The 72089-nt window shown below is 34.2% G+C and overlaps 1 protein-coding gene and 2 long non-coding RNA genes across 3 annotated transcripts; 1 reads left to right on the forward strand and 2 right to left on the reverse strand.

The window, feature by feature from the left end:
* The first annotated feature begins 3743 nt into the window (after nucleotides 1-3743).
* Nucleotides 3744-17949, forward strand: LOC123526137 (uncharacterized). The gene is made up of 6 exons (XM_045305151.2): nucleotides 3744-3893; nucleotides 11004-11236; nucleotides 13596-13759; nucleotides 14370-14459; nucleotides 15410-15524; nucleotides 17319-17949. Exons 2-6 carry the CDS (start codon nucleotides 11221-11223, stop codon nucleotides 17801-17803), a joined length of 870 nt encoding a protein of 289 aa, XP_045161086.2. The 5' UTR covers nucleotides 3744-3893; nucleotides 11004-11220; the 3' UTR covers nucleotides 17804-17949.
* Nucleotides 4174-7356, reverse strand: LOC128548323 (uncharacterized). The gene is made up of 3 exons (XR_008366948.1): nucleotides 7048-7356; nucleotides 6679-6788; nucleotides 4174-5064 (listed from the first exon to the last, which is right to left on the reverse strand). It is a non-coding gene; the product is annotated as an uncharacterized LOC128548323 (long non-coding RNA).
* A 4626-nt stretch (nucleotides 17950-22575) lies between the features above and the next one.
* Nucleotides 22576-27664, reverse strand: LOC123526139 (uncharacterized). The gene is made up of 3 exons (XR_006681524.2): nucleotides 27231-27664; nucleotides 25315-25449; nucleotides 22576-24432 (listed from the first exon to the last, which is right to left on the reverse strand). It is a non-coding gene; the product is annotated as an uncharacterized LOC123526139 (long non-coding RNA).
* Nucleotides 27665-72089: the final 44425 nt, after the last annotated feature.

The following is a 72089-nucleotide window of genomic DNA, read 5'->3' on the forward strand; positions in this document are numbered from 1 at the left end:
CTCTTTATGGTTAATAATCCTCTTGTTGAAGGCGGGTGATGTTCACAAGAATCCAGGGCCTAGCTCAAGATCTCCATCAACAAGCTCGTCTCACTCCACTACATTGTCAGAAATAATCGATATATCAAACAACCTTTCCTTTGTCCATCTGAATGTTCAGAGTCTAATACACGAAGTTGATATTCTATATACTGAACTCAATGAATTTGATATTCTTGCCATCACTGAGACATGGCTTAACGATACAATTCCATCAGGAGACTTAATATTTTCAAATTATCACAAACCGGAACGCCGTGATCGTTTAGGTGATCCACATGGTGGGGTCATAGTCTATGTCAAAGACAGTCTTCATTATAAGAGAAGGCCTGACTTGGAACTTAATCGTCTTGAATGTGTCTGGATCGAAGTAATCCTTTGTAATAATAAACATGTCTTTTTGGAGTTTTTTATCGTCCACCAAACTCTGATGCAATATATAATGACCTCATCGAGGACTCTATAGGGCTAGCAGTTGACTCTAATATAAATGACATTATCATTACTGGTGACTTCAACTACAATGTCCTCAACTCATCTTCGAATCGCAAAATTCTTTCTGTTACAGAGCAGTTCAACCTTGAACTGGTAATTGATGAACCTACACATTTTACCGAAGTATCAGTGTCTGTACTTGATCTTATAATGGTCTCCAATACTAACAATATTCTACTTTCTGCTGTTGGCGATCATTTTCTTGAACAAGACCAGCGCTATCATTGTCCTGTTTATGGAGTACTTAAATTCAAAAAAAACAAAGCAAAAATGCTTTGATCGACAAATCGGGAAATATGATCAGGGTAATTATGACCAGTTACGCTCTGACATCTCAACTGGACTACTTGTGTTGACGTAGACATCGACAAATATGCTTCAAACGTTTCCTCCATAATTATATCACTAGCAAAACAAAATATACCTACTAGCAAAATTACAGTGAGACCAAATGACCAGCCATGGATTACCAACACCATCAAGAGGAACATACGCAGTCGAAAAAGGGCATATCGAAAGGCAAAGAAGACACAGTCAGCATACCAATGGCAAAAATTTAGAACTCTTCGGAACAGGACCAGTCTTCTTATTTGCGAATCCAAAAATGAATATTTTTCTAAACTTGCAGTCAAGCTCAAAGATGGATCATTTTCCTCAAAGGACTGGTGGAAGACTCTAAAATCATTTACCGGTATATCTACACAATCAAGTAATACAATACCTCCCTTACAACATCCAATTACCCAACAGCCTACTTTCTCTGACACTGATAAGGCGAATCTTCTGAATGACTATTTTCAAATGCAGACCTTCATTGAAGATGACAACCGTGAAGTACCCGATCTCGGCCCTCGTATGTCTCAGTCTCTTCTCTCTGAAATATCTCTTAACTCGGGTGAAATAAAGGAAGTGTTGAAGTCTCTAAATGTCGACAAGGCTGCAGGACCAGATGGCATTAATAATAGAATTCTTCATGAAGCATCTTATGAGCTTTCACGTCCTTTGTGATCTTTTCAATGCATCTTTACTAAGTAGCAAAGTCCCAAATACATGGAAAGAAGCTCATGTCTGTGCTGTTTTCAAAAAAGGTGATGCTTCACTACCAAGTAGCTACCGTCCTATTTCTCTTTTGAGTACTATCGAAAAAGTTTTTGAACGTCTTATCTTTAAATATATTTTCAATCATTTGAGAGATATTAAATACCTCACATCTGCCCAGTCTGGTTTTATACCGGGTGACTCCCACTGTGAATCAATTAACCTACATATAAACACATTTTCTAAAGCACTGGATGATGGACTTGAAGTACGTACTGTATTTTTTGACATAAGTAAAGCCTTTGACAAAGTATGGGCACAAGGGCCTTCTATCAAAACTCGTACACGCAGGTATAAGTGGCTCTCTTCTCTCCTGGATATCGATTATCTTTCAAACCGACGTCAACGCGTTGTTTTTCCTGGCACTTTATCTTCTTGGGTGTCTGTGAGAGCAGGTGTTCCTCAAGGATCTATCTTGGGTCCTCTTCTCTTTCTCGTGTTTATAAATGATATTGTTGTTGAGACTGATTCATCAGTTAACTTATTTTCTGACGATACTAGTCTGTATATTGTCGTTGATAAACCAAATGTGGCTGCCAGTCTTCTTCAAAGTGACATTCACAAAATTTCATCCTGGGCGGAAAAATGGTTAGTAACATTCAACCCCATCCAAATCGGAGTCTGTCCTTATCTCCCGTAAAATCAGCCAACAACAACACCCTGCCCTGTTTATGTAAAGGTCAGCAGATTCTCGAGGTACCTGAACATAAACATCTGGTATCTTCATTTCAAGCGATTGCAGTTGGCATTCTCATATCGACTACATCACGAGTAAGGCCATGGAAGAGATCAATAATATGCTTAAACTAAAGTTCTCTCTTGATCGTAGATCACTGGAGGTCATATATACCTCTTTTATAAAACTTGTCTCTTTAGAAAACTTAAAGAACGAAACAAAATGGGAATCCCTTGCAGAAAGAATGTATAAGCATAAACTCATTCTTTTCTATAAAATGGTTAATAATCAGAAACCCGACTACCTCTCTTCTCTTGTTCCCCACTCAAATGAGCCTCGATATAACCTTAGAAACTCGGAAGATGTCCGCGGAGTTCAAGCTCGTACCACACTTTATTTTAATTCATTTTTACCTTCGGTAATTCGGGACTGGAATTTACTGCCTCTAAATGTTCGACAATCTGCATCACTTTCTTCATTTAAAAGTTACCTGAACAAAGGCAAAAACAAAGTCCCATCCTACTACTATGTAGGTACTAGAAGACTACAGGTCCTTCACACACGTTTCGTACAAAATGTAGTTCTCTCAACTACATCTGTTTCTGAAAAACGTATCCCCTACACCTTTGTGCAACTGTGTGAAATTGAGACAAACTTCCACATTTTTTTTCGACTGCAGGTTTTATGACATCGTACAATTCTGCTTGGCAGTCTTCAAAATTTTAATATTAACCTGGATACACTATTATTTGGGGACCCAGCTCTTTCAGATCAAGATAATTCTCTCATTTTTACATTAGTACAATCTTATATACCAAGCAGCAAGAGATTTCTCAACTGATTCAAACATATCCAACTCACCGGAAATGAGGCATTGCTTTTCCCTTCCTCTTTTCTTCCTTTCTTTCCTTTCCGCTTTCAGTCACTTTCATACATTTTGCAAAGAATTTCTTTCGTTAGAGTTTTGGTCATTTTCTTTTTTTTTTTCAATCAGATATTCCATAATCCGTTAATCTTAAAGCTCAGGGCAGTAGAAATAATAATACAAATATACCAGACATAGGAGAAGAACTCTATAAGACATTGTCTTTCGTTCTAATCCTGTCCATACAGATGTAATATATGCTTATGTAACTATATGTACATATATATGGAATAAATATGTTTAAACTAAAATATCCTCAAAGTTTACTTTATTTATGAAATTTTATCTTTTATTCTACACTGCCGCTTCCGTGACTCGATACCGAAGGTGGAAATTTTTCGCATTTTTCAAGGCTAACAAATTATTTTTGCAAAAAAATTGTTGCCAAGTTCGTAAAATAATATTTTCATAGTGAGAAAGTAAAATTTTTTTCTAAATCCATACCTTCTGGCAAAAATAATCGCTAATATTGTACACGGTCTTTATATCGGTTAATCTCGCCAGCCCCCGACCCTATTTACGGAAATACCGGAGGACAGGATTTATCCTATAATGTCGTTAAACAAATAAAAACAAACTCCGATTATACTAGATCTGATATCTTTGAGGTTAAATTTGAGTCATGTTGAATATTTGGTGACAGGACTGAAAACTTACATGGTAAGTTGTAATTATTTTCTTGAGGTTTAATCACACCGACACAGGGACGAGTATCGGAACATGTAGATGGTATATATCATTTGAGAGCTTATATTATACTTTATGAAAACAGAGGTTTTTAACTGCTTTTAAATGAATATATACAATAATATGTTACCCGTAAGTATTGACCTGGCACTCATGAATATTCCGTATATATCACCTATTTCCATAAATTAATGTTCGGTGTCCGAACCTAAATAGCGATACAACTATTGCATTTGTATTTGATAATTGATTTTAAGGTAGTAGAGGTGTAATAGCAATGTTTACAAAATGGCATTTGCATGGTATATTCTTAAAGATGACCGTGTTTTGCACTGCATTGCAAATTTTAAACAACTTTTACCATGCCGTTTTTTCTAAATTTTGTATAACTTGTGGTATCTCCTCTAGCTCAAGTAGAGAAAAATTTCAAAGTGATGGACGCTATATAAAATGTTTGCAGAGAACTCATTTTACCATTAATTTTAATAAAAGAATCATCAAACTATTGTTAAACAATTATTAAACACAAAATAAAAATGTGGATATCATTTTATATAGTGTTCCTCAAGTAAACGGATTTAATGATACAGAATTCTTATTTCAACGTTGAAAAAATTAGGTCGAATCCTTGTTTCTGTTTTGAATTTTGCTTACTTCATTCAAAAATTACCTTGGGACAGATGTAAATCCTACCTAAATTTCTTCCACAATATGTAATCTAAAGAATGGAAGCAAAATAGAGAACTTTTACCACATGTAACTCAATATTTTTACAGATGTGTAACTCTACCCCTTCTGTTTAAGTAGTAAATTCACTTTGAACAGCAAGAAATCGCTTAGCAAATGTTTTTTTTTTCATTTTTGTACAATAAATCTATCATAAGTCTTGAAAGAAGTAAAAACTTACTAGAAAAAATCGAAAATAAGGGGAAAAAAATTTGGTCCCAGTAGGGCTTGAACCTACGCCCCCCTGAGAATTGCAGTAAATGTGGGTTTATGGTAAGAATTGAATACTCTTCAAAAAGGAGGTACTCTATTACACATCTACTACCTTAGGTAGCAGATGGCGGTTTTTTCTAGTACTTCGGACTTCCGAGCGATGTGGCCAAGTCGGACGGCTTCCGATATCTTACGAGATGCAGACCTGAAAATAAAAAGATACCGGTTTACATCTTACTTGAAAAAGAAATAAAATACATAGTAAACTTCATACAAAGCATAGATTTTTAAATCCACAAGCCACCTGAAAGATAATTTCAGCCCGCGAAAATACATGACATTTCAGCCCAAATTAGCCATATCTCCAACTGGCGTTAAAATGTTAGGGGAAATGATAGAGCCAAATGGCCACTTGCATTCTGTACTCAGTTTCAAGTATTACTTGCAGAGCTGGACAAAAATACCTGTCTACCGATTACTTTTTTCACTATTTTCAACTGTGTGAGGCCTATATGACATTTGACAGTTCACGAGACGCTCAATGCTGATAGTGGTATATATGCATTTCAAGCAGTTATATGAAAATGATGCCATCAAGCTTACATTCGCATCTGCCAGAATTTCTGCAACATACCATTCTTAAACTTGTTAATCACAAACTCACATCAACAAATATTTCAAACATCAAAACAGCCTTCACTTCAAGGTTTTATCTCTAATGACAGATTTTGACCCTGGCCAATTCGAATCTGTGGCTGGAAACTACCAACTGCTACCTTAAGGACCAAGACATGCATCTCCATGGACTGTCTGGCACCTGATTCTAAGAAAATGATCTATGACAAATAAAATCTTACCAATATTTAAACAATGCTTTGTTCTTCTTGCAAATTGCACATGTCCAAACAATGTCTACAATATTGTGGATTTGGCCCCATTTTACACACATATTTCTTACTGCATCTATCTTTCTGACATTAAAAAAAGACTTACCTACTATTACATGATGGCCATAAATGTACTGTATTAGCATTGTGCACAGCCCTGCATACTTGAGGAACAGAATTAAAGCAGCACAGCTTACTTACCCAAGACTAACTGTACTTCAAGTCCGCAAGCTCAGGAAAAGCCGCCCCTGTTTACAAGTACTTTTTCATATTACCTTACACACAGTAAGTATAAAATAGCTTTAAATAAATATTTTACAATGCACTTTTGTTGTTGTTGTTGTTGTTGTTGCCAAACTTACCTATTTTAACGAATTCGAGCAATCTCCCAGTACATCTCCGAGAAACCATATCTTCTCTTAATTAAAAACAAATATCTGCAAATGTTACCTCACTCCAGGACCTTAAATGCACCCAAGATGTATCCACTCTCTACACTTTTCTTCTGTCGTCATGTCCTGACACCGATAAAGCCACAATAGAAATTTGTAAGAACTAAAATCATACCTGCCACTCGAGAAATATCTTCGAAAGAAATATCACCACAAAATCCAGTTCCGAGCCTTGTGAAACAGCCATGTATTTACAAAATGCCAAAAAGTTGCACCTATACTTCCTTTAAATAGTCCTTCTTCCTTTAAATTTGATATAAATACAAAAGAAATGTGTTTCCCGCTAGAAATTTTAAGAAAACCCTACACTACAAACAAAAATAAGATTTACTTACCCGGTAAAATCAGAGTTACCTCCCCTTAACTTCTACCATATCAAACAACATCTGTCTATGTTATGAATCCATTCAGCTCGGATTTTTAAATAACACATACTGGAGAGCTTGAACAACACAAAAGAAAGCATGAAATAGTACTTACAAAAATTGACAAGTGTCTTAAGGTAGCAGATGGCGGTTTTTTCTAGTACTTCGGACTTCCGAGCGATGTGGCCAAGTCGGACGGCTTCCGATATCTTACGAGATGCAGACCTGAAAATAAAAAGATACCGGTTTACATCTTACTTGAAAAAGAAATAAAATACATAGTAAACTTCATACAAAGCATAGATTTTTAAATCCACAAGCCACCTGAAAGATAATTTCAGCCCGCGAAAATACATGACATTTCAGCCCAAATTAGCCATATCTCCAACTGGCGTTAAAATGTTAGGGGAAATGATAGAGCCAAATGGCCACTTGCATTCTGTACTCAGTTTCAAGTATTACTTGCAGAGCTGGACAAAAATACCTGTCTACCGATTACTTTTTTCACTATTTTCAACTGTGTGAGGCCTATATGACATTTGACAGTTCACGAGACGCTCAATGCTGATAGTGGTATATATGCATTTCAAGCAGTTATATGAAAATGATGCCATCAAGCTTACATTCGCATCTGCCAGAATTTCTGCAACATACCATTCTTAAACTTGTTAATCACAAACTCACATCAACAAATATTTCAAACATCAAAACAGCCTTCACTTCAAGGTTTTATCTCTAATGACAGATTTTGACCCTGGCCAATTCGAATCTGTGGCTGGAAACTACCAACTGCTACCTTAATATTGTCGTTAAGTGCAGGTAGCTGTGCGAATAAAGCGTTAGCTGCCAATTTCAAGGTTGCGGGTTCGAGTCATGTGTCTGACCACATCTGCTTTTTTCCAAATTTTATATGCAAACTTACCACTTTTCTGATTAAGTTTATGGTGATTTTTATAGTTCATTTATTGAAAGTTATCAAATTTAACCGTTGTAAAATCTTAGATAAAAAGACAAATTACTTGTCACCAGCATTTCCAGAAAATAAATACTACAAGAGAATACAATTAAAATCATGAAATATGATACATAAAATTAAAGATAATGTTTGAATAAAAGCAGTATCGATAACATTATATTACATTAAAAATGATTTAAATTGATTCCGAACCCGTGGTAACGTGCTTGGATGTTAGACACCTTACCACTATGCCACCGTGTCATCGGTTAACTGAGGTTACTTGAGTAATAAAGATATTTTCAGAATACAAATTTTGCGTAAATTAACGAAAACGTCCGAAAATATTAGCGAAGATTAACGAGTGCCAGGTCAATACCTACGGACAATACAGGTGTTAATGTTAGCATACCTGTTTATATAGCTACACAGGAATTATTGCCACATGTCTACATCGGATTCACTCTTGTCTTAAGTCAAATATTCAAAGTCAGAAGGTCAACTCAAAACAAACATTAAAGTAGATTTTATCAGTAAATGCGGTGTGTTTATACTAATTCAAACAGATTGGATACCTGATCTTTAAATAGGCATAATGAAAGGTGTAAAGGCAAACAGTATAAAGGCAACAGTAATAAATGGTATCCAAGATAGTTCCTCAAGTGTTGTGCCTTAACGGTCTGTTTCTTCCCGATAAATTAACATCTATAGAATAAAACCCAGGTTCGGCTTAATTGCAATGAAGAAAATTTATGGCAACTCTGTCTGTAGTGAGCTGATAGAACTAACAACGTTACTATCCTTCTAAATATTATTATAATTAATGCAAATAAGTGTTTTCACGTACGGTAATTTATTCCAAATAATGCAATAATACCAGATTCAAAGTAGTCCTATACTGCAGTATCATTTAGAACCAAATTTTCAGAAAGTAAAAACTGGACAAAAAATGCAAACAATATATTCATGAGTAATAATGTTTTACATAGAGTGTTTTCAGTACTTTAAAGTGTATATGTGACATAAATGAAAAATAGCATAATATTAGGACGCCGCCAATTCTTGGTTGTCGGGTGTATGTAGAACGAACGTTTCTGTGCAATTTTACTATTTTTATTATATCCGCAATAGTTCAAACTAACAAAGGGTATAAATCTATAACAAAACAAGTAGTCATTATTTTTGAACTGCACAATGGTTATCCAGTCTAAATAAGAAATTTAATGTCACTTTCAACGTCGGTTAACCGAACTAAAAAGAAATTAAATATTAAAGTATAACACGCTTGTTCTGTGGATGTCCACTAACTAACTGTCTTTTTTACCTTGATGCTGCATTATTTCTTATCTTTTCAATTTAAGATCTTCAACCAATGAAATCACAGATTAATATCTTGACAACCAGTATATTCGAATTATGCAAATTATTCTTATACAGTCTTCTTTAGATCTTATCACATTTATGATAGTGATAGAAGGAAGTGGCAAACAATGGAACAAAGACCTTGTTAGAAATTATCTACACTTCGCACTCTTGCACTGCATAACAAATAATCAGCTTAATTATCTACAAATATTACCGGCAGAACCTAGCAACTTAAAAGTTTACAGCAGGACAATATGTTAGATTTTGTTTTTGAAATTGCGCTTTCGCGCGCTTAAATTTTGGCGATAAACCCCTCAATTTTTGAGACCCTATTTCCAGCTGAAAAATAGCAAACGACCAGTTGTGAGATTTTTAACTTCTCAAATATATGTGGTTATTCATTTCTACCTGTAGATGTTAACCTACGGCCACAAGTATAGAGAAATGGGATTCGGAATACTATGTCAACTTTATGATTGTTTAAACCAAATAAAATAAGAAGTAAAATTAATGATAGAACTTTAAGAATAAAGAATGCTGTAACTTTTTATTGTAATAATTGAAAGGTGTGGACCACGTCCGATTTATATAGTGAAGCTGACAGTTACTTGTGGAGAACAGCATATCACTGATAAGGAGTCCGGTAAAAGAACGCCAGTATCCCTTATGATGACCGTAAATGTACACTGACGAGATATCAAAACGCAACAAACATATGCTTTACAAAAAGCATCACATTGAAATATTCAACATATACACATCTCAATACTATATACCAATTGTGTTTAAATTTAATCAGTACAGCAGACTGTAAAATTAACACAATGGGTATAGAGTATCAAGATGTGTATGAACATTTTAAGGTGGTGTTTTTTGTAGTAAAAACTGTATTCAGGTATATGTCTGTTGCGTGTTCATATCTCGTAAGTGTACAAGGTGTAATGCACTTGAGGACGAATATCATTTCGTTATGGAATGTCAGGATTTTTAAGCCTACGAAAACAGTATATTAGAAATTATTTCTGGCGTCATCCTAGCTTTTTTAAGCTTTTTCAGTTACTTAAAAGTGATAGTATTAATGATGTACGTAAGTTATACAAAGCTTTTTAAGCAAGAAATAATAATAAAAATAGGGCCTTAGGGTATGTAGACGTACATTTGTGATATACATGTACATACAGGTTATAACACACTAAATAACCACCGCTATATATTCTATATAAAATGACAAGTTTTCACAATGCTGCAATACACACCTAGACCCATTTTAAATTTCTTTAACTTACATTTTCTTGTAGAGCAACATTTATACTGTAAAAATATCCAAAGAAAAGTAGGGGTCATGTTTGATGCAAGAAAAATATTTCTGGTCAAACGGACACACCGTAATTTTTACACTGAAATGACAATCACAATTTAGGGTAGGGGTGTATGAATAAATTTCACATGTTAAATCAGTTTGGAGTCTTTTTTCAACATGCAAATGCTACCAGTATGTCAAGTATAGGCATGCAATATGATTTCAACCAATATATAGCAATGATTTCAAGGAAAAATCCTTCTTACAGCAAAAAAACTGAGAACTATTTGAATCCGCCATTATGCGACTACCATTTTTTCATAGGTGCTCAGGCTATTTAGTGTCTGTATGCCTACAGCTGCTGTCTTGATTTGAACTTTAGTTGTTAACTTTCTATTTTTGTATTGATATTAATGCATATCACCTACTTGAATGATCCAATACATGCTGTCTCTCCCGTTAAAACATTTTATTTAGACAGTGAAAGTAATGTCCAATTTGTACTTTTTGTCATCTTCCCATACCATGTATTAGATAATGAATTGTATATCATACTATGCTCATGAATCTTGTCAGGTTTATTGCATAATAAAACTATTCTATTCTATTCTATTCTGTAACAGGAATAATTTGTTTGAATGTTAAAAAAACAAACAAACAAACAGTTTTACTGTGCTGTGAAAAGTCACTTTTATTTCAAATGGTGTGTAGCCAGTGAACTAAACCACTAGGTCACAGAGGCCCCTGCATGTTGCTTGGGGATGAACTTTATGCTGTTCAAGCTTAAATATTAATTTGATCGGTTTTCTGTTTATTTCAGTCGAAAACATGTGTTAAATGTTTATGTGGGAAAAAAAAGAAAAATGTGACAATCATGTCGTTTGACAAGTTGGAACATTGGAGCTGACAGAGGTCACCCTGGTGTTGCTCGGCGATAAGTTGGAACATTGGAACTGACAGAGGTCACCCTGGTGTTGCTCGGAGACAAGTTGGAGCATTGGAACTGACAGAGGTCACCCTTGTGTTGCTCGGTGACAATGTATCCTGTACAAGGTTTAACTTTCTTACATGTTTCACGCTATAAATTGTAACAAATGAAATTGCTAGTGGTACTTTTAAAAAGTCAGTGTGGAAAATATATGTTTTGGAGCAATGGTTTGTATGATATAAATTCCAAGTCCAACCTTAAAATATCTTCGTTTCTACTCTAATAACGCTGGCTAGATAGATGTTTTATACAATTCATTTTCCTTTCATGCATGTCCAGTTAAACATTTAAAAATATATAATTATAGGTTATTAGCATTGTATCGAGAAATATGCGGTGACTTTAGTAGCGCAGTATTATTTACACTAAAGAACGAGTTCATATTTCTCGATGCAAAGCTGATGATCTATTTATTACATAGATCTAGATCTAGTACATACAAGTTTGCACATATCAATTTGTTCATTAGCCTGAATTAAATTATATAAATTAAGTTATCTCAACGGTACACATTAAAATTACGTCACGCACCCGATATGAAATTCGGTTCCACTGTAACTTAACGATGAGGAAATACGAGTATGTAATAATGTGTATTCTAATATATGCTTGTCTCTGTTAAAACACTCTTACGCTAGAATGACGTGCGGTGACGTAAATTTTTTTGTTGCGACCAAGAAAGAGCGCTTCTATATTTTATCTTGTGTTTGAGATTACGGGCGTAGATCTATTAGAATCAAAATAATTTATAGCACAGGCGTGCCTAAAGTATTGGTTATAGATCATTTATTGAACTTCAAATGCAATTAAGTTTGCCGAAACGGAGCGTAGCGTAGTGAAGGCAAAACTTAATGCATTTAGAAGTTCAATAAGTGTATCTATAACCGGCTTATAGTTTAACACCCTGTTTCATTTAACTGACAGGTCAAAACCGCAAAAAGTTCTCAGAAGTAAACTAACCACGCCTTCTGTTATTTCATTGGCTAGTCTTATCTTCACTCATGGTGGAGAAGTACATGTTTACTACAACTTTATACAAGGTCATTTTAGTGCCAACCTTTAGCAAAACAGCGGTTGATCCAGTGCTTGATTTTAATTTAGTTTATATCATAAATACATCAGTCTTATCGAGTAGTTTTTGGAACACAATTTTATATTCTTATTCAATGGAAATATAATATGCAGGTTTAACTTGTAATGATCTAACAGTATAATTCAAGCAACTACATGTATAAATAAAACAAGACAAAGTAGAATTTAAGTGCACCCTGTGTTTAATTTTAGACCAGTAGAGGTAGTGAAAGGTGCAGAAAGGTCAAACTTGAACTATGAAAGTACAGCTTGCATTAAAATATTTGAGCCGCGCCTGACGTCTGGTCAGGATCCATGCTGTTCGCTTTCAAAGCTTATTGTAATTAGAGAAACTGTAACTTAGCGAACAGCATGGATCCTGACCAGACTGTGCGGATGCGCAGGCTGGTCTGGATCCATGCTGGTCGCAAACCCACTATGTTGGTTTTAACATGGCACAGCTCATTTATCTATTTGGTCCGTTTATTACATAGACACATTACTTGTATGCAGTCCCTGCTTCGGTAATTGCTCCGCCTCCTAGAATGTGGGAAATCCATAATAGGCGGAACAATGAATACTCATTAATTTTGAACTACTTCATGATTAAGTGGATCAGATTCTTCAGTTATGAAACAATATGAAAATAAGTTGGTTACTTTTTTGAAAATCCCTCGCTTTTCATTGGATAAAAACGATGGTTGAACTATAACACTGTTTATACACTCGGGTGGTAATTGCGCCCGACGTAGGCCCTATAACCACCCATCGTGCATAAATAGTGTTAAAGCAGTCTTTTGCTATAAATTATTTCTTAAATATAAAATCTGTTTGGACCTCCTACATATTAATAATAACACAACTTTTTCAGCCGAAAACAAATCTGTAATCTTTATCATCAGTTTTGTTTTGAATGTAACGACATTGAAGTGAATTAGATTCTTTTAGAATTACAAATACACAGCCTAAAAATACATGTATTGATTTTATATCTGTAATAAAATAGTTTGGGTTGGGGAAATTTTATAGGTAGGTAGCGAAAGGGGAAACAAACACTATCTTATTTCAGGCATTTTTCGAAAATAAAGAGCTTGATATTTCAGTGGTTTGTGTATGTGTGGAAAATCCCTAAATGTTACAATTGGCATTTGCTACAACCTAATCAGTCAGCTAATGAAGTGGCTTATTTGCCAACACAGAAATGTTTTACAAGTGTTTTTGAAATGAACGTGCACACTCTGACTTGATATAAGTTTTCAAATGTCTGAATTCGACGTCTGAAATACTTACTAAAGCCTATATTTCCGCCTACATGCCGGGGTATGAGAAGTTAGTCACACTTCTTTATTACAGGTATTGAGGGCAAGAGGACTCGACTGACGAGACGTATATGTATTCTGGCCGGAGTGACTTTACTGATGTCCCTGGTGGCGATCGTAGTCGGTGTTGTGTCTGTCGCTGTGTCAGGACCAGACTTCCCGTTCAGGGCTGGGGCAGCTATGATCGCAGGAATACCGGTATTTATCGGATCTGAAAAGTCACCTTCCAGTAGGGTCAAACAATCTCTTGCTTATTTTTGCAAATGCGGACACAGTCCACATTTATATTCAGCATTTCTTCCTGGCTTTCCTCAGTTTAGATTTGCAATAATCACAAAAGCATATATGGCTTTAAATGCATTTGAATTTGAAAGGAGTGTTTTGTCTGCCTGTGGTGAAGAAAGCAGTTGTAAGTGGAACTTTGTGGGAACTGTTTTGCCCTACATTAGTGTTTTAGTATTCTAGAAAAGGCTTTATAGGCTTTGAAAGCGAACAGCATGGATCCTGACTATGCAGACTGCACGGAAGCGCAGGCTGGTCTGGACCCATGCTGGTCGCAAAACCACTATGTTGGTTTTTCCATAGCACGGCTCATTTTAATAGCTACTATACGTTGTTTGTTAAGTTTCAGAAGTATTTTAGTCCGGTAACCTCATTTTCAAGTTCTGTTGTTTCAAGATAATATGTAGACAGTGTCAGACAGTTGTATGGCTTTTTTTTTTGTTTATAATAATGCTTTCAAATCTTCTACATTTCAAATCTTCTACATTTATTTATGTATAAATGATTTTCTTACTGTACTAAACAGACATTTCTGCTGGCATTATGTTCGATGTGTATGTTCTACGAGGGGACAAAAACGGGTGAAGACGAGACAACATGTTGCTTTGATTGCTGTGTAAGTATTCCAGATATAAATACATGTGTCCATCTGCCACCTGTGTTTGCTAAAAAAAACTTTAATAAATCGCTGCCAGAATCCTCTTGCTCTTGCAGTTTCTGTTCAGAATCTTTATAGTAGACAATCACCATAGTGACACAAATGTCACAAAATGCGTATAAATATTGGGCGAATAAGGCGAACTGTTTGCACATGTGAGCACATGTTATGTGTATAATGGTGAAAGTTCACTTTACCACATGAATGCATTTAAATGTGTTAGATAACGGTGTACACGATACAGCAAATTAGCGCCCCAAAAGATTTCAGGAAAGTGTTGCTGCACAATGCCTCCTTCCACATTTCCTATTACTAGTTGCGACGTTAATTTATTTTTATTCTACTCACCCTGGCGTCGGCGTCACACCTTGATTAAAGTTTTGCATGCAAGTACATATGGCTATCATTAAGGCATAGAGCTTTGAAAATAAGTTTTCTTTTTCTCTAGGTCAATTACCAATTTCACTATGTAAGGTCCCATAACTCTGACATGTATTTTGGCCGAATTATGCCCCCTTTTGGACGTTAAAGTTTTACATGCAAGTTACTATCTCGAGAAACTAATGCAGATATTGAATTGAAACCTCACATATGTCTTCGGGGTCATAAAACTAGGTGATAGCATCAAGTCCCATAACTCTGACTTGCATTTTGGCCGAACTATGCCCCCTTTTGAACTTAGAACATCCTGGTTAAAGTTTTAAATGCAAGTTACTATCTCCAAAACTAATGCAGATACTGGATTGAAACTCTGTAGCTATTTTAACATTTAAGGTAATATTCCTGCTTCTAGGACAGCAATTCGAAAAGTCGAGTATTGCTGTGTCATTAAATGGTATTAAAATAATTTATAGTTACTTGTGTCATATGTCGCTTAAAGCTCATTTTATATACACTTAATGTTTCAGACCATTCTGATGGTGATCTTGTTCAGTATCGCAATACTAACTATCTGTCTCGGCTTTGGTCTTGGCGGAATCTACGGGATTGTTGCGTGCACAAATCAGGCAGAAAGAATAAAAGGTAACTGTATATAGTGTTCTTTAGATATTTTGACTGTTTGTTTAGTCAGCTTGTCGGCGGTACCAAGATTCAGCATGTCTGAATTAATGACATGATGGGTACCACCTGACTTTAATGTCAAAGTTTGTCATATCGCCTTTCGCTGTATATCAAAACTAAGGTACGTGTTCTAGTTGGCACATTCGATGAATTGTTTTTTACATTTTAATATCATTCCATTTAATATCTTTACATTTTAATAACAATAAGAAAGACAAAGGTCACAAAATACTTCAGCTGGAACGACAAATTAAAATGAAGTCGCATTTATCAAGCAATGCCAGAAGTCTAGCTCTAGGTCAGTTTTTCCTTAATTGGATAGGCAATCTGAAGGTCCTTAATTTATAGAAATATTAACAGAAGTGACAGAGGAGTAAATGTAAGGAAATTTCAGCTGATGTAAATTATAAACAAGGAGAGATATATTTTGATAGTACTGGCCGGTAGGCAAAATGATGAAAAAACATAGAAATGAACAAGATGCAAAAGTGAAAAAATATATTTTGATAAAAAGAGAATGACTGTTAGTAACAGGCAAACGTAACACGGACTCCACACAAAACCCGATATCGGATCAGTTGTATTTTTGTCCTCCGCCGAAGGCGAAAGTATATACATTTGGTATTGTCTGTTAGATTGTTCGTCCTCCCGTCCGTCCGTCCGTTCGTGCTTCCGTCTGTCCGTCGGAAATTGAAAATGCTCATTATTCAAGACGTGTTTTAGCAAGAAACACAAAACCTCACAATTATTAATTAATAATTTGCAAATGACCTTTGCTCACTTGTAGTATTATACCCGTTCACTCAGTAAAAACAACAGAGTTTTCCCCTTGATTTGGTAAAAGAATAGGGACCTTATATAATTAAGCTATAAATGGATCTTCATTAAACTTAATACAAATATAGTTCATGATAAGGCGGTGTTGCTCGCCACTTTTCATCCTGATTTCTTCAGTAACTGCATAGTTATTGCCCTTAATTTGTTTTAAACTTCATAAATTCCACATAACAAAGTAATCCATTGATGGATCTTGATGAAATTTAATACAAACATAGAACATTATCATTGTATAGCAACGTTTGTCGGGAATTTTTCAGGTATTTTAGCATTTTAGAGATATATTTAAAGTTCCTTAAGGCTTTTAATTTTATGTTTAAAACAGATGATGCTGCTGTCCAAATAGAGACTACACGTAATTAAATAGTTAGAAAAACACTACTTTCAATATTACACATGAAATTATGAATTCAATGTCATAAAGGGAGATAATCAAAACAGTGCATTTTATATTATTTTCTATACTGTTAATCATATAGTCAAATATTTGACAAATACATGAGAAAACAGTTATCAAACATTCGATTTAACAAGGAAATAATATATTTTATATTCATAACAAAAATATAAACCAGTCAATGAACTAACACACCATGGCACATAATATGGGACCTATTGTACATAACTTGTATATATGTTGAAATTAAATATCTTTCAAAATGTGGTCCCCTCATTCACAAAACACCCTAATTGGCCGAGGATATAAGTGCACTGAATTTGCTTGTACACAGTATAATCTGGTAGTAACCAACCTATTCAAATATGCGACTGTAGCATCAAAAATGTGATCTGTTCAGTATCAAAGTCGATGTGTTACATGTAACTTTTAAAAAAAAATTGTACTGTCAGAAGGGACATTTGTTAGTGTTCTAGATGTATATTAAGTATCTATTTGTTTGTTTTTATTTTGCATTTCAGTTTGTCTCGATTCTGCCGATTCAAAGATGGCACTCTCTGTTGTGACGATAATAATAACTTTAGTTTTATTCGTTTTATCATTAGCGATATTTTTTACCTGCTGTTGTAATGCAGCAACATTTGGTATGCCGTTGCTTGGTGGTTATTACAACGGACCAGAAAGATATGACAGACGAGAAAATTTCAGACGAGAAAATTTGCAAGAAATTGCTATACAGAATGCCCTGTCAGAGGCAAGAAGGCAACAGCCTCGTCCGCGCTCACCTGTTGAAAGCATCAGTTGTAACATTGATATTGGTAACAGAACTATGACAGAGCCATCTGCGCCCCATTTAAGTGTTACCAGACAAGAAAGCTTTGAAGATATAGATACTGGTTCATTTGAACCTTATTCTTCCGGTAGAAGTGCGAACTCGTACTCGGACCCACCGCCGTCTTATGATGAAGTTACGAAAAAGGAACAGTCCTCCAAAACAGCAGTGTAGTTAAAAAATTGATTATATCAGAACTTAAAAATTAGGACAACCCATATTGATGTTGTAAGTCGCTGCATTATAAAACTTGACTCACAGCATTGTAAAGGTCGACATGCAATATTTTAACTTTACCCTGCTAAATTTCTAAAATGAACTTGTCCATCTTCCAATTTGGACAGTACCATTAACTGTTAAAAAAGGTTCTTACCAAAAAGATACAGACTGAATAGCGAACAGTGCGGATTTTGATCAGACTGCACGTAAGTGCATCATGATCTACACTGTTCGCAAAGGCAGATTTTTGCATAAAAACTACTTTTTTCACTGGACCCGCCTATGTATTAACGGGAGAAAAATCGTGTGCAGACAAGGCAATTCACGTGCTGTTAATACCCGATTTTTATTTTTGAAAGGCTTTCCCAGGGACGTATATGTAATTCGCGCAGACTGACATCTGGTATCTGCGTCTTTTTTCTTTCATAAAAACCTCTTCTTGAAGCATTTTTAAACCACAGAATGTTTTACTGTATCAGTAACTAACGCAAATGCGCTGTCCCCAACATTGTTCGTACTCGTTTCTTCCCTTGTTTACTCCCCGTTTAGAACTTGGCGTCAATTCAGATTTTGTAGACAACCGTGAATGTTAAAGAATCGCGTGTTTACCTGTGCGACTCTTTGCTTTTAGGTATCATATTTATGATTTTGGTAAGTATCAGTCAGTATGTTTTTATCTAATTTCTCGAAGAATTTATTTAAACAGCTTGGAAACTTGACACTACGTTCGTACTCATCCGTACTTCATCTGCTCCGTACTTAATATAACTCGAATGTAATGTTATTATTCTTGAAAATGTAATCGAGTCCACCAAATTGTGAAATGATATGAACAATTATTGGTAATTTTATGTTTGTAATAATGAGAGATAAAAAAATTCGCTTAAAACTTTCAAGATGTGCTTTTGATAGTGCTGTTTATTTCCGGGCCCTGGATACGGATATTTAAAACATGTTTACCGTTTCCAAGAACAACTGGAATGGTAAATAAAAATGTACCGGAATCGTCAAGTCATTGCATATGAAAACAATACATAAATCGTCGTGAAATATATTTTTATGCAAGAATAGCGACATGTCTGGCATCAAGCTTAACCCTTGTCATGCTGGACACGATTGATTGTAGGGATAATACATGTTTGTTTTGTGTATTAACGTCTGCAGAAGCCCGCGGGATATGTCTGTGACCTCGACCTTCGGTCTCGGTCACAAACAATCCCCCGGGCTTCTGCAGACGTTAATACACAAAAAACGTGTATTATCCCTACAATCAATCGTGTCCAGCATGACAAGGGTTAAGCTTGATGCCAGACATAGTGTCAGACAGGATTTAGTAGATGTTGCACGTTGTCTTTTTTAACGTTTTAAAAGTTTATAGAATTTTAATTATTTTAAATCAGTTTTTCTGCTTTAATTTAGGTCGAATATTAGAATTGTTGCCCAAGTCTTTCAAAAATACATGCTACCAAATCATAACATCTGAGTCAATCAAACGGTTTGAGGTAGAAAAACAACTGATTAGTCTATATGTAACATTTATAAACAAAATGAGATTTATTGCAAATTGATATGAGTTTAACTTAGTAAAAATGAAAATTCGATCCATATATTTGTACGTAAACGGTCATGATATATATATAATACAGAATAATACATGCATTTGTTAATTATTTTCGCTATGTAGAAAAGTATATTGTACTGTCGTCAAAGATGTTTATGAACTTGAAATCACAAAGTTTTCATACTTATTACAAGATAGAGGCCATGATTTGAAATCTAAAGCATTACCCTTTACCCTGCTAAATTTCTATAATGAACTTGTCCATCTTTCAATTTGGAAAATACCAGTAACTGTTAAATTGGTGCTTTCCAAAAGATACTGACTGAATGACGAACAGTGCAGATCATGATCAGACTGCACGGATGTGCAGGCTGATCATGATCTACACTGTTCGCAAAAGTAGAATCATTCGTGACCAGCATGGTAAGGGTTAAGAAGCCGAAAGAGAGCGTAGCGACCGGACACGGTTTCTTAAGGTAGTCGACACGTGGTGGCGCTCGGTAATATACCCTCGATTCTTTCTGAACGCGCACTTTACTTTTTTTCTTCTTTATTGCTACAATTCTAAATACGACAGCCTCTTAAAATGAGTAAATGTAGTACACATGAATATATAGATCTAGATCTATTGAAAAACGCATGCGATTGGTTGACAATAATACTAGGTTATCATGCGCGGACCCAGTCAATTTTCTCAAAGAGGAGGTGGGGTGGGGTCTGACCGAACCCTTACTGTGAAAAACATGTATCTCTATATAATTAATAATTTGATGTGATTTTTGTGGACGTTAGCCCTTTACAAGAACATGGTAGCCGACCAACTTTGGTGTTTGAGGGTCTGGATAATTTCGAAATTCAGCAATTCCTTTCCTGCATTCTGGGACATTTTAGGAACATTTAAGAACACCTTTTCCACTGCAGTTTTATATACAATATATCCTTATTTTCTTTCTTCTCTTCTTTCTTTTTTTTTTTAGGATTTTCCAGGAGTGCGGACTCCCTGACCTCCGCCCACTGGATCCGCGCATGGTTATGATTTGTGTGTAAATAGTTGTTCTATATTGCTCGCTAACAACAAACCAAACGTTTATATATGGCCTAAGACCACAGTTATTTTTACTATATGTTCTATATAGGCACTGGACACTATAGCAATTTTGCATGCATTCCAACCTGAACTCAACAGAACTTTTCAAGAGAAAAAATTCCAGCCACAGTAAACATTGGGTTGACCGGCTCTTTTTTCCACCATTTTGAACCAAATCACATGCGTATGAAGAATACTCTCTAGATGGCCGCAAACAGGCAAAACAAGCCCTATCAAAAAGTCATGTTATGCATATTCTGACATTCTCATTCTGTCAAATTGTACATGTACCTACTATTTCATATCTCCTCTATTAAATCATGCCATTTATTGCAGGTCTTTCACTCAAAAACTCACCAATATTCACCATCTAACAGAGGAACTATTTTCCGCGTAACCACTTCCGTATTGTCAACCAAGGGCAATTAACTGTGGTCTTGTGCCATATTGTTCTTTATGCCTTCAGTCTTATGTTGAGAAAATTTAACATAGACTATATATTGTACTTTTGCTTTCGATATCGCCCAGCCAGGTGATTTCAAGGGGGATAATTTTACCAATAAGACGGCAAACTTTACCCAATTGTTGATCATGTATGTTAGTTCTCGTCTTTCTGTTATAAGCCTGTTATTGGGATTTGCATGAGACTGGTAAGCACTGAGTGCTTTGTTCCAGTCTCTGTTTGTTTGTTTTGGGGTTAACTCCGTTTTTAGTACTATTTCAGTTATGTAAACGCGGGCAGTTAGCCTAACCAGTGTTCCTGGATTATGTACCGGTACTAACCTGTTCTCAGCAAGTAACTGCCAACTTTCCCACTTGAATCAGAGATGGAGGACGAATGATTTCAGACTTAAAGTCTTTTTATCAAATTGTCACGGAGAACATGTCCCTCGCCCGGGGATCGAATTCAAGACCCCGCTATCCGTAGATCTGCACTCTCCCTATTGAGCCAAGCGGACGGACTCCAATCTCCCGTCTCTGAGTGATATAATTATGTTTAAATTGCAAATCAGTGGCAGACTTGCGCGACTGATTTATTCAAAGTCTCAGTTAGTCGTTTTGACTGGAAGACTGTGGCAGAAACCTGCCTTAAAGGCACTGGCCTCCAGATTTGGCTAAAAATATCCTTTCTTTTAAATTGAAGTTTTGGTCATATCATGAACATTAGAATATGAGTTTTTGTTTCTAAAATAGTTCAAAAATTCCAAATCAAGAAATAAAAGATGACCCCGTCGGGAATCGAACCCCGGACCACCGAGGCAATAAAGACATTTTCCTGTCGTCGTAGCTAATAGCGCTATAGATGAAGTAGTGAATTGTGACTTCAAAACATTATACAGTTCCTGCCTTTTGGTAAGGTCGATATGTGGATTTATCGACCTGATAAAAGCGATATCGACCGATAAATCCACATATCGAACGAATTTAAAAGGCAACTATTGTTTTATTGTTAAATCCAGCCTACTCATAAGTATAAACTTTAAATACAAATATCTGCAGTATTTGGCAAGTTTTCGTGGTTAATTGTGTGCGATGTCGCACTGTTTTGACGTCAAACCGTGGAAACGTCACAACTGAAGGTCGGTACGTAATTTTGGCTCCGCCTTCGAGTCCATACGTTTTTTTATCATTGATCATGTCACTACATCTAGACCAATGGAAAGGCCTATAAATAAGGATTAAATAATAAAGATATTTATAATCGAGATAGTTTACCTGGAGTAAAAGCGTTATAAACGCTTTTCGATTTTCATCGTAAAAAGAAGTAAAAACAGCATATTCTCATGTGTTTCCGTAATATATAGTTTGTCAGTAGTTAAGTTTTAAAGCCTTCTTAAGAAATATAACACCTATTTCCAGATATCTAAAAAAATTGTTGTTGTCGAACGATCTGGAGCCAGTCGCTTTAATGCTATTGTCTCAGTCGTTCAAAGCCCGTACATTTGCAATTTTATTGCCAACCACTTTATCTAAAGGCAGAACCTGATAGACATGTTAAATCTGTTTTGGATGCAGAAATGTTTGAAGCCGGTATTAAACTCAATTTGGTGTTCATGTGTAGTCTTAGTAAATACAATATGGATGCGATGTACAATTTATTTCGAAATATTACAGTTGTATACCAATAAGCTAACGCAGCTATACGGTCACCTGAACATAAAGAGAAAGTACTGCAGTGCGAAAAAGACCAGTCACTACAGTTTTAAATCAGATGGGCTCACATTGTCGACAAAATGTTTAAACCATAATTATATACGTGTCTCTAAAGAAGAACCAGGCACTTATCATGAACTTTAACACAGAGTCTGGTTTCATCTCTGCAGTACATGCAATAGGAAAGGGTTAACTGTAGAACAGGATAATGATGGCCAGTATCATATTGCACTGCAGAAAATTAATAAAATCTGCAACAGGAACGCACATACTACTGCGCTGTCCTTCAGGTGCTAGAATAGACAAATATTATGACAAAAAGGCGGCGAAAAGTGTAATGCATCAACCAGGTCATTATATCATTGAAAAAAGAAATGCTTTATAACAGGTATATTTATATGAGTTGTGTAGTCATGTTGACTTGTGTTGACATGCGGTGACTGCGCTTGGACTGCAATCACTGCATATGATAGCAAAGCGGAAGGTACCATTTAGGTAAAAAAAAAATGACATAAACTAAAGATGAAACAAAAATTTTCAAAAATGTATCATGATGTTATTAATTATGTGGCGTCTTGTGATGCTAGCGTATTAAGGTGAATCTGCCACCCCTGGCACCGATGCCTCACTCAAAACTATTTCTAAATATCACGTGTGTCCTAAGCACTTTCCCCAAGACGCTAGAAAGGTGCCAATATAACCTTCTGAGTATCGATAGCGGAAGCCGTTGGCTAGAAGCCTTTGCAATAAGAACTCGGGAAGCTCAGAGAATTAAAACATAAAAAACGAAGTCTTCGCAAGATATGAACCTAAATTTAGTTGGCCGACCTGTGGTTTTCTGCTATTTCTAATTTAGTATTGTTACTGAAAGAAGTACTGCGGACGGCACTGTATGATTTGTTCGATATAACAAACATCTCTCTGCAAGTTCTCATCACCCCAAGACTAATGAAACATGTGAAAGAAATAATAGCACTTTGTTTAAGACAAATCGCCGATATGATTAGAAACATCAAAAGAATTGACACTTTCCGTTAGCTTTTGCTATGATGGCTAAAACATCTCCAAAATGACGCTACCTTAATGTCTTCATATGAAATGTTCTTTGATTCCCCTTGGAATCTACACAACAGGCATTTTCCTTTTAAATCAATGGTAAACAATGAACATTTCTTACAATATCTAGAAAACGTACAACTAATTACAATAAATTTTACTATTTGCGCAATAAGATCACAGTAGTTTTTGGCAAACAGTGTATGATAACGTCTGTAGTGAACTTCCAAAACGAGGCTGGCAAACAGTGTATGATAACGTCTGTAGTGAACTTCCAAAACGAGGCTGGCACGTATTTCGAGATTATACTTGTCGACAGACTCTTGAAAAGTTCTTTTTATAAGCCGTAAACAAAAATATCAATCAGTCCATAAGCACAAATTCACATATTTCTAGCAAAGATATAACAAATACTGCTGCCATGGTTACATTAATTATTCTCTGCATCTTCGAAGTACCGGTGTGAATATCACGCAACCAATCAGGTTCCTTATTGGTGAGTACTAACAACAATATAACAACAAAGCACTGGAGTGATAGAGAACACAACATCGTACACAACAATAGATTGTAGTTCTTGTGACCAGTTCCCACACTGATCATTTGTTTCAACTGTGTTATTGTACTAAGTACAAACGCAAAGGTCAATGAACACAACAAGGTCGTCTGTTTCCATAGAAACCAATCACGTGACATGTTCGAACTTGACCTCTGGTTGAAATTATTCTGAAATGAAGTCAACAGATAATTTAATTCTGTCCTACTTTAAAAAAACAAAAAGGAGAGGTAAGCAGTTTATACTTATTAAGAACATGGGCCCATTATCGCCAATTAACAAATGAATGCGCTTATGTTATTGAACACAAGCCTTCCTCAAAAATGATACATTTTTCTTTTCCTCTTCTCACATTTGGTTACTCACTCATGCCTCCATGATTATAATATGTTCCTCAGAAGAGCTTGTTTGAAGTTGCTAAAAGGAAATAAACCATTTAACTAATCTCTATAATGACTAACTTCGCAAATGTTTTGTTCACAACATAATTGTTTAGATCAGATTTGATGAATGAATAACTGTTCTAGCAAATTGTGCTTCGAAATTTGCGCTAGCATAAAACTGCTGTTCATGTCCCTTTTCGGGGATGTTTTAATGAAAGGGTAGAAACTTTCTCGTGCTCACATGCTGTTAAAATACATGTTTAATATATGAGTTTTTTCAGTGGCAACGGAAAAACGTTTTACGATCCTATAAGTGATAATTCAAAAGGAAATGACATCAACGTTCAGCTCTTTTTCTTTAACATTTAATTACGCTGGTGGACAAAATGGTCATGTTTTGAGTTTTACATGTTTTACGCTAGAATAACTAATGTATGTCCGTTACATGTTATAACATAATTATCCAAAATCCCTTGGGATACGTTGGTTCCCTCGCATTTCCGGACTCGGACACCAACCAATCCCTCGAGATTCGCAGATGTTGCAACAGATAAAAACATGCATTCTCCCTACATTTTATTTCCTTAATAATCTAGTTTTAATCTCGGTATTGCATCTGGATTAATACTCTCTTTAGAGGGAGAAATAGAAACAGTGTAATGACTAAACTGTTTGTGTTGAATTCTCCATCGAATCAGGATGATGCTTTGACCGACGTCTGACGTCATCTGTTCGTCTGCTTCTCGCAAAATCTGCTGCCTTCATCATTGCGTCCTCTTCGATATCGTCGTTCATTTTGACCCCCTGTAGATGCAAAAATATGATGTATACAATGCCATTAGAAGTAAAAGTTTTTTGACAATTTTCGTGTTATCTTTATGTTGTGTTTGACTAATTTGAATTTAATGGATGATGATAGCTGTGCTTGACGTTCGACTAAAATGCCTTGTTAATCATTAGATTAATTTTCAGTCGTTGGAACGTGCTGCGAGTAGAAATATTTTACAGAATCAATGCTCTTCGCAGATGGTGCAAGATTTTGGACTATCGCCATCAATAAAAAGAGCATGTTCTTATCGGTATTTCTCAACATTCGATCAATGCTGAAAGTAAATATTTTCATAGAAGACAAAATAAATTTATTACCAGCTTTCAGTGTGTTTTTCATTTTTTTTTTAAACTAAAGGGACTGAGGTGTACCCAGACTAAAAGATATGTGCAGCATGTGATGTTCGAGTCATGCTCCCGTGAGGATCGGTTTCAGTGCATAAGGTCTTTAGGAGCTTTTCCCTACATATCCAGATAAAAAATATCATTTCTGAAAATAACATGCAGGCCCGGGCCTACAGTGTCCCTCGGTAATGCTATGTTTGTTACATCTATCTACCCGATGGATTCTTGATGCTAATTTGCTTATGTTTTATATGAATTGTCCAGATATATATATGGATAACAATTTTGATTATTAGTGTTTAAGGCTGAAACTTCTCGAATACAAAGCATAAAGAAAAATAAAATATACTAGATAATACTTAGTGACCGGTGTCGGATCAATGCACAACAAAATCATTTACCTATAAACATAAATATTAATTGGTGTCTGTACGAAAAAAAGTACCATATCGAACATGAAATTTGAGAAGTTAAAAAAAGTAATTAAAATTATTCTTTTTTTTAAGTAGATTAAATCTACAGGGTGTATAACATCGCGAATTTTTTTTCGTCAATCTTGTATTCTATAATATTATGTAATAATGACTCTTCGGCGTTATTTGGCGCGAGATCAAAACAATTCCACGTGGTTATAACTAGGCAGAAATTATATCAATTAAGAACTAATGATAGAACATGTGTTAAATTTCGTTTTCTGACATCTTGTGATAATAATAATCCTCTTAGAAAATAGCTGTGTACATTGATAACAGGAATAACAGAAAAATAATGAAAACCTGAAGAATACCTGTGATACAACTACAGTTTACACGGGCATCATCTTATCACATATGTCTACAACAAACAGACATATAACAAGTTTCAACAATTAATGACATTTTGATTTTCGTAACTCAGAACTGCGCTATATTTCAGTAAACTTTGTGTAGCAAAGCGATATGTTATGTAAATTTCTGAAGTAAAACCATGATATGCTGGTTTGATTTTTGACTGGTCAGTGAATCAAACAGTGAATTTGGATTCAGCACTAACACCAACGTACAGCACTAACACCGACGTACAGCACTATCACCGACGTACAGCACCAACACCGACGTACTAGCGCACCGGAAGTTACTGACAACTTCTCTACATGAATCAGAAGCGGAGATGCATTATACTTTAGTTAGTAAAACAAAGCGTAGAATATAAACTATTACAGAAAAGAAAAAAAAAGAAAAAAATTAAATTGGGGAAAAACACTTAGTTCATTATTTGACTACAGACACATGCAATAATTTTTGCTGCTCGGTACAGATATAATGCCGTTCCTTTTGCAATCTATTAACTTTAGCGTAATCAAATGCGAATAAGTTACTCAGATTATGTATATTTTACTAGAATAAATCTATAAAATGCAATATGAATATTACCTTGCAATTTTAGATTCTATCCGTTAATAATTACTTTCACTTGATCATCAAATCGATAGCAGTGCAATCCTGTATAACTGAATCGATTGCACTATCACACACTTGTCTCTCTATTCCGCAGATGTTCCTATCATGCCAAATCCTTAGGGTATATTTCTAGACTGTTGAATTTCTGCAAAAAAATACGTCCCAGAAAAACAAGATTAATATTATTCCACGGTAGTAAATAAGCAAACAACGAAAAAGAAAAACCTTGAAATGTGAGGAATAACAGAACCTGCAACACAGAATTTGAGTTATTTTTCTCACAGTTATTAGTCTGTAAAATGTAGACTATTACCGAGAGCACACTGCAAACAATTATGAGAAATAAGAGCGAAATGAATCATACACTTGATCGTATATTTTATCTACAAAATGCTTTCACAAGACAATGTTTTAATAAACAGCTACTTTAGTTCAGGAAGACAATAACAATAGAAGTGTAAGTTAAAATTTCCTGTTCACTTTAAAGTGAGTTAAAATTGTAGCAGTGTCATTAAACGCTTTCTGTTTGTAATCAGACTTCATGCGCAATAACTTCTATTCAATTCAGTTGATATCAAATTATTTCCCTTTGTATTAAGTTTCATCAACTAAATTCTATACAAAATAATGTTAAAATTGTCTGTATAAGGTAGTCATATTAAAACTCATGCAGAGTAGGTTTATGTATTACAAAAGTTTCAAGAGGTAGTGTTGTTATCGCTAGTGGGATCTTTTTAAGTACAAGTTTAGAAGAGGGTTTTGTTTATTTGATTGGTTTAGAAGTAAAATAAATTAGTAGAAAAAACTCGTTTAATTCTTTTCGCTTTTATGGTCAGGATCCATTTTCATAACATGAAAAATACACATAAATGTTGAGTGATTAACATTTCGAAAACGGGCGAATTTTATAATTTGATGCAGGCAGATGGACTCATTTACTTAAATACTTTATACGACTGTGTTTTATCATTAATTTTACATGCATTATTGTTTTAAAACTAACCATTTGGCGGGGGCTCGATGTTTATCCACTGCGTAGTTGGTGTTTGATTGTGACGAGTTTTGTCTTTTTTGTGATTTGTCTTTTTACGCCTTCTCCAATAATACCAATATATTTATGTGCATATACATTTGTGAGTAGTTAAAATGTGATTCTAACACGACCAGCAAATAACCTACATACACGTAGAGCAAAATCAATCTCGGGTTATTCTGCAATATACCACTCGCGTGCAATGACGTCATCCGATCTAGGTGCGTAGCGCGGTCCTAAAAAGTAGTTACCATTTTTTTCTAACACTGTTGATACTAATATGTCGTGTTAGAATCGAAATAATAAGTTCCCAAGTGTGATTTATCATAGAATAACCCGAGCTTTTCGTTCTTATGCGAAACAATAAATCATGTGATATACTCTTACGCATAAGAACTCAAAACTCGGGTTATTCTACGATAAATCACGTTTGGGAACTTATTATTTCTTAATTATATGATGGCCGAGTTCGATTTAGTTCAAATTGCAGTATGTACCCAACAACACCTTTTTATAAACATACACCGAATAACTAATTCAGCCTTGTTTTAATACAGACTTCAATTTTAACACCGAGCCTAGAAGTGACTTTTCATTGTTTATTTGAAGTAATGTATTCGGTACCAAAAATATCCGAAGTTGAAAAGAATAAAGATGAAACGCAACAGTGAAATTCTGTATAAATTTAGACATCATTATGACATCAACTTGACAGCTGACAGGGCCCCCGGGTTATAGTTACATGTATGATAACTGCATATTTTTGACATAAACTGAATGTTTGTTGAAAATTTTCAGTAAGTGATACAACAGTAGAGTAAGATATTTTAAAGTCACGTTCAATCATATTTTATCGCTAACAATTTACATTCGAACCAGACAACTGAGTTGCAACCTGGCACCAAATCTCAATCTGTGACTCTAGTTACCTCCACCAATGCTGAAATGAAGCGAAAAGGTTAATTGACCTATGAGTTGGTTTACCGGGCACAGACCTGTATTTCAATGCATAATAGTATGGTCTTTAATTTACATTTCGGTGGGTCTACGATTTATTATTTACAATTACAGAGAACAGCCGTAGCTAGGTGGAACAAAGTTAGAGTCATAAGTTCGAGTTTAAAAGGCTTCGTTTGTTCGCTCACATGTACGTATTTGTATCACTTATTTATTATTATCTTCTCAACTTTATTACCATTGCAAAGTATGCATGTCCTGTGATATGTTCTAATGCGCATTAAATGAAAAAAAAAATGCTGAATTAAGACATGCATGACTATTGCTATTGTTTTATTGATATATTGGTTATACAATTTTTGTTCATGGAGGACAACGCAAAGACATACAAAATAAATGTATAAAAAGAAGTCAAGAATACCATTATTTATATATGTTTTTTTTTTTGTATTTTTGGGAACAATACTCGCCTTCTATTAAACATAATAACTTAAAGCAAAGCGTTTCAGTGTCACTGTTATTCTTATATATAATTATTCATATAACATAATACAGGCATTACAGGCGTACATCAACTAGAATGCCAAAAGTATTTTCATATGATGACGTCATTTTCAAAATTGTACTTTATAAAATGGTTAGGTAAAATATCCCATTAATGTTATATACTATTATATATGTACTATTATATATGTACTATTATATATGTGTTATTTTTGAAGCAGAGTGGCAATGCATGTAGAATACAATAGACATTCTGTGTTACAGTCTGTTTTGCAGTATTAGTACAACAAACTATAACTAAATAGCGACACTTCAGAAATTCTGTTATGTATATCTAAAGCGCCATGTTTGTCTATTTGATTTAGATGTACACTTACTGAAAACAATTAAATTTTACACGAAGCAAAAGCACAGAAGTCACTCCAACAAGACCAATGACATTCTTTCTATATTTAGATATGACCGTACAAAAGAAACTGTGACAACCGCACCCGTCATCCAACGCAAACGAGTTTAAATATATCTCATATCATTAGATGACAGCTTAATTAGCTCAAGGGTAAATAAAACATCGGATGTTTATTTTGTTCGCTGGACTCTTGTTAATGCATTTAGTTCAAGCATATTTATTTGCAAAATATGTAAAGAATGCACTTACATACCCCAATAATAAGAAAAGAAAAACACTAATGCAAACAATACCTCCAAAGAAAAATACTTCATCTTGAAAAAAGAAGACAAGGTAATGTTTGTTAGAAATATGAAATCTTTTGACACTGTAGCAATTTTCCAGACAAATGAATTAAAGATGCAAGCCGGGATTTGTTAGTTTATGAACAATTAAAATATCATCCTCAATTTTATGGAAGCCAGCAATGTGATTGCTGCATAGTAGAGACTAAGTCTAGAACGAACTCGGGTCGTTTTAGTTTGAAAAACAATTGTGAAACTGTCAGTTTCACTTTGAACAAACTTGTCAATAAATGACACCAATAGTTCAAGGAAGGGGGCTTTTTAAGCAGCCAGCAGATAAATCAGAGAACACTTTTGACGGCATACCGCCACCTAGGTACAAGCCAAGTCATTCCGGCTTTCTCAAGGCTTTTCAACTAGACTTATATAGCTTTCCCACCTCTCGAGCCACGAATAGGTATCCATCCACACAGTGAACTTGGACAACAATGAAAGTCGTTATGTTGTGCCGTTTTATTGTTGTCAGGTTTGTGTACGCTTTCCAATGAGTTTATTGTCTTACTGTTTTTCTCACTTAGGAGTCTATATGGCAGCACCAAGCTTCAGCTAGTGATCTGTACAGCATCAAGAATCAATCACTGATCTGTACAGCATCAAACATCAACAAGGGATCTGTACAGCATCAAGAATCAATCACTGATCTGTACAGCATCAAACATCAACCAGGAATCTGTATAGCATTAATCATCAACTAGGGATCTGTACAGCTTCAAGCGTCAACCAGGAATCTGTACAGCATTAAGCATCAATCACTGATCTGTACAGCATCAAGCATCAATCAGGGATCTGTACAGCATCAAACATCAGTCAGGGATATGTACAGCATCAAACATCAACCAGGGATCTGTACAGCATCAAACATCAATCACTGATCTGTACAGCATCAGACATCAACCAGGGATCTGTACAGCATTAATCATCAACCAGGGATCTGTACAGCATCAAGTATCAATCACTGATCTGTACAGCATCAAACATCAACCACTGATCTGTACAGCATCAAGCATCAATCACTGATCTGTACAGCATCAAGAATCAATCACTGATCTGTACAGCATCAAGCGTCATCCAGGGATCTGTACAGCATCAATCATCAACCTGGGATCTGTACAGCATCAAGCATCAGTGACTGATCTGTACAGCATCAAACATCAATCACTGATCTGTACAGCATCAAGCGTCAACCAGGGATCTGTACAACATCAATCATCAACCTGGGATCTGTACAGCATCATACATCAATCTGGGATCTGTACAGCATCAGTTAGGGATCTGTACAGCATCTAGCGTTAATAAAAGAATCTGTAAAGCATCAAGTTTTAACGTAGGGTCTGTACAGCATCAAGCATCAACCAGGAATCTGTACATCATCGAGCTTCAGCAAGGGATCTGTACAGCATTAAGCGTCAACCAAGGATCTGCACAGCATTAAGCGTCAACCAAGGATCTGCACAGCATTAAGCGTCAACCAAGGATCTGCACAGCATAAAGCGTCAACCTAGCATCTGTACAGCATTAAGCGTCAACCAAGGATCTGCACAGCATTAAGCGTCAACCAAGGATCTGCACAGCATAAAGCGTCAACCTAGCATCTGTACAGCATTAAGCGTCCACCAAGGATCTGTACAGCATTAAGCGTCAACCAAGGATCTGTACAGCATTAAGCGTCAACCAAGGATCTGTACAGCACTAAGTGTCAACCAAGGATCTGTACAGCATAAAGCGTCATCCTTGGATGTGTACAGCATCAATCGTCATCCAGGAATCTGTATAGATCCGTACAGCGCCATTCGTCATCCAGGAATCTGTATAGATCCGTACAGCGTCAAGCTCCAACCAGGATTCTGTGTGATTCGTACAGCGTCAAGCGCCAACCAGGAATCTGTATATATATATCCGTACAGTGTCAAGCGCCAACCAGGATTCTGTGTGATTCGTGTACAAAATGGTGTCTGGGTATTTGCTGCGGGTTGCTGCGATATGCAAAATAAAATGCAAAATAGACAGAAAAAGCAATGAAAATTGCGATTTATATTGTGTGGCTAGTCAATAAAATGTTATGAAATGGTGTAATTAAACATATAATTATTAGCAATTAAAAATGATCACATAAAATGATGTTTTTAAACATGAATTATATATAAACATTAAACAGATATATTTCTTGCAATAAAATGGTATTATTTACAATAAAAATGAATTAAGTAATTCAGTAATAAATAAATTAGCTATTAAAACACGAAGCATATGATGTCATATTTTTCTATTATCTTTATGAGAAGGCAGTTATTAATATGCATAATTGAGCCGCACATCAAGAAAACCAACATAGTGGCTGTGCTTCGCTAACGGTTTCTCTAATTGCAATAGGCTTTGAAAGCTAACAGCATGGAACCTGGCCAGACTGCGCGGATCCATGCCTATGTTCATAATTAATAAATGGTAAATTTTCAAATGACAATAAAATTCTTAGTGATATTAATTTATTGGCTTATTTCGACATAACGTTCATTTAGTCAAAATTGCTTTCTTCGACATCTGTACTTACAGAAATAATTTTGAAGCTACATGATTTCAACTGCACTGCTAGAAGTTTGCAACATTTGAATCACATTTGTTGTGTCACTTGAAAATGGTATCAGTATTATATGTAAATGTGTAGTCATGAATTAAAATTTTCTATAGATATTTATACAGATCTTAATTAAAGGAGGTCATAATTTTGCCACAGAGTTAATGAAAGTTGACCATAATGTTGCCAGCTAGGTTTTTTTTTATATTTCAATTATACAAAAATATTTCAACATTATAGAAGTTACATCTTTTGCCTTATCTGATTGAAATAATTTATCTATGTTTGTCTTACCATGTTTCATACAATTCTATCAGGCGTAAAAACCTTAATAACTTGGAGCTTAGGACTTACTACCTAGCAGCCCGGATGCCATCACCTCTATGACTCGCGGTCAGAAGTTTTTTCATACTAGAATACAGATTAAGTTCGAAAGCATTATCATCCGCTTAGGTTAAATATTGAAAACTTTTGTTTTCCGTATGTTCTTTTGCCCCCTCTACATCTTGTGAGGTGCAACCTGATGCATTGCAAGATTATTTACAAACGTCTATTTCGGATTCTGAAGTAGAAAGATCAGTTAAAGAAAAATATTTTACTAATCTATCAAGACATCTTTTACTAATATCAAGAAAATAACAAAGGAAGTTAGAATACGCATGGAAGTTACGGTCGTACTATTTAACTGTGTTTTATTTCTTTGTTTCGTTATTTCTGTATTAGACGTAACGGATGTATGCTCTGAACGGATATTACAGGCTAATAATTGTAAGGAACACTCATGAAAAGGCATCAAGAGAGTACCTGAAATGCTACAGTTAAATGGCCCAATAAACTTTATTTTATTAAGTTTGAATCTCCGTACAAATGTATCGGAGTTTTATACAGAAGTATAAAATGTGTATTAGAAATTTTGTTTCTCTCCTGCAGTTTTTGTTGTTCTATTTTTTTTGCATCGTGAGGGTAAATCTATTCATATCGCATATACACCTGTCCTAAGGAAACAACCAGTTAAATTATGTCTATACTTAAATCAAACCAAACAATTGAAAACGCTACCGTTATCCAATGAGAATTGGTCTAAAAATACATTCTGTCAAAAGATGACATGCGAATATAGCTCAAGGGTAATACTATTGTTATAGCTTCATTATTTGTGCAGGACTGGTTGTAAGCACACCTGCATAATACATTGACAATAATATTACGCTATACAAAGTTGAAACGACAACGTGGTAAATGTATTTTGTTACAGACATCGTGGTTGTTTCATTCAGCTTGCTTTGTTGGCATTAATAAGTCAAACAGATTAAGGATTAGAATTAGAATGGACTTGCCTGTTCAAAACTATTTTGAATTTTATTTCAGCGTGAAACTATTTTCACAACTATTTTGGCTGCTTCACTGAAAAATCTCTTCGGTTGTTCGTTTATACTTTGTTTTGACCAAATTGCTTTTGCGTGTTTTGCACGTGTATGGGGATCGGGGAGGGAGACCGTCCCTTTCTATGTTTATAAGAGTTGTATCAGTTACGTTCATGGAAGTTAACATTGGTGTAAATAAGGGCCATTGTATCATACATCCAATACATCGGGAATGCAATCCACCATTATGGGACTATACATAAATTTCATGTGAAAGAAAAAATATTCAAAAAATGATCAGTTTAATACATAGGAATCCAAACATAGGTATGGCATTAACACTAATTGCACGGTAAAATCCTGGAATATTCATAAATCTATGGAGATGGGGAGATAAAATTGGGCTTGTTTGAGAGTAACAGTACAAGCAATTTTCGAGATTATACTATAGATATTTTATCATAGACTGTATTTTTGATAGTTGTTTCTTTTTCTATATTTCATATAATTTTATATTTCAGTTGTACCATTTTAAGAAACCGGTAGCTCTTCAGTGAAACTTTTATTAGAAATAACAAATCTTGAACAAATCCTATTATTCACTACTTTCCTTTATTCTTAGCTTTCTTCCATCAATCACCAGGAATTCAACACTTAAAATTAAACAAAACTTCTTACAAGGGAAGCCTCAGAATTACATTAAGTTAAACAGCATTGCGTAAGCTTTTATGAAATGAAAGTACACACAATGATGTACTTTTGTAAGTAAAAGTATGACACTTTATTATTTGCTATATTTTTGTCTTCGTATGAAAGAATATATCAAGGAAAGATGGAATACGCGTGGAAGTTACAGTCGTAATATTTCATTGCGTTTTATTTCTTTATTAGACGTAACGGATGTATGCTCTGAACAAATACTACAGGCTATATATATAATCATTGTAAGGATTGAAAAGGCGCTAACAGAGGAACAAAAATACTACAGTTAAATGGCCCAATGAGCTTTATTTTATTAAGTTTAAGCCCGGTATTCGTACGAATGTATCGGAATTTTATACACAAGTATAAAAATGTTTATTAGAACTTTGGTTTCTCTCCTACAGTCTTTTTTACGTCGTAAGGGTAAAATCTTCTATTCGTATCGTCTATACACAAAGTCCAAGGAACCAACCAATGAAATTATGTCTATATATAGATAAAACCAAACAATAGTAAACGCTACTACTATCCAATGAGAATTGGTCTAAAAATACATTCTGTCAAAAGATGACAGGCGAATATAGCTCAGGGATAATACGATTGTTATAGCTTCATTGTTTGAGCAGGACTGGTTGTAAGCACACCTGCAAAATGCATTGACAATTATATTACACTATACAAAGTTAAAACGACAACGTGGTAAATGTATTTTGTTACAGACATCGTGGTTGTTTCATTCAGCTTGCTTTGTTGGCATTATCAAGTCAAACAAATTATGGATTAGAATTAGAATGGACTTGTCTATTCAATAGTGTATTCGAATTTTGTTTAAGCGTGAAACTATTTTCATAACTATTTTGGCTGCTTTACTGGAGAGTGTTTTAACATCCTCTTCGGTTGTTCGTTTATACTTTGTTTAGACCAAACTGCTTTTGCGTGTTTTGCACGTGTATGTGGATCGGAGAGGGAGAATGTCTCTTTCCATGTTTATAAGAGTTGTGTGTGTGTTTTTGTTCTAATTATTTTTTGTTTTTTATAACGAAATGCCATTATACTTAACGGTATGTTACATAGTGAGGGATTTTTGTATAATTGCAAAACAGGTTATCTATCCCAACAGCGGACACGATGGGTTATATTGACTGCCCATGTCGGCAGGACAGGCTGTTGTTCTCTTTTGTTTTCCTTATACTGCTTTTACTGCTTACGTAACAACCCGGTTCGGTTCTAAGACACTTTTTTCTGGTTCTCTCTATATATCTTCGTACACTGCTTAACTCCCCATTCGGGTATTACTAGCAGATGCGCAGTCAGTGAAAGGGAAAGAGTTCTAAAACAATATAGAGAGTGAGATGTCAAGGCGATTAAGTGAGACTGAATAGAGACAAAAATGTTTAATATGCAGGCTCATTTATACAAGTCGTACAGACGTGCACTCATATGCTAGTTACGTTCATAGAGGTTAACATTGGTGTAAATAAGGGGCATTGTATCATACATACAATACATCGGGAATGAAATCCACCATTATGGGATTATACATAAATTTCATGTGAAAGAAAAATGTTCAAAAAATAATCAGTTTAAAACATAGGAATCCAAACATAGGTATGGCATTAACACTAACTGCACGGTAAAATCCTGGAATATACATAAATCTATTGGGATGAGGAGATAAAATGGGCTTGTTTGAGAGTAACAGGACCACCAATTTTCGAGATCATACTATAGATATGTTATCATAGACTGAATTTTTGATAGTTGTTTATTTTTCATTTTTCATATCATTTTCTATTTCAGTTTTACCATTTTAAGAAACCTGTAGCTCTCCAGTGAAACCTTTTGAAATAACAAATCTTGAACAAATCCTATTATTCAACCTATTCCTTTATTCTTAGCTTTCTTCCATCAATCACCAGGAATTCAACACTGAAAATTAAACAAAACTTCTTACAAGGGACGCCTCAGAAATACTATAAGTAAAACAGCATTGCGTAAACTTTTATGAATTGAAAGTACACACACAGTGATAAGACAATCTAAGTACTTTTGTAAGCAAAAGTATATATGTATTAGTACATTCATGCTTATAACATAGGCAACTAAAATTAAGTTAAAGGAACAAACAAAACACCTTTCAGAAAAACAATCACTTTTTGTTCTATTATATTATAATATACTCGCCCAAAAGAGAAACCTGACACTTTATTATTTGCTATAATTTTGTCTTCGTATGAAAGAATATATCAAGGAAAGATGGAATACGCGTGGAAGTTACAGTCGTACTATTTCATTGCGTTTTATTTCTTTATTGGACGTAACAGATGTATGCTCTGAACAGATACTACAGGCTAATCATTGTAAGGATTGAAAAGGTGCTAACAGGGGAACAGAAATGCTAGATTAAAATGGCCCAATGAGCTTTATTTTATTAGGTGCCAGCTGGATCTTCGTACAAATGTATCGGAGTTTTATACAGAAGTACAGAAAAAGTATATTAGAAGTTTTGTTTCTCTCCTACAGTTTTTTGCATCGCGAGGATAAAATCTTCCAGTCATATCTCCCATATAAAAACCCCAAAGGAAGCAACCAATGAAATTATGTCTATATTTAGATAAAACCAAACAATAGTAAACGCTACTACTATCCAATGAGAAGTGGTCTAAAAATACCTTCTGTCAAAAGATGACAGGCGAATGTAGCTCAGGGGTAATACGATTGTTATAGCTTCATTATTTGTGCAGGACTGGTTGCAAACACATCTGCATAATGCATTGACAATTATATTACGCTATACAAAGTTAAAACGACAACGTGTTAAATGTATTTTGTTACAGACATCGTGGTTGTTTCATTCAGCTTGCTTTGTTGGCATTATTAAGTCAAACAAATTATGGATTCGAATTAGAATGGACTTGTCTATTCAATAGTGTATTCGAATTTTGTTTCAGCGTGAACTGTTTTCACAACTATTTTAGATGCTTCACTGGAGAGTGTTTTAAAATCCTCTTCGGTTGATCGTTAATAATTTGTTTTGACCAAATTGCTTTTGCGTGTTTTTTTTTTCTTTCTTTTTTTTTTGCACGTGACCGGAGAGGGAGACCGTCTCTTTTCCTTGTTTATTATTATTCGGGTTATGTGTGTGTCTGGTATTTATTTATTAATTTTATTTTTTGCTCTAATGATTTTTTTGTTTTGTATAACGAAATACCCTTAAACTTAACATTATGTTACATAATGAGGGAATTTGTGTTATATTCAAGTCAATGATTGCATAACAGTTTCTCTAACCCAACATCGGAAACGAGATGGTGTACTGACTGCTTATGTCGGACTGTTGTTCCCTTTTGTTTTCCTTATACTGCTTTCACTGCTAATATAGCGTAGCAACCTAGTTCTTACCTCTTAGACAGTTTATCAGGTTCTATATATCTATCTTCGAACACTGCTTGACACCCCATTCGGGTATTATTAGTAGATGCGCAGACAGTGAAAATGAAGAGTTCTAAAACAGTATAGAGTGTGAGATGACAAGGCGATTAAGTCAACAGCTGCAGCAACAAACATCATGAATTTAGTCCTGAAAAATAAGATTACACTGTACAGTGAGGAAAGAAGCTTTGGAAACCTTATTAAAAGCCACATGTCCAATTTCTAAATACTATTTTGTCCCTAGGCAAAGAGCAAAGGAAAATTATGATTTCGGCGTGCAGCTGAAAATTATATTGTGAACGCTATGCGCAAATGTCATGTAAGATACAATAATTCTAATTCATGTAAGCCAATCCATGTAGGTTTCATGAAAATCCAATCTATAACATCTTAAACAGTGTTAACAGGAGCGTGGTTGTTAGGGAAAGAAATAGGAAAAATAAGCTTTTTAAATGACATACTTAGGAATACAATCCTGCAAGGTTCATTTCTAATGAGGGGCGGGGTCGACTGTTGTCGAGCCCCACAGGTTAAGGTCTCTTTGCAGAAGGCTGGGGACCCGGCGTATCTCACGTATAAAAGCCAAATGATCGATCCTAACCCAATAGGGCGTGACTTCGTGTGACCAATCACGAAGGACGCCTTGTACGACGCCCCGTACGGTTAAGCGATTTCCAGGGCGATCGTATCCTCGACATAGTCGGAATACTCGAGCTTCAGCCGAAGCTCCTCAATGACCTAATCAAGGTGGTGGGCAGAAACCCCACGAAAGGTTCTACTTATAAGCCTGCCCGGACCATGTGCTAACCCACCCTCCAAGATGTCGTAGACAGTAGAATCCGATAAAGTAACACCTTCAAGGTCGACACACCTGAATATAGTGAGGACAATTCTCACTCTAAACGGGTAGTTTCTAGAATTTTCTTTGCTGAATTAGCTCCTTAATATGCTTATCCACACTGGATATTTCCCATAGTTCTTCTTTATTTTCAACTGTGTTCTGTTTCAAAAATCTCACACGTTTCGTAGGGAAATTGGGACTTGTTAGAGTACGTGTTTTTACTTTCTTTCCGCAGTGGTGGACTGTCATGCTTCGACACATAATTCAAAACCAAAATGTTCTTACACTTAATGCATTTACAAGGACATATTTTCGTAATACAAAATATTTCAGCAGTGAAAAGGTAGCTGTGATATTTTACAATCACTCTACATGTTTTTACGGGATAGATTTCAGGATCCGTACCAATTGGTTCCTGAAACGTCTTTTCTATTTTTAGCTTGTTGTTATCGAGTTCTGTTTTTAAAACAACCGGTTTCAATTAGGTTATGGACCAATAATATAATGTGGAAAGCATAGCACAGCCTTATATCTTTCATAAAATAACGATCGTTTCTATCTATAACATTCCTAAAAATATGAAGATGATGTCATTTAGAAAAACAGGTTCCAAAATGGCCACCGCGCATGTGCAGTTAAAATGCAACTTTGATATTTTACAATTACTCTACAAGTTTTTACTGGATTGATTTTAGGATCCGTACCAATTGGTTCCAGAAACGTCTTTTCTATTTTTAGCTTGTGGGTATCCATTTCTTTTTTAAAAATAACCGGTTTCAATTAGATTATAAACCAATGATTCTAATGATTCTATTGATCCGTAAAAAACTGAAAACGGCTTGGAATCTAATACAGTTTCTTCCATTAAAACATGTTTTCTGATATAATGTGGAAAGCGTAGCGCAGCCTTATATCTTTTTAGCTCTTCACTAATTTTGATTGGTACACCAATATCTCATTGTCTTGACATTTTGTAGTATATGAAGCTTTTCCATGAAAAAGATACCTAAGTACATCGTTGTCAAAAACCTGTCAAAAACCTGGTATTACACTAATGTATTCCAAACCAAAGATAACAATAATAATAATAGTAATAATAATAATAATAATAATAATAGTAATAATAATAATTATAATAATAAAAGCTTTATTTAATGAAGGTTACACACAAAGTGTACATAACATGAAAATGAAATGATCCGTAAAACACTGAAAACGGCTTGGAATTGCATGAAGTTTCTGCCTTTGAAATATGTTTTCTAATATAATGTGGAAAGCATAGCACAGCCTTATATCTTTCATAAAATAACGATCGTTTCTATCTACAACATTCCTAAAAATATGAAGATAATGTCATTTAGAGAAACAGGTTCCAAAATTGCTACCGCGCATGTGCAGTGAAAAGGCAACTTTGATATTTTACAATGACCCTACAAGTTTTTACTGGACTGATTTCAGGATCCGTACCAATTGGTTCCAGAAACGTCTTTTCTATTTTTAGCTTGTGGATATCGATTTCTTTTTATAAAATAACCGGTTTCAATTAGATTATAGACCAATGATTCTACTGATTCTATTGATCCGTAAAAAACTGAAAACGGCTTTGAATCTAATACAGTTTCTTCCATTAAAACATGTTTTCTAATATAATGTGGAAAGAATGGCGCAGCCTTATATGTTTTTAGCTCTCCGCCAAATTTGTTTAGTACACAAAATCTCCTCGTCTTGCCATTTTGTAGTATATGAATCTTTTCTATGAAAAAAGATACCTAAATACATCGTTGTCAAAAACCAGTCAAAAGCCCTGGTATTACACTAATGTATTCCAAACCAGGGATAACAATGATGATGATGATAATAATAATAATAATAATAATAATAATAATGATAAAATCTTTATTTAATAAAGGTAACACACAAAGTGCACATAACATTAAATGAAATGTAAACTTATTTTCAGTATGGCCTTCAGTTAACAACAACAGCAATGCACATGTATACAAAAAAAAATAAATAACTGACATCACGATATGTACAAACTGTAACAATATAATTATTTTAAGCACTGGACTGTAACATGAACAAATGCTCTATTAATCCGTTGAAACTGAAAACGGCTTTGAATTTAATAAAGTTTCTGCCTTTAAAATATGTTTTCTAATATAATGTGGAAAGCATAGCACAGCCTTATATCTTTCATAAAATAACGATCGTTTCTATCTATAACATTCCTCCAAATATGAAGATGATGTCATTTAGTAAAACAGGTTCCAAAATGGCCACCGCGCATGTGCAGTGAATATGCAGTTTTGATATTTTACAATCACTCTACAAGTTTTTACTGGATTGATTTCAGGAGCCGTACCAATTGGTTCCAGAAACGTCTTTTTTTATTTTTAGCTTGTGGTTATCGATTTCTTTTTTTAAACTATCCGGTTTCAATTAGGTTATAGACCAATGATTCTACTGATTCTATTGATCCGTAAATAACTAAAAACGGCTTTGAATCTAATACAGTTTCTTCCTTTTAAACATGTTTTCTGATATAATGTGGAAAGCATAGCGCAGCCTTTTATCTTTTTAGCTCTTCACTAATTTTGTTTGGTACACCAATATCTCCTTGTCTTGACATTTTGTAGTATATGAAGCTTTTCCATGAAAAAGATACCTAAATACATCGTTGTCAAAAACCTGTCAAAAACCTGGTATTACACTAATGTATTCCAAACCAAACATAACAGTAATAATAATAATAATAATAATAATAATAAAAGCTTTATTTAATGAAGGTTACACACAAAGTGTACATAACATGAAAATGAAATGATCCGTAAAACACAGAAAACGGCTTGGAATTGAATAAAGTTTCTGCCTTTAAAATATGCTTTATAATATAATGTGGAAAGCATAGCGCAGCCTTAAATTTTTCAGGAAATAACGATCGTTTCTATCTATAACATTCTTACAAATATGATGTCATTTAGAAAAACAGGTTCCAAAATGGCCACCGCGCATGTGCAGTGAAACGGCAACTTTTATATTTTACAATCACCCTACAACATTTTACTGGATTGATTTCAGGATCCGTACCAACTGGTTCCAGAAACGTCTTTTCTTTTTTTAGCTTGTTGGTATCCATTTCTTTTTTTAAAAATAACCGGTTTCAATTAGATTATAGACCAATGGTTCTACTGATTTTATTAATCCATAAAAAACTGAAAACGGCTTTGAATCTAATACAGTTTCTTCCTTTAAAACATGTTTTCTAATATAATGTGGAAAGAATGGCGCAGCCTTATATGTTTTTAGCTCTCCACTAAATTGTTTTGGTACACAAAACCTCCTCGTCTTACCATTTTGTAGTATATGAAACTTTTCTATGAAAAAGATACCTAAATACATCGTTGTCAAAAACCTGTCAAAAAACCTGATATTACACTAATGTATTCCAAACCAAGGATAACAATGATGATGATGATAATAATAATAATGATTATAATAATAAAATCTTTATTTGATAAAGGTAACACACAAAGAGTACATAACATGAAAATGAAATGTTAACTTATTTTCAGTATGGCCTTCAGTCAACAACAACGGCAATACACATGTATACAAAAACTATGTATCAAATGCTATTAGAAGCTTCCCATTTATCCATCCGACAGACACTCACATAATTATAAGGCTATTAAAGAGAATAAACAAACAAGAGCAAAACAAAGTAATAAAAATAAATAACTGACATCACGAAATGTAAAAACTGTAATAATATAATTATTATAAGCACTGGACTTTAACATGAACAAATGTTCTATTGATCCGTAAGAAAACTGAAAACGGCTTTGAATTTAATAAATTTTCTGCCTTTAAAACTGTTTTGTAGTATAATGTGGAAAGAATAGCGCAGCCTTATATCTTTCATAAAATAACGATCATTTCTATCTATAACATTCCTACAAATAGGAAGATGATGTCACCTAATAAACGGTTCCAAAGTGGCCGCCGCAACTGTGCAGTGAAACGGTAACTGTGATATTTTACAATCACCCTACAAGTTTTTACTGGATTGATTTCAGGATCCGTACCAATTGGTTCCTGAAACGTCTTTTCTATTTTTAGCTTGTTGTTATCGATTTCTGTTTTTTTTTAAAACAATAACCGGTTTCAATTAGGTTATGGAAAAATGAATCAACTGATTCTATTGATCCATAAAACACTGAAAACGGCTTTGAATTTAATAAAGTTTCAGCCTTTGAAACATGTTATGTAATATATTGTGGAAAGCAGAGCACAACCTTATATTTTTCATAAAATAACGATCGTTTCTATCTATAACATTCCTAGAAATAGGAAGATGATGTCATTTTAAAAAAAGGTTCTAAAATGGCCGCCACACATGTGCAGTGAAATGGACACTATGACATTTTAAAATTACCCTACACGTTTTTACTGGATTGATTTCAGGATCCGTACCAATTGGTTCCAGAAACGTCTTTTTTATCTTTAGCTTGTGCTTATCGATTTCTTTTTTTAAAATAACCGGTTTCAATTAGGTTATAGACCAGTGATTCTACTGATTCTATTGATCCGTAAAAAATTGAAAACGGCTTTGAATCTAATACAATTTCTTCCATTAAAACATGTTTTCTAATATAATGTGGAAAGCATAGCGCAGCCTTATATCTTTTTAGTTCTTCACTAAATTTGTTTGGTACACCAATATCTCAATAATAATAATAATAATAATAATAATAAAGGCTTTATTTAATGAAGGTTACACACAAAGTGTACATAACATGAAAATGAAATGATCCGTAAAACACTGAAAACGGCTTGGAATTGAATAAAGTTTCTGCCTTTAAAATATGATTTCTAATATAATGTGGAAAGCATAGCACAGCCTAATATCTTTCATAAAATAACGATCGTTTCTATCTATAACATTCCTTCAAATATGAAGATGATGACATTTAGAAAAACAGGTTCCAAAATGGCCACCGCGCATATGCAGTGAAAAGGCAACTTTGATATTTTACAATCACCCTACAAGTTTTTACTGGATTGATTTCAGGATCCGTACCAATTGGTTCCAGAAACGTCTTTTTTTATTTTTAGCTTGTGGTTATCGATTTTTTTTAAACTATCCGGTTTTAATTAGGTTATAGACCAATGATTCTACTGATTCTATTGATCCGTAAATAACTAAAAACGGCTTTGAATCTAATACAGTTTCTTCCTTTAAAACATGTTTTCTGATATAATGTGGAAAGCATAGCGCAGCCTTTTATCTTTTTAGCTCTTCACTAATTTTGTTTGGTACACCAATATCTCCTTGTCTTGACATTTTGTAGTATATGAAGCTTTTCCATGAAAAAGATACCTAAATACATCGTTGTCAAAAACCTGTCAAAAACCTGGTATTACACTAATGTATTCCAAACCAAACATAACAGTAATAACAATAATAATAATGATAATAATAATAATAATAATAATAATAATAATAATAAAAGCTTTATTTAATGAAGGTTACACACAAAGTGTACATAACATGAAAATGAAATGATCCGTAAAACACAGAAAACGGCTTGGAATTGAATAAAGTTTCTGCCTTTAAAATATGCTTTATAATATAATGTGGAAAGCATAGTGCAGCCTTATATATTTCATGAAATAACGATCGTTTTTATCTATAACATTCTTACAAATATGATGGCAATTAGAAAAACAGGTTCCAAAATGGCCACCGCGCATGTGCAGTGAAACGGCAACTTTGATATTTTACAATCACCCTACAACTTTTTACTGGATTGATTTCAGGATCCGTACCAACTGGTTCCAGAAACGTCTTTTCTATTTTTAGCTTGTTGGTATCCATTTCTTTTTTTAAAAATACCCGTTTCAATTAGATTATAGACCAATGGTTCTACTGATTCTATTAATCCATAAAAAACTGAAAACGGCTTTGAATCTAATACAGTTTCTTCCTTTAAAACATGTTTTCTAATATAATGTGGAAAGAATGGCGCAGCCTTATATGTTTTTAGCTCTCCACTAAATTGTTTTGGTACACAAAACCTCCTCGTCTTACCATTTTGTAGTACATGAAACTTTTCTATGAAAAAGATACCTAAATACATCGTTGTCAAAAACCTGTCAAAAAACCTGATATTACACTAATGTATTCCAAACCAAGGATAACAATGATGATGATGATAATAATAATAATAATTATAATAATAAAATCTTTATTAATAAAGGTAACACACAAAGAGTACATAACATGAAAATGAAATGTTAACTTATTATCAGTATGGCCTTCAGTCAACAACAACGGCAATACACATGTATACAAAAACTATGTATCAAATACTATTAGAAGTTTCCCATTTATCCATCCGACAGACACTCACATAATTATAAGGCTATTAAAGAGAATAAACAAACAAGAGCAAAACAAAGTAATAAAAATAAATAACTGACATCATGAAATGTAAAAACTGTAATAATATAATTATTATAAGCACTGGACTTTAACATGAACAAATGTTCTATTGATCCGTAAGAAAACTGAAAACGGCTTTGAATTTAATAAATTTTCTGCCTTTAAAACTGTTTTGTAATATAATGTGGAAAGAATAGCGCAGCCTTATATCTTTCATAAAATAACGATCATTTCTATCTATAACATCCTACAAATAGGAAGATGATGTCACCTAATAAACGGTTCCAAAGTGGCCGCCGCAACTGTGCAGTGAAAAGGTAACTGTGATATTTTACAATCACCCTACAAGTTTTTACTGGATTGATTTCAGGATCCGTACCAATTGGTTCCTGAAATGTCTTCTCTATTTTTAGCTTGTTGTTATCGATTTCTGTTTTTCTTTTTTTTAAAACAATAACCGGTTTCAATTAGGTTATGGACAAATGATTCAATTGATTCTATTGATCCATAAAACACTGAAAACGGCTTTGAATTTAATAAAGTTTCAGCCTTTGAAACATGTTATGTAATATATTGTGGAAAGCAGAGCACAACCTTATATTTTTCATAAAATAACGATCGTTTCTATCTATAACATTCCTAGAAATAGGAAGGTAATGTCATTTAGAAAAAAAAGGTTCTAAAATGGCCGCCACACATGTGCAGTGAAATGGACACTATGACATTTTAAAATTACCCTACACGTTTTTACTGGATTGATTTCAGGATCCGTACCAATTGGTTCCAGAAACGTCTTTTTTATCTTTAGCTTGTGCTTATCGAATTCTTTTTTTAAAATAACCGGTTTCAATTAGGTTATAGACCAGTGATTCTACTGATTCTATTGATCCGTAAAAAATTGAAAACGGCTTTGAATCTAATACAATTTCTTCCATTAAAACATGTTTTCTAATATAATGTGGAAAGCATAGCGCAGCCTTATATCTTTTTAGTCCTTCACTAATTTTGTTTGGTACACCAATATCTCAATAATAATAATAATAATAATAATAATAAAAGCTTTATTTAATGAAGGTTACACACAAAGTGTACATAACATGAAAATGAAATTATCCGTAAAACACTGAAAACGGCTTGGAATTGTATAAAGTTTCTGCCTTTAAAATATGCTTTCTAATATAATGTGGAAAACATAGCACAGCTTAATATCTTTCATAAAATAACGATCGTTTCTATCTATAACATTCCTACAAATAGGAAGATGATGACATTTAGAAAAACAGGTTCCAAAATGGCCACCGCGCATGTGCAGTGAAAAGGCAACTTTGATATTTTACAATCACCCTACAAGTTTTTACTGGATTGATTTCAGGATCCGTACCAATTGGTTCCAGAAACGTCTTTTCTATTTTTAGCTTGTGGATATCGATTTCTTTTTATAAAATAACCGGTTTCAATTAGATTATAGACCAATGATTCTACTGATTCTATTGATCCGTAAAAAACTGAAAATGGCTTTGAATCTAATACAGTTTCTTCCATTAAAACATGTTTCTAATATAATGTGGAAAGAATGGCGCAGCCTTATATGTTTTTAGCTCTCCGCCAAATTTGTTTAGTACACAAAATCTCCTCGTCTTGCCATTTTGTAGTATATGAATCTTTTCTATGATAAAAGATACCTAAATACATCGTTGTCAAAAACCTGTCAAAAACTTAGTATTACACAAATGTATTCCAAACCAAAGATAACAATAACAATAACAATAATAATAATAATAATAATAAAAGCTTTATTTAATGAAGGTTACATTCAAAGTGTACATAACATGAAAATGAAATGATCCTGTGGTCAAACATCATGGAGTGGTGTGTGGTCTAGCTCGTCGTCGGTTGTTGGTGTTCCCGGTCGCTGAAAACATTCTGCAGAAGCCTGCTGGTCAATAGTGTTGCATCTGTGGAAGTCGGTTTGTGTAGGAGGTCGTTTGTGAGTGTTTCGTTAATGATCTGTAATGTATCTTTTAGAAACATGTAATAATACGTTCGTTTATTGATTGATTCCCGGCACTGATATTGCCTCTCTGTTAATTTGCTAGCGACACAATAGATACAATGTACATAAAAGTATATAGTCACTGTAACTTCTACAAGTTCCTTCGTAATTTATTTAATACTTGTTCAGCCTTAGGAGTTTTGGGTGGAAGGTTCATAAATTCAACAGGAGAAAGTCGAAGCAGATAGTGAGCGTAATGATAATGTGTCGTCTGGTTGCAGTATACTTTTTAGTTAACTGTTTTCTTGTTAAGTAACGGGTATAGCGCCGAGATAAGTTTGGTGCGTTGGTCTTTTTTTCCAGTATCAGGAGCAGTGGGCGTCAATTTAATATTATCAAGTGTAGTATGTGTACACGCCACGTCGTCTGCGGTGGCCGCCCTCGGATATACGCCGTAGTCAGATGTGTTGAAATGCCCAGTACCTTTCTTGCTGCCGGTTGCCAAAACAGTAAATACAAAGGGCCAGAAATAAAATAAGAGGAACAGTTACACATATTGCAATGATAACCCACACAGGAAAGACAACGTATTGTTGAATATCATTCGTGCGTAAGAACTCTAATTCGTTAATCAATTGACTCATAGGGATTTGTTTTAGGGAGCCCAGCTTAGGGTCCAGTTTAATAATAGAATTATTGTGGTGAGAGTATGCGATCGGGCGCCATAGAGAATTTGACGAAACATTTGGGAAAGTAAATGTCTCCAGCTCATTCTTAATGTTAAATGTTTGAATTTTGATACCAAGAGCCTAAAGTAAACTGATCATTGTATGCTTTGCAGTTCATTTCAATTTTCACAACACTCAAAGGCGCTTTAGCATTTACAACAGAATGGCTTTTTGAAAGTGTTTTACAGATTATTACATTTTTGATACCGGTTTTTGTCGAAATAACCCAAAATCCTTGAAACCTAATCTGCAATAGGTAGTTTTCTGTTTGGCTTGACAAGCATAGAACAAAACTTTGAGGTACGATCAGTATCTTTAACTAAATAAATAAATCAAGGTGTTTTTCCATCTTTGATTGCCAAAGGTTGATTCTTCGTTCTAATTGTTCAACCGAAGTAATTAAGTCTTTGTAGTTTGACGGTTTTGTGTGATTTGTGTTCGAGATACATTTAGGATGGACAAATTATTTTCTAAAATGTGAATCATACTTTTCTGTGTTTTAGCGAGCTTGACAACATTGCGTTTTATAGAAGAGACATCAGAATCGGAAGCGGTGCCAAACAAAAACTCCTAAAGTTAGAATCGAGCGACGCTCACGGCTAGATGGGGGGTGATTAAAGTCAGTAAGACTGGAAGCCAGGTGATGGTACTTTTAAGTACGAAATTTCCCTAGTACGTTTTCGATAGAATCTGTAATGGCGGGGATATCAAAATGTAACCGTCCGTCTTTATTTTATGCTGAAAATTTGGTATGCATTGATGCTGTAACATTTTCAGCCAAAACAAGTTCTTTTTGTATTTTGTCTTAGAATGTTTCGAAGGAAGAATGGTCAACGCGACATTCCAACTGGATTTCGTATTAGAAACTTTGGAGACTTTGTTAAAAACTGCATTTTCATTAAGTTCTAGACATTGTATTACCCCTAGGCAGCAAAAAAAAATAGGGGAAAATCATGATTTTGGCGTGTCGCTGAAAAAGTAAAAAAAAAATATGTTAGCGATATGTGTAAGATGTCATGTAAGATACAATTCCCATTCCTTGTAAACCAATCAACCAATCAAGTAAATCAACCGGCGTTATTCACGTCTGAAAGTCAAAGGATCGACCCTAACCCCATAAGACGTGACTTCGTGTGACCAATCACGAAGGATGTCCTGAGCAATCCCCCGTAGGGTAAGGCGATTTCCAAGGCGGATCGTATCCTCGACATATCCGGAAAACCCGAGCTGCAGCCGAAGCTCCTCCATGGCCTGGATAAGATGGTGAGCAGAAACCCCGCGGAAGTTCCTACAAATAAACCTCCCCAGACCATGTGCCATTCCATCCTCCAAGATGTCGTATGCCATGGAATCTGGCAAGGTGACACCTTGCAGGGCGAAGCACCTCAGCAGAGAGAGAGAGAGAGCAGTCCTCACCCGTAATGGGTAGTTTCTTGTGTAATTGACAAATGTGGTCTCATCGAAAATTGTCGCAGCCATCATGAATATTCATGAATAATAAAAGTGAACTTCTTAGTGAGAACATTTCTAAATGATTTATATATTCAAAAAATCATAACTTAGTAGTCAATGATCATTTTCTCATCGTCATCTTCTGGCGCAGTTTGCATATCTGAATCGGAATCTGTGGAGGTGTTTAATTGAGTTAGGTGTGGCTGATGTTTGACGAGGTTGTGTCACGTAACACAACACGGGTCTGAACGTTTTTGATGTTTATTTACACAGTAGAATATTTCGTACATAACTTTCATAATTCAGTCTTAACAAGTATCATATATAAAACCTAACTTAATATCTACGAGACCCATTACTAGGTCTCACCTGGTCTCTTCCAGACCCCTCTAACCATCCGAAATATCTAAAACATCAATATATATAGCAATTCTCTAACACAAATATAAGCACTGTCTGACAATTTGACGTATAAAACGCGAGGGTTTGATGTAAAATACAATTACATAAATGCTTTAACAATATATCAACTTGACAGGATGTACTTGTTACATCTCCGCTAATGTACTTCTGATCTTATTTGACAAGTTAAACAAATAAAATAAAATTTGATTATTTTACAGGTATTACACTAATGTATTTCAAACCAAGGATAACAATAACAACAACAACAACAATAATAATAATAATAAAATCTTTATTTAATACAGGTAACACACTAAGTGTTTTTTTAAATAATCGGTTTCAATTAGGTTATGGACCAAAGATTCAACTGATTCTATTGATCCGTAAAAAACTTAAAACGGCTTTGAACTTAATAATGTTTTTGCCTTTGAAACATGTTTTCTAATATAAAGTGGAAAGCATATCGCAGCCTTATATCTTATTAACTCTTCACTATATTTTTTTGGAACAACAATATCTCCTTGACTTGCCATTTTGTAGTATATGAAACTTTTCTTTGAAACAGATACGTAAATACATCATTGTCAAAATCCTGTCAAAAAACACCTGGTATTACACTTATGTATACCAAACCAAGGATAACAATAATAATAATGATAATAATAAAAGCTTTATTGAATGAAGGTAACACACAAAGTGTACATAACATGAAAATGAAATGTAAACTTATTTTCAGTGTGGCCTTCTGTTAACAACATCAGCAATACACATGTATACAAACATTTACGATAATATTCACAAAATCATATTTAAGAAAAATGTATCAATAATCAATGTATCAAATACGATTAGAAGCTTCCCATTTATCCATCCGACAGACACTCACATAATTATAAGGCTATTAAAGAGAATAAACAAACAACAGCAAAACAAAATAATAAAAATAAAATAACTGACATCATGATATGTAAAAACTGTAATAATATAATTATTATAAGCACTGGACTGTAACATGAACAAATGCTCTATTGATCCGTTGAAACTGAAAACGACTTTGAATTTAATAAAGTTTCTGCCTGTTTTGTAATATAATGTGGAAATCATAGCGCAGCCTTATATCTTTCATAAAATAACGATCGCTTCTATCTATAACATTCCTACAAATAGGATGTCATTTAAAAAAAAAGGTTCCATAATGGTCGCCACGCATGTGCAGTGAACAGGTAACTGCGATATTTCATTATCACCCTACAAGTTTGTACGGGGTTGATTTCAGGATCCATACCAATTGGTTCCTGAAACGTCTTTTCTATTTTTAGCTTGTTGTTATCGATTTCTTTTCTTTAAAAAGAAAAAAATAACCGGTTTCAATTAGGTTATGGACCAGTGATTCAACTGATTCTATTGATCCGTAAAGAAACTGAAAACGGCTTTGAATTTAATAAAGTTTCTGCCTTTAAAACATTTTTTCTAATATAATGTGGTAAGCATATCGCAGCCTTATATCTTTTTAGCTCTTCACTAATGTTTTTTGGAACACCAATATCTCCTTGACTTGTCATTTTATGGTATATGAAACTTTTCTATGAAACAGATACGTAAATACATCGTTGTCAAAATCGTGTCAAAAAAAACCTGGTATGACACATAACAATACAAGTTAACGTTTTAAGTTTACTTTATTTAGCACCACAGTGGCAGTCTAAGGCTAACTGAACTACAAATATTTTGACGTTTCTTGTATAGAGGGAAAGCTAATTAGGGTATATATATGTCAAATGGCAAACCTAGTGACAGATTCGTGATACAATTCCCATGTACCTAGCCGCTTTCTGACATTAATCTGTTATGGTAACATATTGCTTGAAGTCATAACTTTGTCCATTCCCTTTATCCGACATATCTACAACTGAATTATGATAGACAAAAGGGCCAAGAATATTTCAGCTGTCATTGGGGTAACAACAACAAATTATGCTTTTCTTTTGTACAATACACAATGTTAACAATTAGTTAGAACAGAGAAAATCGTATTTAATCATATTTTAATCCAAACATCCCGAATATTTTGGCAGAAAAAAACCCCGATTATCCCACACTCGTTTCCCGCCGGAAAAGATTTTTTCCTGTTCTAATTGAATAATTTACATGTAACAATGAGAATACATATAATCTAAAAAATAATTTTGAAAGTAGTCAAGGAATATATAAGAATTTTATACATGTAACAATGTGACAATATGAAGATATATAAACAAATGGCATGTAACAATATACTATATATGTATATATTTTTCTTTTTTTTTACATGTTACCAAGAACGGATGTTCGGTCGATTTGAAAAAGATTTAAAGGTTATTAGTGTCAGCTGTAGCCTTAATTGAAATCAAGGGACAGGTGTCCTCGAGTTAGTAGATAATTGCTATGATTACCCAACTCGGATATCAATTTTCTCATCTATATAATTACTCAATGACAATTAGGAAGTAAATTTCTCAAATAATTTCTTATCTAGGTCGGAAATGAAACTTTTACTCGTAATTAATTTCGGAGTTTGTATATAAAAACGGGTTAGTTTTTGGTTGGAGTATCAGTCTTTGGTGAGCAATACAACAAAGCAAGCTGAAAAGAAAAATTTATACAAGTACAAGGTTTCAAGCGAGAGTTCATGATAAGAACACACATTATTATCATTATTTTTTTTTATCATTCTGTACAATAGACTTAAAGGGAAAATCTCAATCTACATTTAATGAATGTACAAATGTAAGAATTTTGAAAACAAATAAACACATGTATAAGTGTGATAACAATGATTACAATAATACTGTAATTATGTGGGAAAAAGGATAGAATGCATAATGTATATAATATATATAAAACATTATGCATTCTATCCTTTTTGCCACATAATTACAATATTATAGTAAGTAAACTATGACAGTATACATATATATTGTCATAGTTTATTGTCATAGTTTACTAGTTTCCTTCGATATTGTAACCGCACTACGCACTAATTTATTTCACAGTATTCACTGGCATACATTATTTCACAGTATTCTCTGGCATATAGTTAATTTATTTCACAGTATTCCTTGGCATATAGTTCACGGTATTCACACTCTAGGTATGGCGACATATAGTTCGCAGTATTTGCAGTATGACATCTAGAGTTTACAGTATTCACTAGCGTAGTTCACATTTACAGTGCATCGTGTGGTGTTCAGGCATTCTATCTTTCCTCCATGTCTATACAGAGATTTTTCCTTTAGAGTCTGGCATGGGTGACAAACATCAATCAGTGCTGAAAATATAAAATTGAATTTGGCAGCATTTGTATTCAGTAGCACAAAACGCAAAATATATGAAGCGTATGTGTACATTTCTTAAATAATGCATAATTTAGATAATGCGATAACGTAATTAACAATATATGCAATTGTGATATGTCTATTAGAGCGCCCGGATTATGATAAGATAAATTATAATTTGTTGAAAACTCGGGCACATAATTGGTGAATTTGACTAGCGATAGTAATAATTATAAAATAAGCGTAAATGCATTAGGATTGTACATAACTTATAGTTCAAAATACTCTGGTCGGAACACTAATGGGTGTGGTCAAACATCATGGAGTGGTGTGGTCTAGCTCGTTGTCGGTTGCTGGTGTTCCCGGTCGCTGAAAACATTCTGCAGAAGCCTGCTGGTCAATAGTGTTGCATCTGTGGAAGTCGGTTTGTGTAGGAGATCGTTTGTGAGTGCTTCGTTAATGATCTGTAATGTATCTTTTAAAAACATGTAATAATACGTTCGTTTATTGATTGATTCCCGGCATTGATATTGCCTCTCTGTTAATTTGCTAGCGACACAATAGATACAATGTACATAAAAGTATATAGTCACTGTAACTTCTACAAGTTCCTTTCGTAATTTACTTAATACTTGTTCAGCCTTAGGAGTTTTAGGTGGAAGGTTCATAAATTCAACAGGAGAAAGTTCAAGCAGATTGTGAGCGTAATGGTTATGTATCGTCTGATTGCAGTATACTTTTTAGTTAACTGTTTTCTTGTTAAGTAACGGGTATAGCGCCGAGATAAGTGTGGTGCGTTGGTCGTTTTTCCAGTATCAGGAGCATAGGGCGTCAATTTAATATTATCAAGTGTAGTATGTGTACACGCCACGTCGTCTGCGGTAGCCGCCCTCGGATATACGCAGTAGTCAGATGTGTTGAAATTCCCAGTACCTTTCTTGCTGCCGGTGACAGATCGTTTAGTTGTACGTTTCATTTTGAAAAAAAAAAACAGTAAATACAAAGGGCCAGAAATAAAATAAGAGGAACAGTTACACATATTGCAATGATAACCCACACAGGAATGACATCGTATTTTTGAATATCATTCGTGCGTAAGAACTCTAATTCGTTAATCAATTGACTCATAGGAATTTGTTTGAGGGAGCCCAGCTTAGGGGGCAATTGAATAATAGAATTATTGTGGTGAGAGTATGCGAACGGGGGCGCCATAGAGAATTTACCGAAAAGTTTGGGAAAGTAAATGTCTCTAGCTCATTCTTAATGTTAAATTTTGAAGAATTTTGATACCAAGAGCCTAAAGTAAAATGATCATTGTATGCTTTGCAGTTCATTTCAATTTTCACAACACTCAAAGGCGCTTTAGCATTTACAATAGAATGGCTTTTTGAAGGTGTTTTACAGATGATTACATTTTTGATATCGGTTTTTGTCGAAATAACCCAAAATCCTTGAAGCAAATAATCTGCAATAGGTAGTTTTCTGTTTAGCTTGACAAGCACAGAACAAAACTTTGAGGTACGATCAGTATCTTTAACTAAATAAATAAAATATATCAAGTTTTTTTTCCGTCTTTGATTGCCAAAGGTTGATTCTTCGTTCTAATTGTTCAACCGAAGTAATTAAGTCTTTGTAGTTTGACGGTTTTGTGAGATTTGTGTTCGAGATACTTTTAGGATGGACAAATTATTTTCTAAAATGTGAATTATACTTTTCTGTGTTTTAGCGAGCTTGGCAACATTGTGTTTTATAGTAGAGACATCAGAATCTGAAGCGGTGCCAAACAAAAACTCCTAAAGTTAGAATCGAGCGACGCTCACGGCTAGACGGGTGATTAAAGTCAGTAAGACTGGAAGTCAGGTGATGGTACTGTTCTTTTAAGTACGAAATTCCTCTAGTACGTTTCCGATAGAATCTGGAATGGTATGCATTGATGCTGTAACATTTTCAGCCAAAACAAGTTCTTTTTGTAATTTGTCTTAGAATGTTTCGAAGGAAGAATGGTCTTAAACCAACGCGACATTCCAACTGGAATTTGTATTAGAAACATTGGAGACTTTGTTAAAAACTGCATTTTTATAACGTTCTAGACATTGTATTACCCCTAGGCAGCAAAACAGTAGGGGAAATCATGATTTTTTTGTTTCGCTGCAAAATTAAAAAAATAGGTTAGAGATATGTGTAAGATGTCATATAAGATACAATTCCCATTCCTTGTAAACCAATCAACCAATCAAGTAAATCAACCGGCGTTATTCATTTCTGAAAGTCAAAGGATCGACCCTAAACCCATAAGACGTGACTTCGTGTGACCAATCACGAAGGATGTCCTGCGCAATCCCCCGTAGGGTAAGGCGATTTCCAAGGCGGATCGTATCCTCGACATATCCGGAAAACCCGAGCTGCAGCCGAAGCTCCTCCATGGCCTGGATAAGATGGTGAGCAGAAACCCCGCGGAAGTTCCTACAAATAAACCTCCCCAGACCATGTGCCATTCCATCCTCCAAGATGTCGTATGCCATGGAATCTGGCAAGGTGACACCTTGCAGGGGGAAGCGCCTCAGCAGAGAGAGAGAGCAGTCCTCACCCGTAATGGGTAGTTTCTTGTATAATTGACAAGTACTACATGTATTAAATAGAGAGTGTTCTTAAAATTGTATTTTTCCTATTCAGTTTTCGCTTTAATTGGGTCAGTGATAGTATTTTTTCTTTATGAGAAAAAGACATGCACTCGCACCAGTCCTAAACAAGGAAATGGCGGTATACCGTAGGTTAAGTCGTAGTTATTAACAAATAGTATATTTTCTAGTGATACTTTGTTTTATTTTTAATTTTTCTGCTAGGTATCTCCTGTTCAAAACGGATAAAGTGTAGAATAACTAATATGATTGAACAGAGATACAAACAGAATGTGGTCAGAAGGGCATTTTCAGAAAGAATGAGGAGCCGACAAGGGAATAGAGGTGTATCTACATTATTAGTGGAAAATCTTTAAGAACTATTTGGATCAAAGTCACTAGAAAAAGTTTGATCTTGGCTGCAACAGCATTTCTGTGGGAAAATTTGTAAAACATAAAATTGGTTTACATAGTGATGTAAGTGTTTAATTATCTACTTTTTAAGGATAGTTATAGAACAATAATTAAATAAAATCATTACTTATTATGTATTTACTTTTTTTAAGGATAAACATAGATATAGCAAAAACGCAGTTAAAATGCGATTATATAAATTTCGTTCTTTATTTTCTAAGTAAGATTTACGTAGAATAATATATATATATATATATATATATCCAAAAAAATTCCCCTATATATATATATCCAAAAAATTTCCCCTCTATATATATATATCCAAAAAATTTCCCCCCTATATATATATATCCAACATTTTTCCCCTATATAAATATATATACTATGGAACGACACATCAGTCGACATCATTGAGATCGGCTCCAGACATCTCACTGCACGGTAACTGGTACGGCCAGATTGGTAACAGGTGGGACGTCGCCGGCTTCTCAACCTTTTGAAGGGCTGTCTGAAACACCGCTTCTTCATAATTTGAATCATGTAATTCAGTACGTATGCAATGTCGGCATACGTACTGGTGTCTGGTTCTGGAGAGGTCCAGGACTTGACGCTCCGACTTTTTAATGAAAAGGTGCCTGGCTAGCTGGTCGTCGGCCAGAGTTTTTACAACGGCCGTGTACACACTGTCAAACCGTTGTATGACGTCGGTGGCCCTAAATAAAATTGTGGGTACACTCGTCATCTGACCCCCCGCATTCATCATAGCCAGCCCTCGCCTGGTCCCGGACCAAGTGCCAAACTTTACACACCAGGTACTCCAGCGTGAAGGAGATAAAGATCCTGGCAATTGTGAATTTCTTCATACATTCCATTGTGAATTCTAGTTAGACTAAGTAATTAACACAAAGTAAAATGGGTAAGTAAAACGTCTCAATTGTCTGTGAACGAGTGGACCGCTCAAGTCATTTTACGTTGCTTTTATAGTAGATGTATCCGTCATCCAAATTACGAACAGTCAAAATATAAAAATTGTCATATTAGAATGATGTGACTGGATAGTCTAAAGTTGCTCTGATTTCTGATTAGCATTGATCTGACTTCCTCAATCATCTAATACCAAACAATATGATTTTAATCTTTTGTTAAAAGCTGCAAATCATCATCTGTCGGAAGTCCTTCTTTAAATTGAATGTTAGGTATAGAGTTTTGTATTTCATCATATGCTGATTGCCAAGCAGCATAACAATAAAGTATATTTGAAAAACTATCTTTAAACATCCCGTCTGAAAACTGTAATAAGCGTTTTACAAACGTTGTTTTACCAATTTTAAATGGAGAGATCAATGTAATTGTGCAAGGTATTTCAAATTTTATTAAAGATTCTCTTTTATACCAATTCATTATCATTTTATATTTTGAACACTCGAAAATATCTAACAGTGTAATAATTTTAACATATGTTAATAGTAGTAGAAGTAATAATCAAAATGATCATAATAATAAGAAGAACAATAAGAGCAACAACAACAATAATAATAATAATAATAGGTATGTTTATAAATAAAGCTGTGGTGTAACAGGGTTTAAAGTTCACTATTCTAACTACAACAACAACAACAACAACTGTTCACTATAATAACTACTGTTTAATATTTGTACTGAGTTCTGAGTTAATATATACATCAATGTCTTTCTTCATAATGCCCTATCATAATCTCTATTATTTCATTAATGTCTAACTTTAACGATAATATTTCATCATTAATTGCCTCGGCTCTAAACTAACTTAAATCGTATGGCGTATCAGCATAAGTAACTAACATTCGGACGAGCCAGTTTGATACTGAAGTTCTACCTAGAAATTAGCGGTATTTAAGGAAAACTTCATAGGAATGACTAAATTGTTTTTTCTCAAAAAGGGCACGCATTCTGACCATATTAATAAAAACATGTTATTATTTCATTTAGTCATCTGTCAAAGCAATTAGTTAGAACAAAACAGCAATGATGACGCAACCAAAAACGTGGCCAAAGGGTAATTAACTTGGGCGAGATATCTTAACCTGTCATTTTCTAGATATGAACAAACGCTGAAGTTATTTTAAGCAGCATTCCGAAAAACAAGAGAAATAATGCTTATCTAATAAGTCAAATGAATTCTTAAAGTCATTATACGACACTCGCCTCTTACTTGTGAGTTTTCATTTTTAATTATCTATAAGAGAATAAAAAATAAAACAAAAATTCCTGTGAGGCAATTAACAATTTAACATAGGCAATTTAAATAATACGTAAATTTTATTTTAAAATGTTTCTTTTTAGCCGTAATTCTGAATATTAATGTCTTTAAGAAGAGTGGAATAGAATACAACAAACTACAAAATCAAGAATATATAGCTTCACACCTGACATAATATACATAATCAATGAATAGAAAATCACATGGTATACGTAGGTTAATTTTCACAATTTTCACGATTTTTTTCCAGTCCTAGAATAATCAATTTGTTTTCATTTTTTATTTCACTCCTAGATAGTTTTCTTGCGTTTTGAAGTCAAAACCCCATTTAATTACTCTAAATCTTAATATAAAATACTGCATTACCAGCGAACACAATTTCACAATAAATTCAATGATTTTAAAAGTCCGTTTTTCCTCCCTTGCCCAGAGGGGTTTTGCCTTCAACAGTGTGACTGAAATAGAAAGAATAAGAACAATGGTTTAATCATCATGAAAAGTAATGGTTTCAAGAACGGTAATTAATATATAATTTACGGGAATTTCCGCAATCTGAAATGATAAACTGACAATTAGTAGGAAATGACATAAGTAGAATATAAATTTTACTCTCTGACTTTGTTAATTAAGACTGATAATTTCCGCTAAATGTTACAATAAATAAGCATCAATTTTTGATTAATCATCATTCAATAACACGACTATGGAAGAAGAACAATAAGTAAGCTTAATGTATTTACATTCTTAGTGGAAAATCCTTAAGAACTATTTGGATCAAAGTTACTAGAAAATTGTTGTAAAATTAAGTGTAGGTAAAAGTCTGATCTCGGCTGCGACAATATTTCTGTGAGGAAAAAAATGGCAAAACATAAAATTGGTATACATATTGATATAAGTGTTTAATTATCTACTTTTTTGTAAGGATAGATATAGAACAATAATTAAATAAAATCATTACTATTTTAAATAAAAACATTACTTATTATGTATTTACTTATTTTTTAAGGATAACATAGATATAGCAAAAACACAATTAAAATGCGATTATGTGCGATTATATAAATTCCGTTGTTTTTTTTTTTTTCTAAATAAGGTTTACGTTGAATAATTGAATAATACAATAAAATATATATAATATACTATGGAACGACACATCAGTCGACAGCATTTAAATCGGCTGCAGGCATCTCTCCGCACGGTAGCTGATACGGCCAGATTGGCAAAAGGTGGGACGTCGCCGGCTTCTGAACCTTTTGAAGTACTGCCCGAAACACCGCTTCGTAATTTGCACAGTCCTCCATTGTAGATTGAAGCGTTGAGTCATTCAATTCAGTACGTATGCAATGTTGGCATACGTACTGGTGTCTGGTTCTGGAGAGGTCCAGGACTTGACGCTCCGACTTCTTAATGAAAAGGTGCCTGGCTAGCTAGTCGTCGGCCAGAGTTTTTACCACGGCCGTGTACGCACTGTCAAAACGTTGAATGACGTCGGTGGTCCTAAAGTTGTGGGAACACTCGTCATCTGTCCCCCAGCATTCATCGCAGCCAGTCCTTGCCTGGTCCCGGACCAAGTGCCAGATTTTACAAACAAGGTATTCCAGTGTGAAGGATACAAAGATCCTGGCAATTGTGAACTTCTTCATGCATTCCATTGTGATATTTAGTTACTTATTATGTATTTACTTATTTTTTAAGGATAACATATAGCAAAAACACAATTAAAATGCGATTATGTGCGATTATATAGATTTCGTTGTTTTTTTGTTTGTTTTTTTTCTAAATAAGGTTTACGTTGAATAATTGAATAATGAAATTAAATATATATAATATACTATGAATAAAATATATATAATATATTATGGAACGACACATCAGTCGACAGCATTGAAATCGGCTGCAGGCATCTCTCCGCACGGTAGCTGGTACGGCCAGATTGGCAAAAGGTGGGACGTCGCCGCTTCTGAACCTTTTGAAGTACTGCCCGAAACACCGCTTCGTATTTGCACAGTCCTCCATTGTAGATTGAGCGTCGAGTCATTCAATTCAGTACGTATGCAATGTTGGCATACGTACTGGTGTCTGGTTCTGGAGAGGTCCAGGACTTGACGCTCCGCCTTCTTAATGAAAAGGTGTCTTGCTAGCTAGTCGTCGGCCAGAGTTTTTACCACGGTCGTTTACGCACTGTCAAAACGTTGAATGACGTCGGTGGTCCTAAAGTTGTGGGAACACTCGTCATCTGTCCCCCAGCATTCATCGCAGCCAGTCCTTGCCAGGTGCCAAATTTTACAAACAAGGCATTCCAGTGTGAAGGATACAAAGATCCTGGCAACCGTGAACTTCTTCATGCATTCCATTGTGATATTTAGTTAGACTTTACGTATTTAACACAAGTAAAATTTGTAAGTAAACAGATTTCAATTCTCTGTGAACGAGTGTACCGCTCAAGCCAATTTAAGATGCTTTTACAGAAGATTTATCCGTCACCCAAATTACGAACAGTCAAAAAAATATATACAGTAATAACGCAGAACAGTAGACATTTTAGACACTGATGTGCACTTAAAGTTTCGGGTATAAAGCAGATAGGATACCGCCTTCGACAACGCTATTATCCTCCTTGATCGGTGCAGAAGCTTGAAATGGTCCGGATTTGACAGCAGGAGTAATTATTTCGTCGTTACCAGGGACAAATTGGTAGCGAATAACTTCTGAACCTGTATATCGTGACTTTATGACAGATTGGTGCTTAGAATTTCGTAAATTACATGTACAATAAATAAAAATCCCAATTCCTAGAGTAATTGAGCAATCAGCAGCTATAAGTACTATAATCCAGACGGGGAAAATCGAATCATCAGTTAGTTTAGAGTGTCTTAGATTCTCTAATTTATTAATGAAATGTCAAGCGGAATTTGCTTAATAGTTTTTTAATTCGTGGGCAGTTTGACATTTGTAAAATTCTCAAGTATTGTAATGAAATTGTTCCATGGTGATTTGTAGAAATATAAGGGGAAGTAGAGGTTATAATCAAGGTGAGTGTTTTTCTTCCGAAATTGAGAGTACCAGGACCTTAAGTTTTCAATGTTCATTAAAGGCCTGACAGTTATCTCAGTTGAACTAAACTAAGAGAGGGGCTTTAACAACTAATTCATGGTTAGATTTAGTGTCAGATGTACACGATGACGAATCTTAATCAATTAAGGTGGCGACTGCCCAGAGTCCGTTATCTATATTTCGCGTAAGGTAACTTGGTTTAGGTTTAATAACAATGTTACAGTTTTGCGTAACTTTAGTGGCTTTCGTAGAAATAAAGCCGAAACGCATAGTCAGACAGCTTGCTTGAAAATGGAGATCTGACTTGACAAATTTGCGTAAACACTTTTGCAGATTCTAATTCACTGGGCAGAAAGACAGCGAATTTTGTGCGTTCTCTATTAAAAGTAGAGCTGAAAATTCTAAATCGTACTTAGCGACAAGATTACTTTAGTACTGTGGTATCGATGATCGATTAATGTTACTGTAGGGAATCGAAATTATGAATACGATAGACAGCAAATCGACTATTAAATTCGATTAAGGAACATGAATATTAATGATAATCTTGTCCTCAGAAATCATAGTCCAGCTGCGTAAGAATTGATAATATTTCCACAGGTCAGTGCTAGGATCCGCCGGCAGGGCGTAAGTTTTAGGCGCCTGGTTCTGAATTTCTACTAATAATGCTCTCAGATGAAGGGGAGATAATAGCCCGGGGAATACCCTGCCAGTACTTAATATATCGAGCTTGGATTTAAATTCTGAGAGATGAGTCTTAGAATAGAAAACAGTCTCTTTGATTTCAGCAATGATAAGTTGGAGGTTATTATAATTAATAGTATGACCGTGAATTTGTTCAATCTGTTTTTCCATGCGACCTTGCCATTTTTCATTTTCTCGTCGACTTGTTGTAAAGCTTATATTAATTCGTTAATAGACTGCCGATTCTCTGATATGTGAGAACGTGAACTGTTTAGAATTGAAAAGTTGTTTTCTAGTATGTGAATAATGGATTTTTTGTATAAGCTAATCTAACTACGTTCTGTTTAATTACTTGAACTTCATTATTATCAGCAGTGCCAAAAAGAAATTTGAAGACAGACCCTAATCCCAGAATGCTTCTTTTGTTTCTAACGTGTATCGAGAGGTAGTCAGAGTAACTAATAAGTATTTTCACATAAGAGTTCCGAACGTATTGTAATTCCAATTTTACTTTTGAGATAGATTGAAGATAGGGTAATAAGTCTAGGGTCTTAGGATTGTTTTAAGGTGTTTGCTCACATTATCATTGGTAGAATTAACAGATTCTATTTCTTGGTCAATTTGATCCACAAAGTAAAAAATCGAAGTGTCTAAAACTAGAGCCACGCTTCAATGCAAACGTGTGGTAGAGACTTCATTATCATTTGAAAAATAACATTATCATAAGTTTCCGTAGCACCGAGCAATTTAAAAGAGCACAGGAATAGCAGGTAATAGTAGAATTATAGACATATACAATAGGGAAAGATCATATTTTGTACAAAAAAGATCTTTTGATATTTTAACTTGATAAGACTTACTATAGATATAAAGTCAGATTTTAGTTATTCCTCAGGGGAAAATAAATGTTAATATACGCGTGGTATCAGATTTTTCACATGCACTGGAAAATTATGAACTGGTCTGTTTAATATCGTTAATTACTTATTTGTCAAAATATGCCGATGGGACGATATATTAGAAGGAAAGAAGAAGATTTTAAGCCGATACACAAGAAACATAATGTTTACTCTATGTTTGACTGGATGGAGTGGATAAATATTTCGCAAAAGAAAAATATACAACACAAAATGAATGTCGGTAGAGAATTTAGGATAGGCCCTTATTTAGTAGATGGAATTGATACTCAAACAAATGAAGTTTACGAATTTTTAGGAGATTGTTGGCACGGACATCCTCATCTTAAATGTAAAGATGAAAAGAAACAGACAGATAGATACGTAAGAACTACGACTAGGTTAGCTTTTATTAAATCACAAGGTTACAAAGTTAATTACATTTGGGAATGTGAATACAGGGAGATGTTGAAAAATAATGAGGAAATGAGAAAATTTGTAAATCAACGGTTACAAACGTTTTATAGAAATAACCCTCATGAAGTGACAGAAGAAAATGTTATAGACGAGTCTTAAACGGTGATCTGTTTGGCATCATCGAATGTGATATTAAGGTACCAGACACTTGGAATCAAGTCAGATATAAACCAAAAACCGACATTAGTCCATACGAAGATTTGAAAGAGATGAGTCCTATATTTTGTAGTTTAGAAATTCCTTCCGATAAAATAGGTAATCATATAAAAGAACATGCTGAAAAGCATAATTTATCAACAAAACCAAGACGCTTATTAGTCGGTGGAATGTCAGATGAAAAAGATATTGTTATTTTTATTTAGTAATATATATCAAGTAATTGAATATAGTAAAATGAAATACATTGTATTTGAAATAATTTGGAGAACAAATTACAAAAGTTCGAAGAGAAGGTGATGAACATGCGAACCTTAGTATAATGGCTGTGCTAATGAAGATAATTGGTAATTCCGCCTTTGCTGGAACAATCATGAATAAAGAAAAACACCGAAAGATAAAATATCGGAAAGGTTTTCGCAAGTCTTGCTTAGCTGTTTGTTAAATTAAATGAAATAGATGAGAGTTATTTTGAAATAGAGTTTATAAAACATCGAATAAAAATTGACAATCCAATACAATTAGGTATAGCCACATTGAACTATGCTATACTTCACATGTTATCCTACTACTATAACTTCATGGATAAATTTATTTCCAGGAGTTTCTTTGAATACATTGAAATTGAAACAGACTCAGCATATTTCGCTTTGTCAGGTGACAGTATTAAATCTTTGATAAAGCCTGACATGAAAACGATATTTGAAATAAATTTATATGAACATTGTTGTGACGATTTTATTCCGAATGTTGGAAAAGATGGTGTGTGGTTTACGCGTGAATGTTGTACAAAACACAAAAAACTTTGACAGTAGAGAAATGGGGATAATGAAAATTGAGATTGAAGCAAAGCAAGATCAATCGTTTATGATTGGTATGTGTTCTAAATCATATATAGTAAAATCTAATGAAACTTCTCGAGTTAAGTATTGTTTGAAAGGAATCAACAATTATTTCGTAGATCCGACTCAACAATTTTAAAAATATAACCGATAAAACTCCAGTTTTTTACAGGATCTCTGAAAGAAATTGTGAAAACACTAGCTTGTGAGCTGATAACGTTACAATTCTAATAATCTTAAATGAAACATTTCAGTTATATTACCAAAATTTCAGTTGTAATATACTACATATTTCAATTTAAGTAAACAATTTAGTATTGTTTTATGATTTTGTTAACTTCATGCAGATGTTTAAATAAAAATATATTTTTGTCAGAATTTTTCCCTTGTTAATCATTAGTCATTCAGTATTCTCCAGCATAACACTGGTTTAAAGTCAGGTATACAGTTTACCTGTATTAGTTGACACCTGTTAATAATGCACCAGTCCTGTATTAGACATCCACCTGCTTTAAGTATCCACCTAACGTATTCCGTAACATGTAGCTTAAGTCTGGTTTCACAGTAATATAATTGCTACAATCTGATGTAATTATGCTAACCTGCAACTTGTAGCAGTCCATGATAGATTCAATACATTTGTTTAACTTACAGAAGTATTGATTACAGTGTTCTGACTCTTGAGCAAAACTTCGTTTCAATTTCCAACTTAAAACTATGACTAAAAATGCTTGGTGATCACATGTTCAGTTTAAGTCTTGTAAAGTTTAAGACTATGTCAAAACACAACTATTAAACAACATCATAAATAATGAAAAGAAAAACAACATTATAAAGAGTAAGAGTATTCTATTTATTTCTCGTATATATTCTACATAAAGTCCGAATATGCTTTCTGTGTGTGTGTGTGTGTGTGTGTGTTTGTGTGTGTTTGTGTATGTCTCACATCGATTCAGCATCCTTAAATAAAGAAATACTTGTTTTTTTTTATAAAAATAAGTAATTCACTTCTTACTTTCATACAATCACATATAAACTAATCTTTTGTTTTTACTACATCTAAAATGATTTGTATAACTTCTAGATATTTAGCAGAAATTCTTAAATGAATAGAAATATTGTAAGTTTACAACTGAACAAAACTGTCACTGTTTCATAATTCATATCAATTGTTTTCAATTAAAATTGCCTCTACTATTTCTGTTATGGCAACCATGAAGGATAATAGAAGTTACTACCAGGGATAGTAACTCCTACCCTCATTGGTTTCAACACCTGGTAGATGAGAAAATATCTCCTGATGTCCAGGAAAATACCTGCTTCGCAAGTACTGATTTTGCAATGCACGTCATCTTTAAGATGATATACTCTTTAAAACTTACGCATCCATCACCAAATCTAAAACAGAATAAAAAAAGTCTTATCAATGTATCAGTAAATATTTGACTATATAACAAACTTATTATCTACTTATTCTAATATGAAAAGTTAAAATCTGATTGAAAATTGTAAAATTGTAAAATCAGTATGATAAACTTGAAATTGTTGAACAACATCATAGTCGTCATCTAATTTTCCCTGAGGAATTATTAAATCTGGCTTTATATCTATAGTAAGACTTATCAAGTTGAAATATCAAAAGATCAAAATTGTACAAAATATGATCTTTCCCTATTGTATATGCCTGTAATTCACTACTGGTATTCGTACAAATGTATCAGAATTCTATACACAAGTATAAAAATGTTTATTATAAGTTTTGTTTCTATCCTAAAGTTTTTTTTTGCATCGTGAGGGTAAAATCTTCATTCATACCACCTATACACATATCCCAAGGAAACAACCAATGGAATTATGTCTATTTTTAGATAAAACCAAACAAAAGCAAACGCTACTACTATCCAACGAGAATTGGTCTAAAATACCTTCTGTCAAAAGATGACAGGCGAATATAGCTCAGGGGTAATACGATTGTTATAGCTTCATTATTTGTGCAGGACTGGTTGCAAACACACCTGCATAACGCTATTACAAGTTGAAACGACAACGTGGTAACATACATAATGGAACGATATGACCTCAACATGTATAAATATTGTCATTGATAAAACGATATATTCAAAACGTAATAACACATAATAAAAAAAAAACATTAGGACAAAAAGTACCCACTTTTCTGAATAAACACAATCGGTGCTGAACTGTTTTGTTGATTAACGAGTTTATTTATTGATCTATAAGTGCAAGTTCCTATACTATCCATGAAGTTAATTATATTTAAACAAAAGTTCCTGTATTGAGCCTAATTCCAATGTTCCCATCCGAATTTCCTTTGTGATAAGAGTAACACATGTTTTCGTTGTTGCCAGTTTTGAAAGTTAGTCAATGCTGTCAAGATCTAGGTTCGAGCTGGTGACAGTCGGTGATGCAGGTGAACTTGTTCTGATAGTTGGGCGATTAGAAATTACGTAAAGGCGGTTGAACACGCTCACCCGAAAGTCTGCATTTGCTAGCGTCCGATGTAGTGACGACACGGAAGAGCGTTTGTAAAATGATGCTATCCATTCCCGCATCGTCAGTTTCAAACCTCTTAAAGCTGTATAACATATTATGTCAGAGTACATAAGGGGTTCGACGACAGCACTGAACGCGCCACTAAAGCGCAAATGTACAGACGCGCCTTTCGTATGGCATACGCTCTCCGTAAGTATGTAAAATGTAATCGTTACGGCATCCTGGACAAGCTGTCATTATAGATATATATAGAGCTCGAATGGCTCTCCTGCGGAAGTTTCTACGTATAAACTTGCCCAGACCATGTGCTACTCCATCCTTCAAGATGTCGTAGGCAGTAGAATCCGATACAGAAACACCTTGAAGGGCGACACGTCTTAAGATAGTGAGGGCAATTCTCACTCTAAAAAGGTAGTTTCTAGCGAATGTGAGAAAGGCGGTTTTGTGTTTGCACTGGTTTTAACTCCAGTTCAATTCTGCGAGTTTTGGTTGCTCTTTGATTTGTAATGCAAACTATCTTACAGCTTAGCAGTTTTTCTTCCTCTAAACAAATGTTGATGTCACCGTCAACATTTAAACTATAGTTTTCAGCCAATGTGCAATAATGTCAGATGAAACTTTGTGTGTTTTAATTTTTATAATTCTCTGTACAATTCGAAACCAAATTGATTCAGGAAAGTAAGACCTAATAAAAACAATGATATGTACTAGGGAGTTCTGAAAATAATTTCTATTTGATCTGTCTTCAGATATCCACAATAATGAATGACTTTTTTCAAAATTTCAAAATGATCAGACGATATTGTTTCTTCAAATTTTCTTTGTTGAATTACCTCCTTAATATGCTGATCCATATTGAATATTTCCCATAGTTCTTCTTTATTTTCCACTGTGTTCTTTTTCAAAAGTCTCAAACATTTTGTAGGGGAATTGGGACTTGATAGGGTACGTGTGTATGTTCCCTTTCTTTCTGCAGTGGTTGACTGTCATGCTTCGACACATAATTCAAAACCAAACAAAACCTTATACTTACCGCATTTAATAGGATATTTCTTTGGGATACAAAATATTTCAGCATGAAATCGGTTGAAAAGAAGAAAAGCATACAAAAATAATAGTAATGAAACAATATAATTAAACGATATGAACTTGATATGAACGAGAAAAACCATAGTGTATGAATATTGTCATTGATTAAATGATACAATCAAAACATGATAACGCATAATAAAACATCATAAGGATGAAGGTATTCACTTTTCTGGTATCTTTCTTAAATAAAAACAATTGTTCCAGAACTTTTATGTAGATTAACGAGTTTATTATTTTATTTTTAAACGCAAGTTCCTATACTATCCACGAAATAAATTATCTTTAGACAAAAGCTCCTTATTGACCCTAATTCCAATGGTCCATCCGAATTTTCTTTGTGATAAGAGTAACAAACGTTTTCGTTGTTGCCAATTTTAAAAATGGCGTTTCTTGGTTATGTAAAAAACAGGGTCAAAAAAGCAGCGAAAGTTGAGTAAAAAGCCAAATTATGATCCCTTTCAAAAGGACCGGTGAGAATTTGCGAGAATTCGTGCAAAAGCACTGAAATCATTTGTTCTATACATTTACATTTTTTTTCAGAATTTTATTTTTATGACTACAGTGTTGTTTTCGCATTTAAAATCTGTCAAACCGAGCCATTTGAATTAAGGTCGTTGACAGATATGACAAGAGTTTGAAATTCTGTGGATCTTTGATCGAATAGAAATTTACTATGCGCCAACAAGAAGCAATGATCTAAACACAGTACTGATAGTGCATGGTATTGGTATAAATTATGTTTCATCAGCATATGCATACTTTATTTTGTACAATTTTGAGGGTAATTTTAGCTCCCTTTTTTATTCATTTAGGTATAGAACAACTTCTGCTGTTTGGCAGATTTATAGCCAGTTTTAAATTTTCTATTATAAAATTTCCTCTTCCTGTAGATATTACAAATAAAAACATTAAGTATGAATCAAGGAAGCACATTCCTTTTGTTAAATGTAAGATGTAGGGTATGCCTGAAAAAAAGTATAAAGAAAATAAAACATACTGAATATTTGCGATAGGTTTTCATCCAGTTAAATGACCTGTAATAGAATGTAAATGGGCTTGCGATAAACTGCCTTTTTAATTCAGTTAAACAACCTGTAATAGAATGTCAATGGGCTTGCGATAATCTGCCTTTTTAATTCAGTTAAATGAATTGTAATAGAATGTCAATGGGCTTGCGATAAACTGCCTTTTTAATTCAGTTAAATGGCCTGTATTAGAATGTCAATGGGGTTGCGATAAACTGCCTTTTTAATTCAGTTAAATGACCTGTAACAAAATGTCAATAGGCTTGCGATAAACTGCCTTTTTAACTTAATAGTCAATAATCATCCTGTTATCATCATTCTCTGACGCGGTTGGCATATTTGAGTCGGAATCTGTTTAGGAGTTTAATAAAGTTAGGTGTGGCTGATTAAATTGATCTTGCTGTTCCTAGTTGTGTAACTGGGTCTAAGGGTTCACGCTACTAAATCTACAGCAACCACAACAACTGTTCACTATAATAACTACTATTTAATATTTTCTGTATGATAGGATAATATATTTAAGTCAGCAATACCTATCTTTATAATTCATTAGTATAGTCTCTAACATAAACACACTTATTTCAAATGATCTCTAAACTTTAACAATAATATTTCATCTTTACCTAGTCCTAGAATAATCGATTTGTTTTCATTTTTGTTTCAGTCCTAGATTCTTTTCTTGCGTTTTGAAGTCAAAACCGCATTTAATTACTCTAAACCTTTATATAAAACACTGCTTTACTAGCGAACACAATTTTCACAATAATTTTCACAATTTAAAACTCCAGCTAGTTGTATATTTTCCTTCCTTGCCTAAAGGGGTTTTGTCTTCAAGAATGTGATTGAAATAGAACGAATAAGAGCAATGGTTTAAGAACATGATAAGTAATGGTAATTAAAGCAGAATTTACAGGAAAAACTTCCGCAATCTGAAAGGAAAAATTAGTAGGAACTGACATTATGAGAAAATAAAGTTTACTCGATGAATTTGTTAACTGAGACCGATAATTTCAGCCAAAAGTTAATAAATAGACATATTTTTAATCATTTGATAAGACGACTAGAGAAGAAGAACAACAAGTAAGCTTAATTGATTTAAATCTTTAATGGAAAATCTTTAGGAACCATATAAATCAAAGTACTAGAAAATTGTAATTAAAATATGTGTTGATAAAAATTTGATCTAGACTGACAGCGTTTCTGTGGATGGAAAGGTGTAAAACATAAAATCGGCTAAAAATAGTGACATAAGCGATAAAAATCATTACTTATTTATTTATTTCTTTATTTTAAAGATGTTACATAGATATAGAAAATAACAATTTAAACTGCGATTAATTAGCTTTCGAGAACCTGATATTAAATAACTACTGTTTTTTTTTTTTAAATAAGAAATTTACATGAAATAATATAATATAAAAATGTGCTCTGAAACGATACAGTTAATCTACATTGTTGATATCGGATTCAGAATTTTCACCGCACAACAGCTGGTATGGCCAGATTGGTAGGAGGTGGAATCTTGTCAGCTTCTCAACCATTGGAGCACTGCCTGAAATACCCCTTCATAATTAGCGCGGTCCTCCATTGTGGCTTGTAGCGTGGTGTCATTTATTTCGGTACGTATGCAATGTATGCATACGTACTGATGTCTGCTTCTGGAAAGGTCCAGGGCTCGACGCTCAGCCTTTTTTATGAAAAGATGCCTGGCTAGTTGGTCTTCAGTTAGAGTCTTCACAACGGCCGTGTAGGCACTTTCAATTCGTTGGATGACAGCGGTGGCCCTAAAGTTGTGAGCACACTGGTCGTCAGTTCCCCAGCATTCGTCTTAACCAGCCCTCGCCTGGTCCTGAACCAAGTGCCTTACTTTGCACACCAGGTACCCCAGTGTGAAAGAAGAGAAAGTCCTAGCAATGGAGAATTTTCCTCACACATTCCATAATCGTTTTAAGCAGTTAATATTTCCGAGCAATCGTTTATTTTTTTTTTTAATTATCCCCAGTTTCAAAAGGATATAAATCAATATTTTCTTTGAGTTTATAGCTTTTCGTTATACACCAGTCTAGTTTATGAAGTACGTTGAACTTTAATAATGCATGTGTAATATCGTGTAAAAGAGTACCCATACAATGTGTAACGCAAAAATGATTTCCCATATAAATATAAAAATATCCGTCGGAATCATGTGTCCATAATTATCTCTTCGAAATCTTGTTTTTCCAAAGCACGTTTCCGACTTATTATCCGCTTGTTGAATGTTTAAATCTTCGAAAAGCACTTTTTTGTTTCCAATTATCCATTGTAAATGTAAAATAATTTTTGT

The sequence above is a fragment of the Mercenaria mercenaria genome, chromosome 14 (assembly GCF_021730395.1).
Source record: "Mercenaria mercenaria strain notata chromosome 14, MADL_Memer_1, whole genome shotgun sequence".
NCBI lineage: Eukaryota > Metazoa > Mollusca > Bivalvia > Venerida > Veneridae > Mercenaria > Mercenaria mercenaria.

Coding starts and splice junctions, on each gene's coding strand:
- LOC123526137 (XM_045305151.2), top strand. Junction 13,760..14,369: donor CTATGATCGCAGGAATACCG/GTATTTATCGGA, acceptor TGTACTAAACAG/ACATTTCTGCTGGCATTATG. Junction 14,460..15,409: donor CATGTTGCTTTGATTGCTGT/GTAAGTATTCCA, acceptor TTAATGTTTCAG/ACCATTCTGATGGTGATCTT.